Source organism: Glycine soja, chromosome 12, assembly GCF_004193775.1.
Source record: "Glycine soja cultivar W05 chromosome 12, ASM419377v2, whole genome shotgun sequence".
Classification (NCBI taxonomy): domain Eukaryota; kingdom Viridiplantae; phylum Streptophyta; class Magnoliopsida; order Fabales; family Fabaceae; genus Glycine; species Glycine soja.
The window spans coordinates 14,252,553-14,324,641 of NC_041013.1; the positions used below are offsets into that span (position 1 = coordinate 14,252,553).

The following is a 72,089-nucleotide window of genomic DNA, read 5'->3' on the forward strand; positions in this document are numbered from 1 at the left end:
TTTGAGTCTCGGTGAGCTTCATTACTGGCCACCACAGGATGAGGATGTGAACCAGAGGAGTGTGTCACTTCCAGCTGCTGGCTTGCTACAAGAATGTTACACTTTGAGGAAGCTCTTCATTCACGGGACAGCTCACGAACATTTCATGAATTTTTTTCTCAAGATACCAAACCTAAGGGATGTACAGCTGAGGGAGGATTATTATCCAGCTCCTGAAAATGACATGAGTACAGAGATGAGGGTAGGTTCGTGCAGCCGCTTTGAAGATGCACTGAATAGGCGTCGAATCTGTGATTGACTTGTAATGTTATAGACCCTGACAATGGAAATTGCTTTGATGTAGAAAAAGTTTACGTTTTGGAGTTTCTGCCGATTATTAACATCTTGCTTGTCTTTTAGTTTATTTATTTCTGTTTCCTTTCCCTCTTTTTACACTGTAACCACGAGACTCGTGTCCAATGTTTTAGTCAAGAAATAAATAATTCTATACAGATTTAGAGAAATTGTTATTTTTTTCATCGCACAGAAGATGTGAGTGATGGATTTACTTTTCATTGCCCTTCATGAAACTTAGGAACACGCACCGATGCATGATTACAATAAGTTTTCAGATAAGGAACAAAAACTCAGTTTATACATCAGCCGAAAACACAAAGTGACAACTCTACCCAAAGTTCACTATGTACAAAAGATAAAAGCACGGCATCAACACATTGAGTACTCGATGTCCACCAATCGAGAGAGAATCTCCTCACAACTTGGCCGTTCATGTGGTTCCGCCCAACACTCTGCATACAAAAAATCAAATAATCAGTTAAACTATATGGAATCTGAATAAAATAAATATCCAATCGAATCAAGTATGAATATTTTGACAGTTGCAGACCTGAAATCAGCCTGCCTAGCGGGCCTTCAGGAATATCCAATCGAGCACCCTCATTAGCAACGGTGTAAACCACCTAATGAGAAGATAAAAGAGTGTTAACATAAAGAATCACAATTTGAGAAGCCAAAACTTTCAAGAAAGCATAACGGATATACCAACATAATGGAAGATGAACAAATCATCTATCAAACATACATACCCTCTCCGGGGGTACGCCTTCCCAAGGCCTATTCAAGGTGCAGAGCTCCCACATTATCACTCCCAGGCTAAAGATATCACATTTTTCAGAGAATGGTTCATTTCGAATTAGTTCAGGAGCCATCCATTCTGGGGTTCCAGCTGACGAGGAATCTCTCATGGGGGATTCTGTTATTATTCTTGAAAGTCCAAAATCACATATTTTCACTATCCAATGCTTGTCCACAAGACAATTTGCACTTTTCACATCACGGTGAATAATCTTCATACGATGTATGTGCATTAAGCCCCTAGTCACCAAGGTATTGAATGTCAACAGATCAAATGCAATCTTAATAACAAGTAAATTTTTACTGAAATAAAAAGTTATTACACTCGACAATAATTTATTGAGGTAATATATAAATCAACTGTTTAATGAAGTGAAAGGTTATGCATAATCAGAATCAAGTGTTTATCTGCTGTTTGGATCTACAATATAAAGCAGGATGTGCGTCACCCAGACGTCAAAATTAACGTGAATCACAAAAGGAACATGGATCCAGGATGTTAAACCGAACACACTGTATAACTTACCGGCATATGTCTCGCAACATCTTTAGTCTTCTCCGCCAGCTAAGCTTCTTCTTCTGACCGCTCACATGAATCAAGTAAAACAAAGATCCCATCTCCATGTATTCAGTCACCATTGACAAGCGTGGGGGCTTTGTGCATGCACCAAGAAATAAGATAACTGCATAAAATAAGATAACAGATGCTATCAAAGAAATCATGCTACATGAGATATTCTTACGACAATATATGCACAATATCATTCTTAGAATTTCAAGCAAGGAAGAATTTGGTAATAATTCCAGCTGTCAAAAATATCTAGAAACAAAATGTGCAAGATATCAATAGTGAAAAGACCCATATAAATAACTAGTTAGGATGTTAGAGAGTACCATTAGGATGTCGGAGCCGGCTGGAAGAAAAAGACAAAAAAAGAGACTGGTGGTCAGCAAATGCTGGATGTAACAAAAAAATGCTTACAAACAGCAAATCAATGTAAAATACCTGAGAATGGATATCTCATTGCAGAAATCTTCCATGTTTTCAGCAGTTAAATCTTGCTCTAGGAAAACCTTGATAGCAACATCTGTGCCATTCCATATGCCACGGAAAACTTCTCCGAAGAACCCTGGAAAAGAAAAGAGAAACCAAGTTTCATAAATTTATATGAACCTAGTTTTTCTCAGGGCAGTTCAAATCATGAATTTAAATGGATAGTTTCTGAATAATCAATGGGATAATATTGAGTTAGTAACAAATTAAGAAATTAACTAATAAACTGAGCAAACACAATTTCAATAATAATAGCATATTATCTAATTTTATTTTTTCCCAAATACTGAGACTCCAATTCTGATTTCTTTATAAATTTCAAAAGTTCATTTTGTAAACCCACATTCTAAGATGGTATCAAAGTCTATCATAAATCCATTAACGGGCCACTCACCATATTATTCACGCACCAAGCCCAAAAGTGTTACTAGGCATGAGGGAATGTATTGGGAAAAATCCAAATCCCACATTGGCTAGAGGCAAGGCATATATATATATATATATATATATATATATAAAAGTAGGGGACAACCCTCACCCCACGAGCTTCTTTTGAGTTTGAGTTAGACCCAAACCCACATTCTAAGATTCTAAGATCCCTTATCATGATTGATTTTGGATTCCTCAATTACTAATTCTCCGCAAGATTTCTATACTAAATTACTATTATATTGATTATTCAATTTCTTTCCACCTTCCCTTGGCACTATTTCTTTGGCCGAAAATTACATATGGTTCTTCCTTTTTTTTCTTTTTCCTTATTCTTCCTTTAATGGAGATCACACACAAAACAACCCCTAACCTTGAAATTGTTGAAACCAGTAAAGAGGGTATAAAAGGATTTTTTTTCAAGTGGGAAAAGTAAAATTTATTTAAGGTTTTTAAGGCAACATCTTAACTTTAAAACCAGACAATGAAAAAATTAGGAAAATTTCTGGTTGGCTGTAACAGATCAGACCAAGATCTGTCTAGGTCTGTCACAATCATGAACAATTTTGCAGAAGTCAAGCCTCAAGAAATATTTGGAGTCAAGTGATTCAGCCAGACACTGATTTGCAGTCATTACAGAAATTCAGTCATGCTTAAACGATACTGAACTGCACTGCAAATATCAAATGAATTCAATAACTACAAGGTGAAAGCTGAAACTTACCAATCCCAACACGAGTTCCAACATTCAATTCTGTGAAATCAATATTCCATTCTTCATATGGTAACAGAGGTCGATTACTGAACATTGGTGATTCGAGGATTTTATTCCAAGTAGACTCCAGTTCATCATTCGTTGTATATTCTGATGCCTCGCTTCTCTCAGAGGCTTGTACTCTATAATCATGCGGAGAAGAAGGTAACGACATTGCCTTTTGAGACGTCACAGGGTCACGGTGTAACAAATATAAGGGGGACCTCTCATGGTGACCATCAAGATGGAAATTTGACACCTGTGATATCACATCACAGGAATCACGTGAAGCGAACTACATGCCTTAAAACGGAAGCTAACCCAAAAAAATTTATATATAATTTAAATGTTGCTATGATCGTCAAGAATAAAACACACATAATAGATTCTATCACAAATTATTGAAAATTAAATTATACTATAGCCATCAGCAAATTTAGTAGTTGTAATGTCTTATCATTAGAAAAATATCAGACTTATGAATTATGACAGCATACTGATCTCTTCTACATTCAGTGATGCAATATGCTGAAAGATGCCACAGGAAGAGAATAAAGGCTTAAATAATAGCATACGCTGTTGTTACAAAAACAATGCAGACATACATTTTTCTGAAGATCTAAACTGCTGGTTCTGTCAATTGGAGAATGAGATAATGAACTATCACCCCCCTGCTCTCTCGGAAGACGCTTTTGCTTTAGCGTTTTATTCATCGCCCGTACAGCCCTACAGAGATTAGATCATGAGTTATCACAGTATTAAAACAACTTTTAAATAAGTAACAGCACACATACTACATTACCTATCAGATTAAAATAATGGATGATTATGCACTATGAAAATTTTAAATATAGGATCACTGATTCACTTGACCAAAGTACAAATGTAATCATGAATTCTTAGAATTAGTTATTAGTTATTTATCACAAAGCAGGAACCATTTATAACAGTCCAGCCTCCCGCAATCTACAAATTAATCAATCAAATTAGTAAGTTGAGTAATTACCAAGAATGCAGTACAGGTAAAGGGTACATGATAGAGGGCAAGTACAGAGTAGTTTAATTTTTTCTTCAGAAAAAAATTCTGATCAAAATGTTTGAGATATTTTGAATTTTATTTAGCATAAAGTAATCAATACTAAATATGTAATAAACAATTTAACATTAATCTACTCCAAGGACAGCATGCTTAGGATAAAAAAAGCCAGAAGCATAAAAGAGCAACGACTAACAACCAACCTAGCAATATCATCACCAATCTCTGGTGTAATGCTGATACTTCTTCTTCGTATCCTACGAGCTTCTGATGAGGAAGCGCCATCTGACTTGTAGCTGGATCTGAAAAATGAACAAGTTCATCTGTTTAAAAATCGTGATGAAGAAAATACTTTCAGAAATTCCTAAAGTTACATAACGACATACAATAGCCATAATTAAAATATTCCCACACCAACAAAGTTACAAGTAGAAAAGGAAATAATCTATAAGTACCCACTTCACAGCACCAACTAGAGTGAGGATGGTATATTATTTACTTGGCGACTTAGTTTTAGGCTGTGCCAGTTTAACCTGACAGCTCTTCAGATGAAATCCAACTAGCCAACATCATTGCTTTTATCAGAACTTGAACTAACACTGAATGTTTAGTCATCAAAGATTTGTGCAGCCCATAAGGTTTCAATAAGTAAATGCAACATCATTAACTTTAGAACCCATAAAGTCAAAAGACATGCTCTGATAAATTGCTTCATATAAAGGATAAGTAAAAAAGTGACAGAGTAACCCAAAATTGGATAGAAAGAAATAGAAGAGTTAAGGAGCAATTGGTTTTCATTCAGTCAATAAGGGACCATATAAAAATTTAAGTGAAAAATAAATTAGCCAGATTGCCAGAACCCAACCACAGTGAGAGAAAATATTAAGGGATCAGAGGCATAGACCTTAGTGTAGACTGGTCATCAGCAAAATCTCTAAAAGAAGTCCTGTCACCACTAAGCTTGGACCGTCCATGAGCTCGCAATGATGGATGTTCTGGACTGCAAAACCAGAAGTATTTGAAGCAAAAAAAAGACAGCATAATTTTTTAATATTCTAATATATTTTAGCATGTAGAATTCGGAGATCATTTAGGCACAGTTGCCACTACTTGAAAAATTGATAAATAAACCAATTAGAAAGATAAAAATTGGTTCATCGTATCATCAACAGAGAAGTCATCTATCACCAACATGCTGAAAGCAAAATACATAGGCACATCTAATTGGAAGATTGATATTTGTTACTCAAAATTGTAATAACAAATTTTACGAATATAGACCATAACCATTATTTTTCTGAGAATTTCAAAACATGAGATTGATAGGTACCAGAAAATGAAGCAAAAAACAGATGCTGTACAATATTAGTCGAAAGTACAGGCCTGTATCAAGGTCTAGTAGGTCCTGGTTTTCTGAAATACAAAGAAGGTAGTGCAAAAAGCAAGAAAAGAAACAAGTTTAAGAGAGTGCCCAGTCTCTCCCAAAGGTCCCAACTAATTCCAGCCTACCCCCCTCTTCTCACTCTTACACCTTAATATCTCCTTTACACCCACATCATACTCCTGCCCCTTCCCAATCTCCAGCTCAGCAGTTGGTTACATTTTAGTCATCCTCTCTGCATTTATTTTCATTTTCTCTCTTGGATTTTATTCCCTACAGCACACCTGTTCTTTCTTGTTTCATAGACTTCAGTAATTTTAGGGGTTCTATTCTATTTCTACCAGAGATAAATCCCACATTTGGAAAAAGTAATCATCAATGAGTACGGCTAATCCATCCTATGAGACTGGTAACAGAATAATTATGTTGTACAATTCCTCATACTGCAACTGCAACAGTAATTTTTCCTTGGCAACAACAGTAATTCTTTCATAAACACTCTAGGCTTCCCACCCCCTAATCACTGACAGACAGTCAATTCAGATGCAAGAAAAAACCCATGATGCCAGGCTTGCCAGCCATCCAAGTTAAACTAAAGACTCTACAAGATAAATTTAAGAGAACTTTATAAGCACCATCAACAATAAAAGAACAAACCAAGATCATGAACAATATCAACAATTAGTCATGAATGTAACATGCACACTCATCAATCCAAAACAGAAGGAAATTATGAATAACCTTGAACTAGCAGTCCTCTGTTCAGCAATGACCTTTCTCCGACTACGCCGACCAAATGCAGTAGCAATGTTGGGTTCACTATGAGAAAAACTGAGAATTGACAAGGTCATCAACAAGAAACAGTTGGTATTTTACATCTTAAGAGATTGAAGAAAAAATGATCATAATCAAAAAGGGAATTTAAAGTGAGATGGGAAAAACTAGAGAAAAAATGCTTTAATTGAAAAGAAAACAATGTGAAAAGGCCAATACGTATCATTTGAGGATAAGCAATGGAGGTATTACCTCCAATTCCTGTCCAGACTGGTATTTGATCGTAACATCATATTTCGCAAGGGAAGGCCTGATACATTCGAAGACACTTCAAATCTTCTATGGAATTGGAGGTTTTCCTCCTTTTCAACACTGTCAGAGGGACCAAGAGAATTAATAGTGGTCAATTGGTAACTCTTATACTGACAAAACAGATGGCCTAAAGGATATTAGGGCAATGCATAGTCAGAATAATCGATTAAAAGCATAAACGCAAAAGGCAAAGCTGGTCCTCCTAGATTTTCAATTGCAAAAATGTTATTCTCATAGTTTTCAAAATTCAAACTGATAAAATAAAGCCACCCTGCCAGTTTGATGCAATATGGCACCATTTTTGCTGATGTAGGCAATGGCATTTCTTGACATAAAATTTGATGATGAGGACTGTTCAATTGACTTAGCTGACTTAGATACATGGCAACATGCCATAATAAACAAAGTGCCATATCAACATTATCAGTCCGACAAGGACTTAATTGCATGATTTAGAAAACTATGACGACATCATAGCTATATGTTACAATTAAAATTAGAGGACAATAAAATTTAAGAGAAACAAAAGGTAGCAAAAGTGTAATGGAGTGAAAACAAAAAATAACCATTTTCCAAACCACTTAGGATCTAACCTCTCTGAAACCCCATATAAAGGACTATTTGGTTCTAATGGTGAGTCACAGGAATCATTTTCTGCAGAATCACTCTCTCCTGCTGCAGAAATATGTGTCATAAGAATTGACTTGGTTGATCGTGGTAATAGTTGGCCAGGAAAACGCATAAGATCAACCAGCAGTTCCACAGAATTTAACACAACTATCACTGACATATGCTTGTAAGAGTCTACACATTCAGCAGCCCCATCATTTGGAAAACCCTGATAGAGAGAATGGCAAAACAAGACTTCCTTCAAAATTAGATATGATAGTAAGCAAAATTGAATATTTACCATTGATTCTTTTGCTAAAAATATTTTCATTAGAATATTAGATTGAAACTGATAAGGAAGTAGTTAACTGTAAGGCAAAGAATAGCTGCAATTGCAACAACTGAGGAAATCGGAGCTTACCATCATAAGTCTACTTTCAAGACCTACAGTATCTGCTAATACTTTAAATAAGATGGCTCGAGGACGGCACGAACCATGCCTTATTTGCCCCAGCATCTGGACGCCACGATTCTCAAACATGTGGGATGATTCCTCAAGTGCAGCTTTTGCTGGGCTTTCTACATTTGATCGCTTATAAAAGTCAGAAACCTGCACAGAAATTGAGGCCATAATAAATGGTGAGCACCTTTTTACCATACCTTATAATAGATAATTGACACAAATACCTACCAACAAACTAGTAATTGATAATTAAAATTTAAAGAGAAATAATTCATTATAAAAACTGCAATGACTGAAATCAGAAAGTAGAAGATAATATGAATATCTCAGCCAACTAAAATGAAAAGGTCTCTCGAAAATTAATAATGGGACTAGTTTGGAAAGTATTTTGCATTGACAAATACATTTTGTACATGGAAGAAAATCTCATCAGATCAATGGAATAATAATAATAATAATAATAATAATAATAATAATAATAATAATAATAATAATATATTACAAAATCCATAAACAGTAAACCCAAGCTACAAAATAAGATGCAATGATAGTACATACTAATCCAGCTATCTTCTTAATCATCGCAGGTGGGTTTGAATTCAATCCTCTAACTAATGCCACAATTAGTTGCTTCAACATAGATAACCTTCTATCTTTCTCTGCATCCACAACAATGACATCAGCCCTAAAACCCTCTCCACCCAAAGCTTGAAGCTCCTCCAAAGTAGGAATACTATCAAAAAGTTTCTTGAGTCTTTTCTCCTGCACATTTTAGTTACATTTTTAGCTACACATGAAGAACAGGGATACTACATAAAAACTACACAATAATGCCATAAATGAGTAGAAAGTCATTAGTCATTACAAAATATTTAAAAATTATATTTGCTGAGTAAATTGTTTGTACATCTAATTAACCATAAGACCTAAGAAAATACATATAGAGATATATTAAACAAAATGGGCTAAAATATGATTATTTTCAATAGGGACGGCGTGAGTACAAGCAAATGATCTTCCAACAATTTATATAATACTAATATTCAATGATTTTCCTAAAAAATGCTGGCTACAAAGGGGTCTTCTTTTCCATTTTTGATTAAAAAATACTTATTAAGAAAGGAAGAAGAAAAAAGTACAGAATAGAAAAAAAAAAAAAAAACTCACCAGAATGACTGAATAAAAACCGTTGGGTATTGGTTCTGAAAGCATTCCAGTGCGCCACAGAATTTGTGACGCCTTCTGAGGTGACATAACATCCCGGTTAGAATGTCTAGGTGATTCTTTATTATTTAAGGTCTCATCTTGAGAGCTCAAAGAAACAGATTCGAATTTTTCAACAAAATCTGAAGGCCACCATGACATGTTGGATGGCCTTCGCTCTGCTGGCCCTGCATCTTCTCGTGTCTCTTCCATGTTTTAATAAAATTGGAATGTAAAACCATTTCGCCACACTCCTTAACCCATAAGAGAGATATCAAAGCTAAAGGTAGCTCTACAACCACAAATAATCGAAACACATACTTTTGCAGCTCCAACTGCTTCAAGCTGGAGGCCACGTAACCTGCATAAACCAAATAACAAGGTATAGGCATATATCCTGATGCGAAATTGGTAGTTTACAATTCAATAAAGCAAGAAGAAGCCCTTTCACCTTAGTATCAAACACTAAGGCATAAACATTGAATGAGTACTTATATCTTTTTCATTGCACATCCTAAGGCAAATCTTGGAACAAAACTAACATCTCCAAAAGTACATCTATTTATATTTATTCCATTTATTCAGTATACCAAAGATTCTCTCTTCAATCAAGCATCTTCATTTTTTTATTTAATCTCATCCATAACTTTCCATTTTCCATCAAAACCGACTATCCTCCAAGACTACTTACTCTCTTCTCTTTTCCGCACTCAACTATACTCTCATCAACCGACTTCACATATCGTTCCAATTTTATCGGATGTCCCCGAAGGGACTCAACCGACTTCACATGTTTTAGGCGCATAAGGAAACAGAGAGCTTCAGATTTCAATTTAATACAATTCATTCATTAATATTAATACGTTTCTATAACTTGATCAGTACCGCCAACAACAACAAGATTCAAATTACTATCGCATTCGCATAATAATAAAAGGATCTACATCTACTATTACTTCAATGACAACAAACAGCAGTAGAATTCAGAAACCGCCTAAAGAGAGCATCGCAATTTCAAAGGGAATCCATAAAACGAAACTAGTCTCCAAAATTGAGAGTGCCCCTAGAGAAAGATAGCATCTACATTGCACGCAGACTCAACTCCATCTTCACTCCAAGATTCAAATTGGTAACAAGCAAAAGGAAGAAAGAAAGAAAGAAAAGAGAGAAAAACGAACATTAGATAGTACCAAAGAAAGCATCACGAATGCGAGAGAACAGTAACGGAATTCAAATTGCCGCCAACACGAAGACTAAAAGCGAAGAAGGTGTTGACGAAGAAGGAAGAGGCGTGGAAAGAGAGGCAAGAGAGAGAGAGAGAAGCGGTTTTACACCAGCGAGAGATCCGAGCATTTGAGCGTAGATACGGCGTGTCGTCCAATAGCATTTGAATCTCAATGAATCTGTTTGGGGGGTTTTATAGCGAGGCGCGGAGCCATTAAACGCACGCACGGGGCAGTGATAATAACAAGTAAGGGGTGCGGGGGAAAAAGACAGAAAGGAAGCGCGATGATGATGGAAACGAGGAAATGGAAATGAAAGAGAGAGGGAGGGAGGGAGGGATTTGATGGCTTTTTTTGGGTTTAGGATTGACGGAAGGAGAAAGCGATGGGCTTTTGGTTGGGTTTGGAATTGGGAGAGAGATTTAAGAGAGTGGTCACGTGCGAGAGAGTGAGAGAGGTTATAACTTTAGAAGGATCTGGGGACCTCATCACCTCCCTCCCTCGCCAGCTAGCTAATAGACTTTGCTATTCTAGTCTTTGTAAATTGTACTACTTCACTTCCAAGTACCTCAAATCAAATTTTTTCCCTCTTCTTCACTTTTTCTGCTTTTCTCAATTGTCCTATATTCTTTTCTTTTTTACTTTTTATATTAATATTAATTTACCTAACTACAAAAAATTAAAATGTTTATATTTACTCAAAATGAAACAATAACTCCTGAGTCAAAAAATGAAGCAATAAATTAATATAGGAAAGAGTTTTAGATCATTAAATGAATAATATGCAACTATACATCTTACTATATATAAATTCACTTACTTATTAGACATTTTTTCTTTCTTGAACCTCCATATTAATTTTAGCCTGTCATGTTAAAATTGTAACTCCTCATATTCTTAAACTTGCATATTAATTCTAACCTACCATATTAAAATTGTAACTCCTAATCTCTTCTAAACGTTGCTTTAATTAACTTCCTATGATCCATTCAACTTCCTAATAATGTAGTCTATAAATATTGACTGTCATGAATCAGTACCAAAGGTTTCCTTATCTAGCATATCATGTATGTCTTCCTATCCATTTGTTTCTTCTTTGTTTCTTTACTCATAATGGAAGATTATTCTTATTATAACAATGATGAGAAGTGCATAGCCGATCTTAAATAAAAAAACATATCGATGTGAACTTTTTCCAGCATATGTAATATTGTACACACATCTTAATATTACTTGTTTATATTAAATTAGATAGTTTCATTGGTTCTCTTAATTGTATTTGTATCAATTATTTCTTCTTTTTTCTTGTATATAAGTTTAAGTTCATGTTGCATATATATCTTGTTGATAATCATCCATGTCTACATGTCTTATAAAAGCGACAGTATGCAATTGATGTTTCTTCTGGTGGCCTGGTATGTTTATTTTTTATTTATTTTATAGTATCATCTTTATGAATACATAATAGTTGGTATATTGGTTTACCTTGCATCTGTTTCTATTTTTTAATTTTTAAATTTTAATTCGACAGGTTATGTCATATGGTTTCTGCCATCTTGCTATCAACAAAAATTCCAATTTGGTACTATTGTTTGATCCTTTAGGAAACATGTGGCCTTCCAAAGTTATTTGGGATATGAATGCTAATTTTAAGTTGCAAGTTGATTGGTGAACGAAATGATTGCTTTATTATTATGAAACCAATAGTCTTGAATTGTACTTAAAGCTTATTTAGTTTATGAATGATTTCATTTTATGTAGTTCAAAGTATTCAAATTCTCTTAGTCAATGTTATCTAGTACAATTTAAGAATGAAATATATATCAAGTTTATTTATTAAAAGTTGAAGTCTATTTCTGAGATTCAAAAAATTTGTGTTTTCTTATTGTACATATTTATTGTGCATATAAAAATAAGGAAATTAATTTTTATTTAAATTTATACAAGTAAATTATGAATATTATATCCCATTTATATAACAAATCAAAATGTGATTCAATTCCAAATTTTTTAATGTATATAAGTAAATTTAATTTTATAAAATTTTGTACAAGTTTGAATTGTGAATTTTATAAAGGTTGTAATAAAATTGTGAATTTTATATAGAATGTACGTACATCATTGTGAATGATTTCTTTTTTAAATCCTGAAAATTTGACAATTTTTTAGTTTCCACCCTTTAAAGATATAATTTAACTCAAAGAAATTTGATTAGGCATTGAATATGATGTGATTTATTAAAGAACTATTTTCTTCACACATTTTTACGAATAAATTTAAATATATAATTTTATAAAGGTCATGATATATAAATGTCATGACGAAATGATAATGATTGGGTAGCAATGTCAAATTCAAAATTATCAGTTATATCATTTATGTTGTAACATTAAATATGTTGCTTGGATAGTCTCATGGAATTTCATTTCCAATATTATTTTCAGGTATTAGTACAAAAGTGTCTTTCCATGTCATCAAATCTACATCAGTTAACAAAAATCAATGTAGTAAATGATGTGATAGTATTTTAAAAATAATGTGAACTTTTTTAATCCAACTACGATGGTTTTTATAAAATCGCCTTTGATATGAACGTTACGAAGGCGGTTTTATAAAAATCGTCTTTGTTAGTTAACCTAACTACTACGATCTTTAAAAACCATCTTAGATCAAAGTTATAAAATTTTTAATTATTTTATTTATTTTTAGTTTTCCCTCTGAATTAATAAAATATATTATTTTCCTCTGAGTTTAACTGAGTCTCTGAATAACTCAATCTATACAAGCAGCCAACAATGCAAGTTCGCAACCCTTACGTGAAGCTCCTTGTCGCTCCCAAGGCCTCCACCGTCTTCGTCGCACTAGAGTCCAGACATAGCATCGTGAACAGTGAGAAACCTTATCTTTCATTTTTTTTATCATTATTATGCGCTGCACTATGTTATTTTGGGTGTTTGGAATTTTTTATTATGGTATATATTGAGAGAGAATGGGTGTGGTGTGGGGATTTGAGGAGAGAGAGAGAGGTGGGTGAGCTTTGCAACAAAGTAAAGAAGACTAATGGCGCCACTGGTTGGAACAAAGGTGGGGTCCACGTCACAAATGAGACAAATAGAGATAGATAGATATGTGTGGAATGCAAATTGAGCATTGGGTGTTATGCACTACACTGTGTTATTTTGGGTGTTTAACTTGATTAGGCATTGTGTTATCATTGTTATGCAAATATGCAAGCATGAGCTTGTATATATACAAGGCAAAACGATGTTATACTATGGATCGTGTATATTTTTGCTTCGTAAGTGTGGTGTTCATGAGCCCTGAATGATGCTATACTATGCATATTATTTTTAGATTGGTCTGAAGGTTATCATTTAATTTGGAATTGCATCACTACCCCTAGGTAGGTACATATAGGGTATTAAAGTCAATGTTTGTGAGTTATACATATAGTAGTATTGATAGTAATGCTAATTAGTTGTATTCACTATTGTTATAAATAATTAATGTCAACTTGTAATGAGCCTTTTATGCAAAAGGGAAAATAAAAGGTCCACAAAATTACACCTTATGATTTAAAGACTTCACAACTGCCATTTCAATGTGATTTTAGGAAATTTAACCAGGTACATTTTCAACTCAATGTTGAATTCATAGACATAGGTCCCAAGCATTTTGCATATGTAATATGACTGATATTTAAGTCAGTAAATTTATTAGATTATGATTCAGTTGGTCTTATTAATTGCAAAATCCTTCAATATATATAGTGTTCAATACTATATTGATGATATTGTGGTGCAAATCACTCTCAAGATATTGGCCAACATTATTTACAATTATTTTGTCATTCATTATTGGGAAGTGACTTGAACACCAATTTTATTTTGTATTTTGGTACAAAGCAGCTAGCTCATTCGTAGCTTTGCACTACTTTGGATGTTTTCAATGTTCATGTAGTTCTAGATACTTATAAATAGGGCTCTGTTTTCATTGACATGTTAGGATATGCATACAAGTCATAGTTAAGAGGTTGTGACTAAAAATGTTACTAATAAGACCATTAATACCTTGTCAGTTCCAACCTTAGTGTTAAGGTGTTCATTTTAAATGGGAAAATGATCAAAGGCTTTGTAAAGCAATGGGTTCATGATGGATTTCTATAAGCCAACATGTAAGGGACAAAGAGTACTATTACTACTATTAGTTGTTAAGGGTTGTGAATCATTGTAATTGTTAGAAAAGTATTGGCTGGCTAAGGTAGTTTTCTTTGTAATTGGATAAATGTTTTGTAAACAAAATTGGGGTGTAGTGTTCATTAGTTTTTAGGATATGATGATCAAAGGTTCTTGTTTCAGGTAGGGAACAGACCCAAGTGTGAGACAAAGCTCTTTGAGCTGTAGCATTGATTTTGTAGGATATCCTGTAGATAGCCTAATATTCCTGCTTATGTTGAAAACCAAGTTAATTAAAGAAGTCCAAAAATGATGTTCTTGACAACCACAAACACTTGAAAATTGAAACTCCTGAGTAGTTTACCTACTGTCTACATTTGTTCAACACACATAGTTAGTTGATATTTGATAATAACCATTTAAAATTAACTAAAGTGAATGTATGATATTCAACTACCAAAACTGATTTCATATTAGTAATTACTACACATTATACAAAATTAACACATAAATTTTCAACCCCTTTTTGAATCAGTCCACTAGAAACATAACTCATGCCACTGTAGAAATGTACTAAAATGACAATATCCTTTTAGAAGTAAAACATTGTCATAAGAGGACAATATCCTCTACAGTAATGAGTCCCTAGTGTCAACAAAGGAGGGTGAACTCAAGTCTTTCTTCAACTTTCTTGCTATCTCCAACCCCTGAATTAGTTCACTTATGACTGCATTCTGCTCCACAGACTTGTCACTTTCCATTCATACTATTGTGCCAAAAAGCAATCACAGTTGTAGATCCTTTGAATGGAGACTCATTTATTAAAGTTGCTGAAGTTGATGAAACAGGCATTCAAGTGCATCCTTGTATTGAATTATTTGTCCAATTAACTTAATATTTTATTTTGAAATATGTTTCTTTTGTTGCACACATAAAGAACTACTGCTTAGGAAGAATTCAACTTGATATGTTCAAGGCTGTATTCTTTTATTAGTTCCTCACCCTTCAAACTATGAAATATAAAGTGAATGAGTTATTATGTTATCAGTCACCACCCACCACGCCTATTTTTTTAATAGGAGGTTTCAGTTTGAAGCTTTAACCTCTATCCATGAGACAGAGTTCTCGTCTTTTTGTGAAAAATGAAAAGAAATAAATTTCAATTTGAAGGCTATATATGAGTTGGTACTTTATTGGAATTCAATAGTTGGTTTGAGACAAAGATCTTTACTAATTTTTTCCTTTTGTTTGACTTATCAGCCCTTTGTAGAAAGCTTGTCCAGCTGTCCCAAGCATGGTGTACACAATCCTTTTAAGGCACCGCAAAGGTATGACCAGATTATCCTTTGTATCTATTTATTTTCTTTATAGAAATATAAACATAAAAATATTTTTTCTTTGTTGGATTGATGTTTTTCATATAGGTCAAAGAAAGAAAAAAATGATGGGAACCTCATCCTTCAATATGAACCTCTATGCCTTATATTGTCCATATAGGAGACTGTTGCCCAAATGGGATTTTACTGTGGGTGTAAGCATATGTGGATTATCTAGATCAACCCGAGGTTTCAGCCTGTTTTCGTAAATAATACAATAGTTTTTTGTATAGCAAATGACATGACAATTTAGTTTTTAATTTTCTTTTGAAGCAGAACATGATGTGATTTTCATATGTTTAGTTTGCTAGATGTGAATGGAATGGTAGTGCTTATCCTTTTTAAGTGCATTTCAATAGTTCCTGACAAAATAAAGGTTGAATTGTAGAATAAATTTCCAACCCCGTTGCTTTCAAACTTCTGCTAAGAGGAGTAACTAAAATACCTTGATCTTGATATTCTAAAGCTTCCTATGATAAGAAGTTGAATAAATAAACTTTCTAATGTCACCCAGTTGTCATTTTCTCTCCAAAAAGCAACTGACTTGGGCATTTTAGTTCCAAGTATTTTATGCTTTAGAGCATGATTTTCTATGTTCTTATTTTGTATACTTTATGAAATTTAATCTGGTTTCTTGCTATAAATCTTTTGCAGATATCTCATGTTTGGAGCTCACATGTTATCACTTCCTAAGGTATTTCAAACTAAAGAAACTTTTTTTAATTTTATTATTTTTTTACTGTTACTTTATCATGTATTATTACTTGTTGTATTCAAGATAAACTATTTCTTCCTTAATTGGAAACTTTAAATAATTTATACTGCATGACCCTCAGGTTTCAGATTTCTTTACAATGTTAATACAAAGAGTTTCTCCAAAAAGTTACCAGCAGGCTTTTGGTGAAGTCTATGTGACACAAAAGTTTCTAGAGAATTTTTGTGGAGAGCAGATATATCAAAATAAGACGCATTAGTGCTAAATAAATGAAATTCCAAGTAAAAATATGTCATTCTCTGTAAGAGAATAATAGAAGAATCATAATTGCCCGTTAGCTTGTAGATATTGATCAATTTTGTTTCTATCATTGATACCTAGATTCTTTGTTAGTGGCAAAATTTAACACTAATACATGCACACATGCAAACACACAAAACTAACATTATTCTATATGGTTTCCCTAGGATGTTACAAAGCTCATATAATTCCTTTAGTGATTCCTCATGCACCTGACAGGTATACTAGTGGATCTTCTTGAGGTCTAGTTGCAATTGTGGCTTCTAGATTATGTTCTGCTGCATTGGGAACTGATGGTGGAGGTTGTGCAAATCTAATGTATTAAACTGATTATTTGGCTCTATTTTCTTAGTATAACGTATTTTTTAAAATTTTGGAAAAGGGCAGGTTCAATCCGTATTCCTTCTTCCCTTTGTGGTGTGGTGGGATTTAAGAAAACTTATGGGCGGACAAACATGGAGGGGTAATTTCTTGCACTATGTAATGAATTAATCATTACCAGCTCTTTTTATGTACTATTTGCTCCTCAAGAAAATGTCTTTTTTTTTGTTTTTTTTACCACATTGTAGGATCCATCGTAGTGTTTGACTAGCTAAATTTGTTATGTCTGGAACACTTCCATTTTTTTTGTTTTTATTTACAGGTCATAATGTGATTCTGGGATTGTATAAATTATTGGACCCATTGCTTCAACTATGGAAGATGTCTTGCTAGTGTATGCAATTCATATTTCTCTCTCTCTTTGATGCTTCATTTTTTACTTACTCTTTCATTCTACTTGACTGCTCTCAACTTTACATGTACATGTCTGCACTTCTAGTTGTTTGGTTTAGTTAATTGAGTTTTTTATATCAAGTATAAAATCTATATCACTATGGCTTGCTTCTTCAACCTATATTATATAACAGATCTTTTTGGTCCTAATGATTCAGGTATTCTGCAATATTGGGTGCATCACCTACAAATAGAATCAATTTGAAACTGATATTTTTTTCCTTTGTTTTGGGGGTGGGGGGATCTAGTTCTTTAATCCTACAAATGATATTCTTCTGAGTAATAAGAAAATTGTTGAGATTGAAAACAAAAAATGTTGACAATATGACCAATGTAATTGTGGCCTCTTTCGGCTGCCTTAATTGCAACCTTTGGGGGTGTGTTTAGTCCTACCTAAATTGCCAAGACATACCAATGTAATCCTTATAAGACTTAGGTAAGTTCTCTTCTAACCTTAAAAACCAGTTTTGTTGGGATGAACCCTATGCCCAAATTCTAAGAATGAACTACAAAGTCGATTTTGTGAGGTCGAGTTAGTCTATCAAAGTAATTTTTCATTAAATAAAGCCAAGCAATTCTTGGAAAAATCATTTAACAAAATTGGCAACAAGAAAAACCAGGATCTAACTTTGGAACATAGACGTCAGTCATTTAAAAGGACTGACTGAGAAGGGGATGTATCGAACCTAGGACAATAAATTACCCTCTAACATTTGGTAGTTTCCCTACCCAACCATAACAAAGTAAGCCTGCTTCCATAATTACATATTATGTTCTAAAAACCATTTTTACTACTACTCTTTATAAATCAAAGGCTCTTTTAGACCTCTTATGGATGTGTACATGACAAAGACAAACTACTAAACCAACTTTTATTTAGTTATTCTATATTGTATACTCTATACAAAACTTTGACATTCATTAGTAAGTACGATGCATATAATTTTGTGTTTATTGTAGTCACCACCTTGTTTGCCAACTCTGTCATCCAACGATAATTCAAATGCCTTGGGATCTTTAAGAATCGGAAAGTACACCCCGGTAATCACCTTATCCTTCAAAATATATTTTTTGTGCAGTTTAATGTCACACCCTTTTTATATATAATATATTTATTCTTGTGAAGTGGTTTAATGATGTGCATTCAACTGAAATCTCTTATAAATGTGATGAAGCACTTAATTTGCTGTCAAAGGCGCATGGTTGTGAAGTAAGTTCATCATTCTATCATGTAATGCATTTTATTTCTTGATAAGCATGATAGATTTAAACTGGGCTAAGTAGTGTATATTTCTCTATTATTTGAAGATGATAGAAATTATTATACTAGAGCTTCTTGAGATGCGAACTACCCATGTTGTTTCAATTGGCTCTGAATGCTTATGTTCACTGAATCCTGGTTGTGAAGACTGGTATGTTTGAGTATATATTGAAAGTTAATATTGGTAACATGTGTCGCTTCTAAGACGACTCTTACATAAGAATCGTCTTAGAGTGTGCCTCTTCTAAGATGGTTTTTACACAACAACCGTCTTAGAATGTGCCTCTTCTAAGAGATATTTTTTAAGACGGTTTATTCCATGACTGTCGTGGTACGTCAATCACTTTTTAATATTGTTGGCTTCAAAACGGTTCCACAACCATTGTTAAATGTACATTAGAATAGTCGTTAATAGTCAATTTTCTAGTAGTGAGAATATGCATAGCCATATTGGTATTTTCGTAATAAAATACTTTTGGAGTTCCTAAGTATAAAGTAGCAGATGAAGTTTAAGAGACTTCTAGGCAAAGGTTGAAAATATTGATAATTGATTCTAAAGAAGATAAAAACAATACTTCTAATGTTATTCACAAAGAAGTCTTCAATAATTTATTAGAATAGGTAGCTTTAAAATTGTTTTGTTTAATTACAAATGTTTTTAGTGTAATTCATTTTGTTGGAAATTGATGATTTTTCATTCCTTTTAACTCAGATTGTAGGATCGAGGACACAAACAACGGGACGCCAAACATGAGCTCTCAACACAGGGTGTTTTTGACCTTGTGTGCGAGAGGCACCAGATTAATTAGGGTAACAAAAATGATGATGAACCTTCAGCCAAAACCGTCTTTGTTTAAATTTCTCATAATTATAAAACTGTCACGCAGTTGCATTCCAAGACGGTTATGTAAAACTGTCTTAGAATATGTGACATAAAAACAAAATACATTGTCCTTAATTACAAAAATGTCAAAATTTCACATTCTAAGAAGGTTATTAATAACCATCTTAGAATGTGCGTCGTAGAAACACCGTTTTCCAGTAGTGTTGGTTCATTTTTTATTATGAACATATCAAAGTTTGTGTTCCTTTTGAATTTTTATGAATTATATAAGGAAGAAGTTCCTTCAAAATGTTGGTTTATAGATGAAATTGGAATTGAAATAGTTATCATTATGCAAATGATTGATAGCAATACATCTTTCGTTTACAGAATAAACAACATTATGAAACATTATAATTTGGAATTTGGAACATGATTTCTTGACATATCAAGGAAATGGAATCTTCAAAATGAGATTCACCTATCTATACTTTGAATAAATAAGTGAATGTTTGATTTCTAATTGAAATGATTGTTGCATGTGTTCCAAAGTAGATCCACTGCATACAAGCAAAATGAAAACAAAAGCAAAGATCCTGACGATCCATTGACCAAATTACTTTTGCCTCAAAATTAATTTTTTATTGGATTTCCAAACATATTCTAAGTTACCCTCCGAAGGCTACAAGATATGGTTTCATGCTTTATCATCCCGACCAAGATTTCAAACACTATCTCCATGATAATCGAAGAAAGAAATAGAAGGAGATTGCAGGTATATTGAAGAATTAATATGAAAAAAGTCTCTACTATATTTAGAATTTGATAATATGTCCCTTTTTATTATATATTTCTAGCAAAATGATGTAATATTCTTGAAGTTTTTAATGTTTTAATTTTCAATAATTTTAGTAATTATAATATCCTTGCTGAAAATTAATATTTGATGATGTTGTTTTTATTATATTTTGAATTAATTATTTACGGTTTGTATTTTATCTTTTTATGCTGCTTCTTTTTTGGTAGATTTTTCATGTACATACATCAGTTGTTTATTTGGTCATATAATTTTTTATCAACCAATTTTTTTAATTTTTTCATTACTACATGCTTTTTTTTACAAACCAGGGTACTTGATCTAATTATTATCTAATCATAATTAAGGAAGAAAAAAAAAATCTATTCACAAATCATATAAACTTAATAGGATCAATTTCTTTTTTCTCAAAATTTAAGGGGTGTTTGTTTTGCAAATTTGATTATATTCATGGGAGTAACACTACTAGAAAAATCACATTCGACGACAATTCTTGAAGACATTTTAAGAAAATTTTGAACTGTCTTTGAAGCTAAAGTCATATAAAATCAAGACTTTTTAGGACGATTCCCAAAAACCGTCTTAAAAAGGTATAATTTTTAAGACGGTTTTGTCTAGAAATCATCTTAAAATATATTTTTTTAAAAAAATTAAAAAAATAACAATTCTAAGATGGTTCTTTTAAAAATTGCCTTAGAAAGTACACTTTCTAAATCAGTTTTTGAAAGAACCGTCTTAGAATTATTTTAAAAAGAAAATAAAAATTGACGCGGATTCTAAGACGAAAGAACCATCTTAGAATCTCTCTTGTTAAAACAAAAAAAAAGTTAAACAATTTGAAGATGATTTTTTAAAAAAACCGTCTTAGAGTGTATTTTTTTTAAATAAATTAAACGATTTAAAATAATGAAAATATTATTATTAAAAAGTTGTATAGATAAGGTTGTTGAAGCGACTAAGTAAGCGCTAAGATGCATATTTGCATTCAATCAAATTGAAATAATTTATATTCTTGCTCTGGGATTTTCAAACTAATTATTATTCTGTTAATATGACATGAATAACTTAGCTACAATCATTTATGGTGATTTGGATAGTGCTTAATCTTTGTTTCTACTACTTTTCAACTCCTTGATTGTCACAAAAGGGATTTAACTAAATGCAATTCATATATTTACTAAATGTTCTTTACTACCTAAAAGTTCTCCAAAATTCAACACAGAGAATTTAATGGATAAACAACATCAACTATAGAAACCAAGCATGCATGATGAGTTCCTACATTAACCATAACTTTGTCATTGTTCCTATAGTCTAGATGTTGCATCACTTCCTTATGATCACGAAGAATTTAATTTAAGTCCCTGAATCAATTAGCACCCCAACAATTCAAGTATGTAGCACAAAATTTACAATGTATGCTTCATACTACTAGTTTCAAACAACACTTAATAATACATCGAAAAAAAATTACTCATAATTTTTAAAGGAAAATGAAATTGAAATTCAGGTTTTCAAAGATAGTATGCAATTATACATAACCTACCATCACAAACCCAGGGGGTTGGTACCAAAAAGTCGGATATGTTGGACCACCACCACAACCAATATTGCCTCCACGACCATGAAATAGTGTAACCTTTATACCATAATCATTGCAAGAAGTTCCTCTCAAGTCTTTCCCAGTTTCAACCAAAGGGACCACCCACAACCTATTGTAAACAAACATGTTAGTAAAATTTAAACATTCAAACTACCAAGGATATTTTAAACAAATTATCCAACTCATCATAAAGCATTGCAAAGTTTCTTTTTACCCACCACCCTTAAATTTTTATAACATTCTAGGGAATGTTATCATTGAAAATGTTATTCCTATTATAGATGTTTGGTAAGTACTTCTAATTTTCAAGAATATTTCTAAATTCATTTTAATTTAAAAAATAGTAAATAAACAGATAAATAATTTATAATAGAGGGAATTGAGAAATTATTTTAAACATTCCTATGGGAATATAAGATTCCCACTCCTTTGCATGAGAACATAAAGATAAAAAAATATGTGTAATATGAATGACTAGGAATGCATTATGCCTAGGAATACTTTTGGGTTACTTTCTAACAAACATAAAAAATATATATTTTGATATTCACATTCATTCTCATATTCTCAGAATCCAATAAAATTTCGTGAAACAAATCCTTCCTTAGAGTTCATTTTGATGATAGAAGGATTGTGTAATATAAATGAGGTCATAAATTCTAACTTCAGTATCAAATCATGTAATTATTAAAAATCACAAATAATATTAAATTTTCTTAACTTTTAAGGTAATTAACAATACTATTATTATTTTGATTATATCATTATTTTGTGCATATAATAATAATAATAATAATAATAATAATAATAATAATAATAATAATAGGTGTTAATGCAATATAGTTAGACACGTTATTTGCCTTACTATACTATGCATGATTTTAAAATGATTAAATATTATAATATCATAATGTAATTATTTTATATTTATATAGCATTTTGATAGAAAATTAAATTTATACTATTAAAAAATTCTACTAATTTTATTTTTAACAATACCATTTATTGGTATTTCTTTCTTCTTGCAATATTATTTCAATTATGTTTTTTATTTTTTGAATTATTATTTTTTGCTAAATTTTTGAATTATATAATATCAGCTTATCATTATTCATGATTATATAATATTTTTATATATTTTATTTTCCTATTATTTTGTACTATATTTTTGTTTTTGTGGTCAAATTTTATGATTTTAATAATTTATGTATGTGTTTTTATATTTTATATGTTATTTTATTAGTTATTATATATATATATATATATATATATATATATATATATATATATATATATATATATATTCTAATACTCTCTAATTTAGTTTCACACACACACAAGGTTTGACATGATAATCTCATATTCATTTTCTCCAAATAATTCAATTAATTAAAACATATTTTCTATTAAATTGATTTAATCATTCTATTAAATCTTAAATTAATTGAATATATTAATTGATTGATTGAAAAATATATATTCAATATATTTTTTATTAAATAATATTTATATTTATATATTATATATATGTGTGAGTAGATGAAAATTTTGTATTATCATATTTTTTTACTTTTTTTTAACATACTTTATTTCCTCCTGTTTTTATTTATTATTTGATCACAATTTGTTCATTTCATTGTCTCTTGACTTTCTTTCCTTTCTATAGGTTTTTTTTTTCTCTCCTAGAATTAATTATATATAATCATTATGATCATGCTCTTGACATCATTTTTTATTTCTATTTTCATTTCTTTTTTATGTCATTTGTTATAGAGGTAAAAAAAGAACTAAATCAATTTTTTTCTTGAAAAAAAAAAGTCAAAAGTAAACATGCAAGACATCACCAAAGTAGAGGAGATCTTACCTAAGATAACACCATCACTAATAACAATTTATGGAGCACGTGTGTATATAAAAATATATTTAAATATATATTGACATATATACTAACATACATTTATTAAAATTTAAACTAAAATAATTAATAATCAATATTATATTAAAAATTCAAAATAATATAAAAAATTAATCATATAAATTATAAAAAGTGAATATAATATACATGTAAGGCACAAGGTACTAAGCTAGTGTATATTAATAATGAGGAATGAAAATAAAATAATGTTGTAAAAATTAAAATCATATGATATTAGTAGTATAAATTTAAATTAAGAAAACATGACCTTATATATCAATCACAATATGATCAAATGGTAATCAAATAATTGAACATAAATGATTAATGTATTGGAGTTAGCTTCCACTTTAAATTAAAATATGTGAAATAAAAATTTTGTCCCTCACATGACTATTATTAACTTAAAAATTGTTCATGTTGGAGAACGGGAGAGAGAGAGGACATAGGACTTTATCTCAAGCCACCATCAATGTCTTCTCCTAACTCTATTTAACCATGAACCTAAGGTGAATTATGTAGTTTTTCTCTATTTATACATGGTGTTCCGACAATGGTGTTCATGTGTAATGGTGTCATTGGTACATTTTTTCCACACCATTATGTAGGCTCAATCTTGTCCCCCTGGTACATGGTACAAGGTGTGTGATTGTGTGCATCTAACATGTCAGATGGTCGTGTTTCTATGGCCTTGTCACTGCATTTCCATAGTGTGATCTTGTATATATTGTACCTCTTATTGATTCACTTTCTTGCTAGTCGGGTGTCGTTGTAGCTTCCGCTGGGTGAAAGCATATCTCCCCAAGGAAGATAGATGTTATCGAGAGGCTCATCTGGAGTGCTCTACAACCCTCTAAATATCAAGCCTTGAGATGCAAATACTTAAAGGTAAGTTGTCCTCAAACAGTAACATTTATGGGAGGGAACATCTCTAATGATGTATAACTTTTTAAGTCTTAAAGTTTTGTGACCTAAATGTTTAAGGGTAAGTTGTTCTCTCCTTAATCGTCATCATGAGAGGGATCATTCCTACAAAAATATATCTCATTCATCTAAGTTAAATTTGAAAACTAGAAAAGGAAAGGTTACATAAAAAAACAAAATATAAACTCATGAATTAGCCACACAAAGACAAAAATAACTGTTAAAAGAAGACAAATCTAAATAAAGAATCACTAAATGCCATCCATAAGCTAAACCAAACACGCTGTTATGAATAGTATTTGGTACAAGTTGGTACGATCCTGGTGGACCATAGATCGAGCTGCCATGCACGTGGAAAATTAGTCTAGTACCTTAGTACCGACTACCGAGTTAGTATTTTCTTAGAAAAAAAATATTATTCGTAAATAATTTTGTTTGAAAAACTGTGAATGTAAATATTTATTTTATTAAGAATTTGAATCTGTGTTTACTATCATCTTCTAATAGATCCAACTCTCATTGATAGGATAAAGTTAATGTTATCAGAATTGGAAATTTTGAGTTTTTAAAAAAAAAAGGAAAACTCGCCTTTAAATATCATAGAAAACAAAATGCTTGCTAAATAGTAAATACAGGTAAAGATTAATTTGATGGCTTCACTTAAAATTCAATTTTAATTAAAATCAATTTATTCAAAATCAATTTTTTAAATATTCATCCAAATATAATAGGATTAAATTAATATTTTTTTTTCTTTTTAAGCTTTTCTTTTTTAAATGTAAGTACTGATATCAGTTGCAGTTAGCTAAGAGGGATTTTTTTTCTTCCATTTTTGTTTTATGGTAAACTTTTATGTGAATATTTGAATTCGGTTTAAATTAATAGGAAAAAACATTTATGGTTCTACGATTTGTACTGTTTTAAATTGTAGTATATTATATGCATAAGTGTTGACCTTTTTTTTTCAAAATTAAATTAGAGAAAGAAAATTGAATTAGTCACTTACAAAATTTTCTTAAACTCAAGGATCATTTATTTCACGGAATACTTTTTCATTTCCAGAAATATTATTCCCAAAAATATAACATGGAAATATCATTCAAGTACATATTTTAAACAAAATATATTTGGTTACATTTTTTTAATATTATTTGAAATATCTTTTAAAATTCAAAATAATTTAAATAAAAAATACATAAAAATGAACTTAAGGGTATTTTAGGAAATAACTCCCCTGATTTCCATGAGAATATCTCATTTCCGTCCCTCTTTTAAGAAAAAACAACGTGGGAAAGTAGAATAAATGTGAAAGGTATTACATTCATGAGAATCAACAATATATAATTTTCTTCCTCAATCCTTAATTATAAGATCAAATTTATTTGTCCTTTTTTATAATAATCTTTTTTAATTTTTAGATACATTAGTTATTTTTTTCTTACATATTCTTACTTAATTATTTCTTTCAAAATATTAATAAAAAATAATTAAGTGGATAAAAAGATAAAAAAAATATAATTTTAAAATGACAGTATAATTAATTGATAAATTTAATATGATTAACTAAATAAATTATTTTTTTTAATGGACATGAATTAGTTAACAAAAATTATAATTAGGAACCGAAAAATTATAAATAAGGATGGAAAAAGTATAAGTAAGGGTGTATTCTTCCATAAAAAGGATGATAGTGGTTGTTTTCTTTTCAACATGTTTCCATTCTTCATTTCTTTGGTAGGCTAATTTACTTAGGAGTGATGCTAAATGGTACCAAAAAATTTGGTAAGAATCCAAACGAGGTGGTGAGATACAAGAGGTCAACTGGTCAAGTATGAAATAATGGAATAAGTTGTAGAATCAGTCAAAAATCAAGGAACACGCATTTCACATTGTGTTCGTGTAAACGTTTTTGTACTATTGTTGAAAAACTTCTTTTTAGATAATATTATATTATATATATTTTTGAAAGAAAAACATAAGTTTAACAAAGGGGAATGAAGTCACCCTTCAAAGTAAAGATTTATTTCAAGCTTCAGTAAAGACTTGTAATAAATATATGTGCATCAAGAATAATATTTGGACTTCCAAATGTTAGTAGTATTTGATGCCTAATGAGAAAGAAAGGAAAGATAAAAAAAATATAAGTATAATAGGTGATGTGATAAGAAGAAAAAAATAAATAAAAATGATGAATATAAATTAATTTTGAAAAAATTTTAATGTCTAAAAATTGATTGCTTATATATTAAAGATCTACTCATATAATAGCATACCATTGTTTATAGAGCTCAATTTATAAGTTGAGCCAATTTTTATTTTTCTTAAAAGGAAGTTGAACGCTTATTCTTATTAACACATGTATGAAACAATTATGCATGAGTTTGAAAGTTGCAGACAATGTTTGTTTTATCATTTTATTATATGGGCACGTGTTTCAAAACAACGCATTAAGAAAAATAATAAATTGTTAATTTTTCTTAAACGTTTATTTGGAGCATATTTGACCGAAAAATAAACACAATTAATATCATTATCGGAATGAGCGAATGTTAGAAATTCTTATAAAAAAATGTAATTGTTACTCTACTCGTGTATTTCATTTATATTTTAAAACATTGGAATAGACAGTGCGTGTACGTCTATCAATGAACAGTACAAAATTGATAAATTTATATTTGTTTTATTCAAATTATAATTCCTCCAGTGTTATTGTAAGAGGTCACTCATCAATGTTATTGGTACTTATGTGGGTGTTTACCAGGGCTGGACCTATGTGTTAGTCAAGGTCCCCCTCATTTTTGTGGAAGTTTCATAATTAATATAAATGTTTTGATTAGAAGGTTTTTTATTTTGTTAATTTTTAAATATTACATCAGATTTTACTCTATTTTAAAGGCTTTGGTAAACAATGTACATGTCATGTGGGCTTTTTAGTGTGACTTCAGTCTATGATTGTTAAATAAATACCCTTAAAAAAGATAGAATAAATTTTTGAAAATTCATTCAATTTTAATTCTTTTAAAAATTTCAAACTCTTTTATTTGTAGGGATTCGTGGTTAAGTCTTGGGATTTAAATGTATATGATGTGTATCAGTTATATTTTTCCACTCCTCTCACCACAAATGTACATCATGCATGTTCCTATTCTATTTCAATTTTCAAGATATCTATATTCTATCCTAAAGTTCCGTAATCTCTTTGAAAAATCTGCAAAGTTTCCTCTATTTTTCTATGCTTTTACATATACCCTTATCAACAGTATATCAGACAGACATAAAAAAACAGCCTCATCAATAGTTTATTTCCACAATCATTAACGATTTCATTTTCTATCAATTTTGGCTCACTTGGTGATCCACAAGCTCCTCATTATCATCCAAGTCTCAAATGCTTTTCAAATACATAATCATCATAATCATGGATTGATGATTTTGTGGAGTAAACAACTAAGAACATGCATCATATACATTTGTAGAAAAGCAAAAGTTGGCCTCTCACAACGTGGAGTAAACAACTAAGAACATTCAAGTCTCATTCACCCCTCACAACGCTCAAACTTACTCTATCCAAGCCAACTTTAACGTCCTTAGTTAATTTTAATTATTTAGCTTACTTAACTTGATTTTTAACTACTTTTTTACTTTTATTGTCTAGAGCGCTTGGAATACACGCGAATATTTTGTGTTCCAAAGATCCTAATGCCATTCAAATGCCGTCTTAATTGTTTACATGGATTTGATCATATTTTCAGATCTTATTGTCCTTTTGTCTTCTTTTTGGTATCCAAGCTAGTTGGGTCACATTGTCGAAGAAAAACTCTGCTGCCACATAAAATTGGAATTAAGATCTTCGCCTCATGAATCAATTAAAAGCTGTGCACAAGGTTGATGTTAGATTAGCCATTGCTGAAGCAAATCCAATTTTTTTAGAATTATTGGCACAGTAATAATTTTGACAGCTAATCACATGGATCACTGTCTATAATATTTTATTTTCATGACGCATCGATAGTAAAAGGTGTTTACTCTACATACAGTTGAAGAAAATTGAAGGAGGACCACCAATAGCCATAATCATCACTACAAATTTATTCTTTGCAGTATCTTCTTAAGAAACATTTTTTTAGGCAAAAGGTCTTTTGCCCTGATATTATTACAATGATAAATTTTACTTGAAACAACTTATTACATTTATAAGACAAAACTGTGATTTACACTTTTGAATAGTATACCATCTCATGTATATATAAAAAAGCTAAAGGGAGACCAAACTGTAGAATGAAAATCCTAAGAACAAATAATTACACTAAGAAAACGTGGCACATTTTAGCAAGAAAATCAAATTACCAATGACCTGATATCTCTAGAAAATTCATGCTTCTGGAATGGGTGGAAGTAGTTCCTGAAATAAATTAAAGGAATATAAGCATGAAGATACCACATTATGACATTATAGTTTATACCAAATGATTGACATTTGATACAATTTACTAAATTACCTGAGCAAACTGAAGATGCCCATGATTAACTTCAGAAGATTTAACAATTCTTTCCCACTTAGGATCCGGTAATGCTGTCTTGGGTGTTTGAGTTGGTGCATGATAGTGGGTAGCAAGATTCAACCGTAAAGATATATTCTTCGAGGAAACTGTCGGTAAAGTGCGCTTAAGCCAAGACTCTGAAGGAGCTTTTGGTGAAGGAAGGGCAAGAGGAAGCTTCAACGAGCTTGCATTTGAAGTCTTTCCATGGCCCAACTTCATCTGCAATTGACTTTCTAAGTTGATCTTTCTGTCACCTACCACCTTCGAGCTAGCCAAAGTTCTAGGATCCTCGCTAGATCTGAGAGTGCATTCTTGATCAACCAATTTGGTAGCTTGTTGGCACATTGAATCAAATTTCAAATCACTAGCAAATTTCCTGTTTCTCCATGCAATAGGATTCTTGATTAGGCCATTAGAACTTTCCTTACTGCTAAAACCTTTGCTTTCAGACTCTATTTTCTCCCATGCAACCATTTCTGGACTTGAAATCGCAACCAAATCATGATCTAGGTTACTTCCTTGGTAATCAGGCTTTGTCAATTCTTGCTTTTCTGGGCATATTTTGTTGGAATGATTTTTCATTTCCATTTGCATATTGTCATTTGAATTATCAGAACAAACCAGGAGAGATGAATCAAGAGAAGCTGAAATTTCAGGTTCTGATACTGCCTTCTCATCCACAATTCCCAAGTGTTTGCTATCCTCAATAGAAAAATCAATAGAAAGGTTTTTATCAAGGTCAGTGTCTTTTCTTAGAGTATCAAAATCATCCCCTCTGAGATTGGTGTCTGAAGAACATGAAATTGAAGTTTTGACCTTATGTACAGAATCTACATATAGAGTTTTCTCAATAACAGGGCTTTCACAACTTGATTCAAATTCAGTTCTCTCAGAGGCTAATGATTTGCTGCAAGCTCTGCGATGTGGATCAATATCATGCTTAGATTTTTCTGCAGTACTCAGAAAATCTCTCTCTTCTGTATAGCCAGATTGGGAGTTTACAGACTTTTTCCCATAAGTAGCAGTTCTACCATGCTGCAAAAGAAAAAAGGTGAACAAAATGATAATAAAGCCTAAAGTGAAATAATAACAAAAACAAAATAAAGGTAGGCATTAGGTAGGGACAAATTAATACCTCTTTTGCAGTTCTTCTGTGAGAAGTAATTGATTTACCCTGCACTCCATGAACTGTAGAACTTGGAATCCTACCCTCCATTCTTAATCCTGGAACTGGATTCAAAAGGCAGAACCGAGGAAACAGCCCACAAACTTTGGGTGCATAGTTTTCATATCCATCATGATCATCACTTTCATCTTCACTTTCTTCCCTACCAATATCTTGAGCATAATGTGGCAAAACCTTTTGCCATTTCGGATTAAGGGGACGGGAATTTGCTCCACTTTCTACTTTCCTTGCCTGTTTCAGTTGTTCTTGTGTAACAAGCGACTTCCTAGAGTTGTGTTGAATTTGAGGTGTTTCAGAAGCCATTGCCTTTGCTGCAGGCAAGAACCTGCCAATCATGAAATCACGTGTCTGTTGGTCTGTTGAAAAATTTCCTGATGGTTGGACATCTGGACCATCCCATTCACTCAAACCACTCACGCTACAGCTCATGAAGAATGATTCAGTTCTAGAAAGTGTATCAAGAGCATCTAGATAGTTCTCATCCTCATCATTTGAAACAGAACTTGCTTTTTCCTCAATTACTTGGGGGATTTCATGTTTTGTCACTTTATTATCTAGAGATGCAGTACGCGGAGAATCTGAAACACTGCTTCCTGTTCTGGATTGAGTAACGGATGCACCTTTAGGAACTTTATCGGAATCTTGCTGTTCAACTTTCAAAACCCTCCCAGGTGGAAGCTTCGGAGCAACGGATGGACGTTCAACAGCCTGTGTTTGTTGTTTGCTTTCATTCTTAGGTCTTCCAGGAGTCTTCTCCCATACAAAAGGAACAGTTCCAGGGTTAGTCACTGGACCCGATTTTAACTCTGATTTGTAAAAAGGAAGAGGAGGTCGTTTGGGTACTGGTTTATCAGGTTTTCTTTTATAGTCATTTTCAGAGGCCGCTGTTGACGAGATTCGCCTTACCGATAAAAGAGGCTGATTAAAATCTAACTGCTTTTCTTCCATTAGAGTTTTTAGTATCATGTATTTGGTGTCTGCGAAACCCTAAAGTCAAATCAAATTGGAACTCCTTCACCAAATAAATAAATCAAATTGAAACTCAAACTTGACATTTTCATATGCATGGACCACATACCAAGAACAGACTGGCATTTTTGCGTATGTCAATTCTTTACTTATTACATACTAGAAGTGAAACATGAAGTTGACTTAGCAAAAGGAGATAATCTCAAGGCATTCTGTATATTAAAAATATACCGTACAGAACAACAGAACCCAAAATCAACTCTAAATGGTTCACAATTTCGATTTGAATATGGAAAACAAAACAACGATTGAACATTGACCGAAAGTTCAATTAACGAGCCATCGCCTAAATGATGATATAGCTTTCAAGGTTTTTCATATCGTTAGGTTCAATCTACTTCCCAGTAAATCACAATTGCCATATGATAGCATTGGATTGGATGCTATCCCACTAGCTTTGTACAAGATGGAAACAAGTTTTAGTTATAAGCTTCTCAAACATAATAATTCAATCATGTTTTTGAATCACCATCTACTGATATATATGAATTCTGACATAAACCGGATTCCTCTTATCCATCTCATTAAGGAGGAAGGAAGGAACAAAATCAAGCAAATTGTATTACATGGAGCTGAAAATTGAAAGAAGACTATTCAACAGAGGTCAAACAAACCCATTTGGCTCAATAGGAAGCATTCAAAATTGGCAAATACGACAAAATTCCACCCTTATCTTATTCAATTAAAAAAATGCTAACAGTACTTCAAAATTCAAATTGCATAGCTAAAAAAGTCTTCAAGATCAAGATGGAAGAATAAAAAATCTTAGATTTGAAAGCACAGCATCCTACCCAATTCTCAAATCACAATCAAACCAAACCTGACCACTTTGAAGAAGAACACACACTAACCAGAGAAAAGGAAGATTTTGATTACTTAGAGCAAAGACCGTCTGTTCAATTGTGTTTTTTTTTCTTCTTATAAAGTCACTTTATTAAACAAGAAAAAGGGTGAATGAAAGTTTTGAATTTGATGAAAGGCACTCTCAAAAACAACTTAAAAAAGATATTATTTTTTGCACGTTTTCCGACCAAACAAAAATACCCCACTATACCATTCATCTTCACCAACCAAACACAAGAAACACCGACACACGGAAAGAGAAAGAGATTGTGAAAAAGAAAAGAACCTCGGTAATAAAACGAGCAGGTTCGGAAATCAAGGCACTTTCTTCCTCTGGAAAGTTGGTGAAGGAAAAACCTTCAATGAACCAAAGGTACACCCTCAGAGAAGAAGAGGAAGCTTCGTATATCTTTACGCAAGAAGAAGGGAGAATGAAGCGAGAGAGAGAGAAAGTTTGAGAATAAACCAGTTTGTAAGTTTGTGTTTATTGCTGCTTGGTTGGCTGCAAGCAGAAACTGAACTTACCAGCTTACACTGCAATATGCAAATCCATTTCTATTTACTTATATCTATATATTTAATATTTAATAATAGTATAAATATCTTTTATGAAAGATAATTTTGTTCATATTTAATGTAATAGGACTCATTTTATTTCGTGTATGTTACAAAATAAATATTTATTTATACATAATTATAATTATGATTATAATTTATGATAAACAAATAGTTTTAAATATGTCTTATGCTTTAGATTTATACTAGTAGATAGTTTGAAATATGATACAAGGTTATTTTTAAATTAAAATAAATAAATAGTTCAAAAAATTAAATATACAACTAAATATAAGAAAAAAGTAAATTGAGATTATTGACGAATATTTTTTTGTTAATTATAGAGATAATTCGTGAAAGAGAGAATAAACAATATTAGTAATCTCTAATTAAAAATTGAAGAGACTAAGAAATTCACTTTTAAAATTAGAAATTTCAAATTCTAATGTATAGTACTGTATATAATAATAATAATAATAATAATAATAATATTATTATTATTATTATTATTATTATTGTTAATGTTGTAATTTTTGGAACGAATTAAATTTGAAAAATTATTTAAATATGCATAAAAAAAAGTGTTCGTTCGTTACTTGTGACTATTTTAAGGTTCATGCAGGATTTTGAACATTTATTTAAGGGGCCACCTGGTGTGAGATCATGTGAAGGGGAAGGTAGAGAAAGCCAAACCAGGCTGCTATGACCATGAAAGATTGAAAGGTGCCCAAAAAAATGTAAAATCTGTATTGATGATAAAAGATTTTTTTTTTCTTTTGACAGTAGCAGGGCCCCGGATGATAAAAGATCTTTAAAGTTCCATTCATTTACAAAAAAAGAGAACGAAAAAAAAAGAAATAAACAATAAAATGAGATTAAACATATTTTTATATTTTATTTAATTCAAAAAATTATTTTATTTTATTTTATTTTATTTTCGTTTCACTTTATAAAATGGTACCTAAAAGGAAAGAAAAGAAAAATCCCCCGAACTTTATTTTACGTGTTCAATCAGCGAGGGTACGAGCTTAGCTAACATATGGGGTCCACTTTATTTTTTGAATTCATGTAATTCCGGTGCCTCCTCCTCCTTCTTCTTTAATTTTGATCTTTACGCGTTTAATTTGGTTGGCTGAGATTGGGAATATACCGCAATGAAAAATCATGTGATTACTTTATTTGTTCTGCAAAGTGCAACCTATGAGAAGGAAAAGAAACCATCCATGGCACAAAGCAAATAGTATCAGCTATAAGACACGAGCTTCAGCTTAAAAGAGAAAAAAGAAAAAAAAAAGTTGAAATGACTTGTAGCCACAATTAAAAAAGGTGTGTATATTTCATCATGAGAAAGAGGTTTGTATTTTAAAATCCAATGCCAATATAAGAAGATTTAGACTATAAATCATTCTTTTAATAATTAAGGTACAAAAATATATATTATATAACATAAATTTGCTGATACAATTTTCTTTTTTTACAATTTAACATTTACAATTTAACATGTAAGTTAAACTTTACGTAGAAAAATGTAAGTTAAACAATACATTTAAAAATAAATAAAAATTCTTACACTCTAGTACGAAACAATTCAGACAAAATTTATTTTAATTTAACCGCATACGCGTTGGGCATCGAAAATCGAGAATATGGCAATTAGCAGGTAAGTACTGCGATCGTGTCGCATACATATGTACGGATGGTAAGTAAGACCGACTCATCTAATAATAGTGAAAACATATACGAAATAGATTTGGTAGAAATAAATAATTGCAAAAGCAATAATCACAATAATAACAATGATAAGGACCCGTTAGGATGACAATAATACTTATCCGAGCCTTTAAAGACTAACCGGAAGGAATAGATTCCTACGATTATGGAGTCGAATCATTCCTATGTTTTATAGTCTGGCAAATGTCATTCTCATACACGACTCGATAACGGCATTGAATGATTGAATCACTAGTTAAACTAATTAAATCGCGTGAATTATTAACTAATAATTTACTAGTTTCAGTAGTAATAATCTAATCATAAAAAATATTATAACCTATAAACTTGTTACTTTAAACAAATATAAAACAAATCATACAAATTCAGAAAAAAAATATAGTATATCTTAAAAAATCTTTAAATATATGAAAGGGTTTAAATATAATTTAGTCCACTTATTTTGTATAATTCTTAATTTTGTATATGTTTTATTTTATTTATTTTTATTTTATTGAATCTTAATTCTAACATATTCATTTAAGATGCCGTCGAGAAATTATTTAATTAATTAAAATCTAAGACATAAAAAATAAATGTAAACAAAATTGAGAATTGAACAAAAATTTTAGATTTTTAAAATAGGAGGATCAAAGTCTCTTTTGAAATAGAATGATCAAAATTGGTGGATTTGACAAAATAAGGGGAACCAAAGTTGTATTTAAGCTTAAATGGAATTCACAATATACAAGTTCACTAAAAAATAGAGTTATGAATCCAATTTTCCCTAAGTTACACATTTTGAATTTGAAATGTATTCAATGAAGAATCCGTTAGTGTTAGTTGTTGGTCTTCGTAGTTCTCATGATTTTCAAATTTGAATCATGAAGGAGTTTCTCGAGATTGTTCTACGACATATCTTTAGATACTTTGTAACTATATTGCAATGTGATTATATCTTCATTCTACCAATTGCTTGTTCATTGACTATGACACGATATCTTCTTTGAGTTCCTTTGATTATGAATTATATGGATAATGAGAAGCTCAACTTCAGAATCAGTGGTTCCAAACATTTACGCATGTCTTCAATTATGTGTGCTTCTAGATGGTGAGACATGTTTGTCTTCATGAACCACCTCTACAACACAACTTTTGGTGAACCTTAAGTCAGTTGTGTAACTTATGATATCTACCATTTAACTTAAGCGACCTCCAACATCATGCCTTTGATCATACAGAGCTTCCAATATTTTCACTTTGACTCAGAACACATGATTACCTTTTCAACTTCTAAATGGTTTTCCCTCTAATAGTCTTGCTTCTAATATTGAATCTATGTCTTGAAAAACTTCACACATTCTTCATGTTTCTGAATTTGTCTTGTCTTATTTAAGATACTCAAAGCAACCATTAGTATTTAAGTTAAAAATTTGTTATCTTAGAGGGACAATGAATATTGACTCATTTTATTCAAAATTTTCGAAGTTATATCTAATTGGCTATGCAGATGTAGGTTATTTGTGAAAATAATTATATGTAGGTTATTTCAACATGTACAAAAAATTTGTAGTTTATCTTTAAAAAATGACATCAACAATTATATGTGAAGATAGTGTTACATGTATTGCTCAGTTGAAAAAATGATGATTATATTTTTACTCATGATCTTCAAAGGGATGGTGATATAAACATTGTCAAGGAAGACTTTTGAGCAATCAACTCACAAGATTTCATTAACTTAAAAATGATTGTTTGCATAAGGGGAAAAATAGATACATTCTACACTCTTTTTTCTTTAGCCATAGTTTTGTCCCACTAGGTTTTCTTGGTGCAACATTGTGATTTTCATAATGCTTGATTAAGTGTTTTTAATTAGATTGCAAGAGTAATTAAATTTAATTTAAGCGATGTTATTAATTAATTGTGAGACGTTGGTGTGTGATACTTGTATGTATGTTTTGTTTACATATGTAAAAAACCTTGTTTGGGTGGGAAAGTAAGTTTTAGGGTGTTTGGGCTAAGATGAACGGGCCTCGAGTGATATAGAATGGAGTTGGTGAGTTTAAGAAGTAGTGGGATGCAAATAGAAAGAAGACGGAGAGTCATAAACTCAACACTATTGATTCAAAGAATAAACATAACACTCAAAATACTCTCATTTCACTCTTTTCTTCCTCTCCAAGACAATCATCCATTGGAGAGCTTGAGACCTTGATTCCTTTGCTCAATGGACCTTGAGGTAGTGCTTTAGTTGAGTTTGAGGGCTTGTTTAGTAGTAAGGAACCTTCCTCTTTCTCATCTCATCTTTTATTTTCGTTTTCCCTCCATGAACATTATTGAAAGTTCATAAAAGTGTTCATTTTCATGGTTTTGGAGTAACTTTTGTTGGTTTTTGGGGTTTGAGTGGTATGGATGGTGTAAAGCTATTGTGTAAGGGGGGATAAAGCTTCCATCTTTGACCTAAAGTCTCACCCTTTCTTCCTTCCTTCTTCTCAAAGTTAGATCCTTAGTTTGTAGAGGTGAAGGAAGTTTTACTTTGAAATGTTATTTTTGGGTGTGGAATGCTTTGTATGTATGGTATATGATGTGTAATTTGATTATGATGTGTGATTTAATTTGGGTTTTATTTAGGAGTCATTTGAGGTTTTAATCAATAAATTCGAAGTTCTGTAGACGTTTACGCTTAAGCCAAAGGCGATTTTCACTTAAGTGAAAATGCCTATAAAAAATGTGATTCTTGAATTTTGACTTAAGCTAGGGTGAATATAAGCTTAAGCGTGATTAGGCTTAAGCATAGATGAACCTAAGCTTAAGTGTGACCAAGTTTAAGCGTAGATAAATCTAGACTTAAGCGTGAACGCTTGTCAAATTTCCTTTGGTGCATTTCAATTGAAATTCAATCTTAAATACTTCTTGAGGTATATTTGAACCTTAAATGAAATGAATGGAGTTGATACATGCTGTTATTCTCATGTAATTCATATTCATATGTTGAGATTGGTGTTTGATTATGAGAACTCGTGGTGTGAAAAGTCTTATGATGTTTAGATGAACTATGCGAGAGTTCATGATTGGTGAGGATGATATGAATGATGAATTGAACAAGTTATGAATAATGATTTGATAACATGTTGAATGAGATATGCATGATGAGTTGATGAAGGATTGAATTATGATGAATGGATTGAATTGTTGATGAAATGAATTATATTGATGATGAGATATTTATGTTAATTAATGAATGTCTTGAGTTGTGTTGATTGATTTCTTGATGATGATATGGATGTTGTTTGACGAGGTGAATGCGTTGATAATGAAATATGACATATGATTATTATGGATGATAATCTTGTTTTGAGAACCATCCATATGTGTGAAAATGAGTTAATTATATCCTTTGGGAAATTTTTGTTGTTGTTGGAAGTGATATACTTGGGATAGTGAGTTCCATGCTAGAACTCCGCCTCACTAAAATGACCCAAGGGTTTCACTTAGTGGGATATCTTTTTTAGTATCACCCTTTTTTAACTTTGAATGGCATGTCAGAGTGTTGAGAACTATTTCCCAAAAGGTTTAGTGACTCTTCAATGTATATTGGATGAATAGTAGTAGTAGTAGTAAGGTCTTTGCAAGCCTTACTGAGGTAAGCATCTACCCAGGTTCATCCATTTTTGATAAAATCACACTTCCGCTACAAGGTTAATTCAACTCTCCCTGAATGATCAAAGTCTAACTATGTTAAGGGATGAACTTGAGTTAATCGCTCAAAAGGTGAAATCTCCAAGGAGTCAAGTTTGTCTTTGGTGTTAATGATTGATGGACTGGTGATGATGATGTTTGATGGATAAATCATGGTGATGATGATTGAGTGATTGATGATGATGTTGGTGTATGATAATTGAATCTTGATATGATGATTGATGAACTAATGATTGTTATGATATTCTTTGTTATTTGGATTCTTAAATTTGTGATGATAGTAGATCATGTTTAATTGTTAACCTTTATCCTATTTTAGTATATTTTTTTTGTAAGCTTACTCTTGCATTTGTTGCACGTGTAGTTTATGCTTATGATAATCCTGTATTTGACGAATGTCAGGAGCAAATGGATAGGAGGTGGTCTTGTGTCTTTGGATACTTCGTTGATAAGCGTATCTAGACGTGAAAGCACATTATCTGTCTTTGGATACTTCGTTGATGTGTGTGTGTGTGTGTCTTCTGCTTAAGTTAGTTCCTAGTTTCATGTAACAACAATGAATTATTACACCTAACAACATTTTTAATGAGACAAGTGATAATATATTGAAGGCTGATGTACTTTTTTTAATTCACTAGGTTTTTCCTAGTAATGTTTTAATGAGATACATTCTTAAGTAATAGACATTTAAGAGAGAGTAGTGTTATCAATTTTGTTGTCATCCATATCTATTTCATTGTCTTATTTGCTTTATTAGATAAGATTTCTACCAAAAATAAAAGATAAAATTAGAAATTACATCTCATGGGCTATAAGATGGCATTCTGGTACACTTATAAAATCATGTATTCCCTTTTCTATTGACACATTGACCGAAAAATATCAAGGTGTTTAGTTTAAATATATATTGTTTCAATCGTTAAGAGTTTGAGTTAAGATTAACTCTTGGTAAAGATACACATGTAGGTCTTCTCAAAATTGAAATACTTTTTATGCTTTAAGAGTTTATATCTAGGATCATTTTTTAATTTTTTATTTATTGTGAAAGTATATTTTAAATCTAAAATAGATCATTTTATTCTGTTGCATGTATTGTAAACACTATTTTTATCAATCAGATAAGAGTATTATAAATGACAAAATATTTTCTTTAAATATTTTGCATATTTAAGATTCAAATTTAAGATTTTTGATAAAACTGAAATAATCCAATGTCAATTAATTTACTTGTTTGAAGATAAAATAATTTCTATTTTTTACTCAGTGTCATTGCATTGAGTAAGATATTAGTATTAATAATTGATCAATATTTGATATATTAATGGAGTATTTGGTGTATAATGGGCGACATCCAATTTTTTCATTCCCTTATTTCCTATTTTTGTTTTCATTTTAATCGTTTGAGACTCAACTCAACTTGAATTCAACCAAGTTACATCAATTAAGGTCAAACCTATAAATTAAGAAAAAAAATTCAAACTGATTCAACTGGAGAGACTATCTAGTTTGAATACTCTTTACCTCCAATCCCAACCCAACTCGACAGAATTCTATTTCCCTCAAATCCCGAGTCAACCAAGCAATGTTGACCCTATGGAGCAACGCTTCTTTTCCTTCTCTTTCTCTTGACAGTGGGAATTTGAAAAAGTTAATATATGGCAAGTGAGATTTATGGGAATACTCAACAACAGAGAGAAAATTGAAGGACGAAGCAAACATAGCATTTGAATGGATTTGTTTGATTGGCTACAAAAGTATAAAATCTCACCTACTGATTGATGAAATGCAATTCATAATAATCTCCAGGTCAATTAATTTGAATTCCAAAGTCAAACATTTAAACATGAGGCTAGCTACACGTGCATGAAATAAACTCTACTGGTCAATTTTAATAATCATGGTCCTCCAAAGCCTTAACGTATATATATATATATATATATATATATATATATATATACACGAAGTAATTTCGTGCTTTCTATTACTTTTTCTTATCAAGAAAAATTATTTATTTATTAAGGTAGCTAATGATAGGAACAGGAGTCAAGAAGTACTCAATCCATTAGATTTAACCCACTCCCACGACTTACAAACGAAAAGTTCACAATAAACTACGAAAGCCAATTCCATTGAACCTCCATATGTTATTTTAAAGCTTAATTTTTTTTATGTGTGCAATAAAATTTAGTGTTTTTTTCATTTTTCTTGTTGTAAAATTATTTTTTTTAATTATTACAGATTATGATTATTTTATTTTATTTATCCTTATAGTGCATTAAATAATATTTTTTTACTGTTTAAAATGCTATATAAAGTGTTTTATGAACTAAAAATAAAAAAAATATAATTTACAAAAATAAAAAATAAAAAATAATTTTAAAAGAACAAAAATAATAAATAATAAATTATAATGACTAAAAAGATATTTAAATCTTATTTAATAATTATATTTTTTTAATAGTACATTAAATAATATTTTTTACTATTAAAATATTATCTAAAGTGTTTTAAAAACTAAAAAAAAATATAATTTATAAAGATCAAACACAAAAAATAATTTTATAAATACAAAAACAAAAATGATTAAAAGGGCATTTAAATCTTATTTTAATAATCATATTTTCGTCTATAATGATGACAACGAAAGTTTCAAGCATGATGGCAGTCGCGGTCGTGACGAAGGTGATAGCGGTTGCCAAGGTGATGGAACCAGCGGATGAAGAGGTGGTAGACGTTGTGTAGGATGTGGAAGCCGTGGATGAAGAGGTGTAAAACCATGTTGATAGGACTTTTAATTAGAATAGAAAATTGCCAGTTTGATTTTAAGAAATAGTTCAAAAATACTGAGATTGATTTACTATGAGCTTCAGTAGGTTCGCGCCTATTTATAGACTTTCAAACTCGATGAAATGAACTCCTCACCAATAGTTCTAGAGATAGATTTTCTAACCTGCGTAAAACTAGTGCCAAACTTGATTCGGACCTTAGTTGCCAATTTTTTAGATGAGGGGAATCAAAGCTTGGGACCTTGCTTAGTCTCTTGAGAACTGTGTTTCTAGATGAGTGACAGTCCTTGTGAAAACCTAAAGGATTGAACTGCTTAACCAAACCCAAGTTGTTTGGGCAAGAAAAACATGTTCCCACCAGGTTTAATCCATTTTGACGTATTTATCAAATTTTGTAGTATCTCAATTGTTAAATTAAAACTAATTCAATATTATTACAAACATCGACCTGATTATGAGATTAATTCTCGGTCAAAGTTTAATCAGACTTGTCACTCTTTTCTAAGAATGTATTTTGCGGGAATTAAACTTAGGAGTGGGTAAGCAGACCGGTCCATCCCGTGTAAAACCCGTCCACATAAGTCCTTGGCAACAGATTGGACCAGTCTGTCCCGTACTCTTACACGGATTTAAAATATTGGTTCTTCTCGTCTTGCGGACCCCGTAGGCCAAATGAGCTGATCTATAGGCCTATTTTTTCTTAAAAAATTGTAATTTTAAAATAAATATATTTTTTCTCTTAAAAAAATAGTCAATTACACTCAATTATATATATATATATATATATATATATTAAAAAATCTTAATAAATCTCTAACAAATACTTAATTACAAAAGTTTTAACACAACAAAATAAATTTTCAACATAAATGCAAAGAAATTTTTGACTGAACTTTTAGGATTAATTGAGTTTGAGTTTGGCTTAACTGGTGGTTGTGGGTTTGCGGATCAACCCATGAGCCTAACTTGCATAGCCCGTAGATCATGCATAGTGGGCCTAAAATTCTATATAGCCATGAATTTTTTAAAAAAAATTAGTCCATAGCCCGTGTGGACCGCAAGCCCATCCATGGACCTAAGCCCATTTTCCCACCCCTAATTAAACTCAAATTTTCTCGATAAACCTAACGTGTGTTATCAATTGAACTATATTCATTAGGTGAATTAATTGGTTTAGCAGATGGTTATATATAATAACACTACTCATAAATTTTTCGATAAAAAAAGTATGAGATATATTGTTAATAGCTTAATAAATACATCAAAATTCATGAAACATAAATGTTTAAAATTCACAATAAATTAAGAGTATAAAAAATTAACAATTACTCTATCGGTTCTTAACTATAAGACTATTTCAACTAATTCACGCTCATTAACAAAAGTATTTAATTTAGTTAATCACATTAAATCTATCAATTATTTGTACTATCATTTCAAACATATTTTTTTTCTCATGTCTCTATCCACTTAATTCTTTCTCATTAACGTTTCAAAAAAAGAATAATCAAGGGTGTGTAGAAGAAAATATAATTAATGAATATCTAAAAATTAAAAAAAGATCTTATATAAAGGAAAAACAAATTTCTAAAAAGAGTCTTATAATTAGAAATAGAGGAAGTAATCCATTTAAAAATGATTATCTGTTTCCTATAATTAAAACAAAAAAATACTACCATTTATTTTTTTATATAAAAAGACCAAAGATGGTATTTAAGATCTATTTGAATAAATAGCTTAATTAGAATCCATTTTTATAATCAAAGAAAATAAGATTAAGCTATTTTAAAAAAACTATTTTCAAAAATATTATAAACTATTTCATAAACTACCTTAAAAAACTGAATAAAATAAATTGGAAATAACTCAAAACATGTCATGAACTATTTTTATAAATGTTCTCAAGCACGTATAGGAGTACTTATATTATAACTTAAAAAAAACTGAAAATAAATTCTTATAAAAATACCCTTAATGATTTAAGTCATATTTGGATAAGTTTTTGAATAAACACTGACAAAAAAATTAAACAAGTTTTTTTATAAACTAAAATTAGCTTATGTATGAAATGTATATATAAACTTTTTCATATTAACTTCTCCAAAAGCTGATTTTAACTTATGTGGAGCCTGAAAATAACACAATGTAACAAGAACTCTGGACCAAGTCACAATACCCTCTTATTCTCCACGAAAACAAATTTTGATATGGCCACGGGGAAGTACTATTTCAACATACAGTTAACTATTCTAATGGATTAAGCTGAGGTCTGTAAATAATTACACTAATGCATTATTATGTACATACTCCAATGCCTAAAGGACATAGACAAAGAATATAATTATTCCACATTCCACAGTTTCCTTTGTTGTAACCTAAACATAAGCCAATTTCCTTTTGGTGTAGTAAGACACATCAAACAATAAAATTTTCAAGTTCTAATAACTGGACCCCTGTACTGCCCTTTCCGGATCACAAAGTCATCAGGAGGTTGGAAATCTTCCAACCAAGTCACTTCAGAAACCGTCACTCCGTTCAACAGAACATTAACTGCAGTGGAAATGAATGATGACAATGGTGTGCTAATGGTTAACTGAACAGAAATTCACAAGTGCTGTAAGAACCGGCGATGAAAATAAATCGGATTACCTGGAAGATCTTTCTGTTGGGATCTCCGGAAGTAGGTGCAGTGTCTTCCATGGTCTGAAGAGTAGGGGGGAGACAATATGTCAAAGATTGCACATGGAGTTATAGCGCTGAAACAATGGATGTTTCCTCCGCTGGTGGGATAGAGAACTGTTGTGGGAATCAGCGCTGTCATCTCAGTATCTTTGACAAGCTTTGCAGGTCTAGCTGTCAATCACAGATTCACAAATTTTGTTGTCAGGAGAATTAAAAAAAAAGGTTATTAATCTTTACCGATTCAAAAGGAGGGAGAAAGAGATAGGAAGTTCAAAATAAGGGAATTTGTCCATAATGCAGAAGCAGAACATAAGTTCCTTGTAATATATCACACCACTATATAAATAATTAGCTTGATTTTATCCATATAAGGTTCATATGCATGCAATGATTCTGCCTGGTCTATTATGGACCAGAGTTGAAGAAAAGTTTCACTTTGCATTTGGAATTTTGCATGTTTAGTGTAATTGAATTTGACAAGACCCCCGGGCTTGGTTGAGTTGATATCATTGTGACAATAGAATCTGAACTATTATGGTAACAATAATATTCAAAAAGTAAATATGGTCATTCTGCACTGGGATAGTTGTGTAGATTATACACTGCTTGAGATAATAGTAAAGCAGTGAGATAGTGGTTGTGGGAAAACCAGGGAGTATCAAGTAAAGCTTGAAGGTATTCCAATCTTTCCATAAACACAACTTCACAGCAAAGATTTATGCTAACCTTCAAGAAACTAATTATTAGCAGACCCCACAATTAAGAGTGAGCCAGTCACAGTTAGGTAGTTATTTAGAGAAGAGGTGACAGTGTATATATATAATAGGAAGATCAGACTAGAGATCACTCTTTGGTTTTGGAGTTGAAATTGAGAGCAGTGTTCAGGTCTCTCATACACGGGGAAGGGAGAGAATTCTCTGTAGTAGTTGTTTCCGTGATATCTGCTTTGTGTTACATAGATACTAGGGCAGAGTGATTGTTTAGCAATAAAGATAAAGATTAACCTTTTACCTCATTTTCTGGTTATCACTAACTTAAATATTAAAAAAGATAGTGGCCAAGTGCACAGCTTTCCCACTATTGTGGGGTCCAGGGATGGACAGATGCTTACAACTATTCCGGTAACAGATAGACTGAAACAAACTTTCAAATAGAAGAATTTGAAAGAAGAAAAAAGAAACAATCTTTTTAAATGAACTCCTCTCCCTGTCAAGTTGGACAACTGTATTTGTCTGAATAGAGTTTGGAGAACTAGTTTCCCCTCAAAACAGCATAAATGGAATTTTTCCATACTGAACTCTAAACCTACAAATTGGATGGACTACTGAAGGGATCACATCAAGCATTCATAAACACGGTCACAATCAAAATTAAGCTTTAATTAAGACTACCATTTTTTTCTGGTTCAGTTTAGTCGCAGAATGGAAAATGATAACATTACAAAAATAATCAATTTAGTTCATTACTATGCATGATATCTTTCCATACACAACATGTTTCTCTATCAAATGGTCAAATGTGACGGTAGCAAATTTCTTTCGACACTGTCCAGAAAGAACCAAACCATGAATATCAAGTGACACAAAAGACTGGCAAACTAATGCTAAATATTCAGAGTTCATTGAAGTAACAGGTATATCTTGATTTTTTTAGGTTCCCCACAAGGATCTTCCCTAGGAGACTACTGCTTGTAGTACACTACAGTCAGACACTATATATGGGTGCCTCTCTCGAGGATTCAAACCATGCTTCCCTAGGAGACCAACAATTTCCTTGTTTTCTATTCCAGAATTTCTACCAAGAAATCTGCAGTAATGTACACAGCCTTACTCCCACAAGCAGAGAGACTGTTTCCGGGACTTTCTGGTCAACTTCTTGAAAAATTCTTAACCCCCATATGATATCTTATTCCTTTGACACTTCTGTCCTAGGTCAATTGATAATAACCGATAATCCAAATTAGTCAGAATAAGGCATTGAGAAGAACTGGATAAGTTATTGTTTATACTTTAAGATTTGTCAAAAGAAATGTTTTGAAGTGACACAAGTAATTTAGAAGATGAAACATATGTAGATTGAAATTCTCCTCCTATCAACGATGTTCAACATGATGATATTGAATAAACCAATCAAGGTTTAATAGTGGAAGATAGAAAAAATTGTAGATCTTTAACAATAACCAGTTTTACTTCTAGAAATTAATTCCAAAAAGACTTGGTCTATCAATGAAATCATCCAACAGGTAGAAGATGACATGCAAAATAAAGGATCAGAAGTCATTCATATTCAAATATATTTCCCTTATGAAGTGTTTCACAAGGAAATTTTAAACCCACAAATCCAACAACTCAATTTTGAGAAGGACCTAATTTTATTGGGATAGATCTGTTCTATCCAAATTGCATTCCATAAATTATTGACCCACACACAGTAAAAATTGCACATGTAATACGTCTATTCACTTAAAAGTTAAACCATGGAGAACAAATTATAGAAGATTTACAAGATCTTCATATATTAAAAATATTATTTTAGGCTTTTATATGGACTGGAAGATTTCAACTATAATTATATATTTATTTTAGATAATTTTAACACGATCTCAGAATATTTTTAGGGGTTTTATTAGGCTATTTTAGGAAAGTTAAACGTAATTATGATGGAATTGAAGTCACATTAATATATAACAAGGATTGGGAACATTCTAGAGCAATGTTTATTTTCCAATCCTTTGTTTGATATATTATTTATATACTTTTTATTTTTGAAAATCAAAGATGGGCTTTGGGTTAATTGATTCAGATAACAATCCTTTTTAGCAACAAGAATGTCATATTGTGCGTATAAAGGGGTTCACAACATGTTTTTGATAGTTTTGAATAATAGAATATAATATGATCAACGATGGTCATATGTCACATATTGATTTCTCAATTAATTATACTCCTTTTTTTTATCTTATTTGTCCGATATTGGAGTGGGGTATTTTGGTGATGCCTAGTACAAAGCTACCATCTCGTCTACCTCAATGAGGATGGTGTTAGTGTTCTTTTGAAAATGCATTTAAGGCAAAGGCAAGGAAGGGCATACCACATTCCCATGTAAATACAGAGCATTAGAAAATGGATTGAGAATCATTAAAATTATATGAAGTTATAGATAAACAGACCTTCGGATGGATCAGTGGATCCAGGTGCATCAATCCAATCATAGGATTTAACATACATTGAGCCATATAACAGCTTGCTCAACACTGTCATTCCAGGATGATTATGGAGAGGAATGATAGAAGAGGGGGGCATGCAAAAAATTCCTATCTGCAAAAGATAAAGTAAATCAAGCTTCTGTTGGTATAGCCAACTTAAGGCCCAAATTTACAAAAAATTCTGACTGAATAAATGTGATCTGGAGTTTTGAGACTTTACTTACAGAGAAGGAATCACTTTCATGCAAATGCAAATATTTGATAGGTGGCAAAGATTGATGGCTCCCATTACGTTCAAGCATTGAACCGGACCAATTCTGAACCACTTGTGCCTCTTGTTCAAGACCTACATCTGATGGCTTGATTTTTTCTGAAAAAATGTTATGTTAGGATATTAATAAAATATCAGTTAGACGTAAAAACTATTGGGCGGCAAGATCAAGGTCATCTAAGATAGAAAATCATAAAGGTATTTAAAGTATGAAGTGACAATATATCATTCACCATAAAGCATGCAACCATATCTCAAGATGAAGGAAAATAGCAGGCTTGACAACACACAATTTGAATATACAACTTATGATAAATTCTTCTTTCTTTTCCTCTCCTCAAAATCATAAGCGAGTCCACATTAGAATCCAGTATCTAAATTGACAATACAAATTTTACACAAAAAAAAAATGATGGGTAAACAGTTGACCAGCATAAGAATATATTTCAGAAGGACAATTTGTTCCATGAACCATTAACGGATAATCAGCAAGTAAATTTATAAATGACAGATAAAAATGGGGTTTACCACAAGAGCTTCAATTCTTAATTCATCCTAAAACAGAGAAAAGTTTGACCCATATTCTACCCTTAAAAGTACAAAGAATAAAAAAGACTAGAAGCAGGCTTACTGTACTGTCCCTCAAAATTTAACCTTGAGCCATTGACTCCTTCAAAATGATAAATACCCTAAACTGGTTTCAATGAAAGCAGAGAGATAAGTGATTAGGAGGAAAAAAGGAGAGAAGAAAAAAAGTTTGAACTTCATAATTATTTTGACAGAGTATAGAACAATCAATGATCCCACACTACTTATTCTCGTCTGCCTACAAAATTTCCATTCATCATTAGGCATCAAGCATTCTACAAAGTTGACGATAAATAAAATGAATCTATAAGCAAGATAAACAAGTCAAAAGAAATATACCTAACTTCTCACGAACTTTCTCAATGGCCTCTTCTGACACAGGTCCATCAGGTGAAAAGGATGCATTGCATAGCCTATAAAGTCTCTGTATATAATATGGCATCTTGCAAACTTGTGACCAATTTATCTATTCACTCAGACCAAAGTCTCCAGTGTCAGCAAGATGATAACACCTTGAAAGTGGCTTATCAATTGCAATAGAGACTGGATATACAATTAGATAACAACCGTATTTTAGCTTCAGAATCAAACCAATGGTAATGAATCTGCATGGTCGTATCTTTTCCTTTGCAACTATCAAATCAATGGATCTATTGAACAAGAAAAAAGCAACAACAGAGCCAAAAATCAATGACCTGTACTTCAAATATAGACATATCACAGCAAGTGAAACTGCAAATCACTAAGTCACACCAATATAACTGTTCGAATCACCATAAATTCATTCAAAAGCGTTATCACATTTTGCTCTATGCACTACCAGTGTATAAAAACTTAGGGTGTTGGATGAGTGTTTGCAAAATTGATTTTGAATGAAATTTGATATTGTAAAATCGATTTTCAAGTGAAGTGATTTATGTTTAGATGTTTTTACCCTTAAAGCAAGTTTGCTATAAAACTTAGTGTGAATTTTCCAACACAAGGCAAAAGCTACTTTTTGTTCCAACGTCCATTTTCAACTGTTACCCAAACATGCACTACCACTTCTAGTAAAAGAGGTTTTGAAGCAAAATCAATTTTACCTAGCAATAATCAAAACATCTACGGCTATATTTGGATTAAAGTTAGGAAAGTACTTTTGTGAATTCCAATATACAACTTTGAATTCCAATGCACAATTGTGAATTCCATAGCACAAAATGAAGGAAGAATTTGTCGCTTTGGGGGGACAAAAAAGTATTTTTGAGCTCTCCCAGTCGAAATCTAAACATGCACTATATTTTTATAAAATCAAGTTTGACCGCTGTCAAAATCAATTCTGATTATTCCCACCCTGAAACTAAACACAGTCCTACATTGTGAACCTTGTAAAAGTTAACAAACTTATAGTTCATGGCGGTTCGTGATTGGATCAGTCAGTGCATACACTGTTTCCTCTCCTATTATCATATGCATTCACAAAAAAGAAATCCACCTCTAGATCAAAATTAAGCAAACCCAAGCACAGATAAAACCCAAGTGAATCTCTCCATCCTTTCATCATTTCCACTAAAAAAAGCAAACCTCACAGAATCTAATGTGCCATTCCAAGAACAAAGCACACATTTTATTTATTCTATTTATTTATTTATCTCATAAAATTACAGTGTTAATCAAGTAAACCAGATAAGAGTTCCCAGAACGAAAATAGAGAGTGACCCAACTGAAGGAGGGAGCTGAAAAGGCGAGAAAACACATCAAAAAGAGATTTTGGATCAAAATCTGAAATGGGGCATATGAGATTCCAATAGAAGGGAGGGGTGGAAGATGCAGGAAGAAGGTACCTGAGTGGTCCATCGTTAGAGGGAGAGAAGGTAGTTGAACATGTTGGATTGAGAGAAGAAAAAGAAGAAGAAGATGATGAAGGGGTTGTTGAAGGAAGATGAATGAGAGTGCATAGAAGAATGATGAAGCGAGCGAGGGATCGCTGTGTTTGCTGTTGCGAGGAACATAAAGGGTAGGAGGTGAAAAGAAAAAGGCCAACGAAGATCTTGGACACGTCATTACTGTTTTTTTTTTCGTTGAAATAAAAAAATAAACAGAAAACGAATTGCATTGCACCTTGCCTTTTCTGTGATTTTCTGAGCCGTTTTTGAACTCCAGCTGTGCCCGACCACCTTTTTTCTTCCCTACGTTTTTCACAGCTGGTAAAAGGAAAATGACAAACATGTGTCTCATTTCCTGTCTCTACAAGGTGTAAAGAAGAAAGAAAAGTTTTGCACCGTTTGATCCTAAGAAAAAATGAATAAAATAAAAGTTTGGTAAATATTTTTTTATGGAAAAGAACTTTATTGAGTTGATGTAATTATTATAGTAAAATATTTTTTTACTGCATTATATTAAAATATATTTAATACAATTATATATTTCCTATTCGAATTTGATATTATTACTTAAGTTAAAATGATTATGTATCAGCTGCCCATGTATGTTATACCAGGAATATTTGTACTACCGAATAGTTGAGGATAATTAGGAGTTCTCGGACAGTCAAAACAGTTGAACTGTCGAGTGTCCAAAAGCATAGTTAGCCTCTGGAATATGCACATAAGGATTCAAATACATGTGGGGATTCGACTCAGGATATGACCATGAAGTATTCAGTCACTTAGACAACCAAGTGATCGAGCACTTTAATTCATGATAGGTAGCAAAGGTATAATAATAAACAATATTTGTATAATTGTCACCCTAATGATAATTAATCTAAGATTAACCAAAATGGTGATTATGAACAAAGTCCACGGATCCAATACCCACTCATGCTCATTTATTGTGTTCATTTCTCGCTTAGTTCTAAGACCTGATTTGGATTTTGAAATGTATTTTGCAGATACTTCGTCCCTCGGATAACTGAGAAACCGTCTACTTGGGAGCATTGTAACAAAGTGAAAAGGCTTATTGAAGGAAAATTACTTTATTGTTCCTGAAGTACATGTATTTGGTGCTGAAATGAGTAAAGAAGGAAAGATAACAAAGTAAGGGATATAAAAAGAAAAGGATAAAGTAGACATTTTCTTAAGAGGGAGAAAGTAAAAATATAGTTCTAAAACTTAATAAATTAAAATGCGTAACTTGTAAAATGTTTGACTATATGCTAAATCATTAAGTAAATACACCCTTGACTTTAGGGGGAAAATACACCTTGACTTCAGGGGATGCCTTAATTATGTATTTTCTTTTAAAAAATTACAGTTTGTTTTTTTTTTAATGAAATTACAGGTCCTACACTAATTGGTTTTCAATTTTTAATTATAATATTGATATATTTATAATATAAAAAATCTTACTAAAGTTGTGAGATTTTTTTTTCTGACTATCTAATTTTTAATGTTATTTCAAATTATTACTTATTTATTTTTATTAAATTTTCATTTATTTCATATATATCTGTACTGTCTTCTTTTATTCTCAACATTTTGAATTTTAATTTACTAAATAGAAAAAAATAAAATAAAAATAATAAAAGAGGAATTGAATATTATATGTGTAAGATTAAAATAATTTTAATTAACTTTTAGTTCTTCAAATTTTTTTTGTCAATTTTTTAGTTTTGATTAATTTTTTTTGTTTGTATTTTTAGTCCCTTTTGTCTATTTTTAATTTTTCATTTATTTTTATTACTCAAAATTAGTGTATGTTTTGTCAATTTTAACCTATCGTTTATTTTATATTTAGGACTAATTTTAAACAATAAAATTAAATGAGAGATTAAAAATGAGTAAAAAAAATTAGAAGAACTAAAAGTAATGACAAAAAATTAATTGAGGACTAAAAACTTAATTAACCCATTAAAATATAATATAATTTACATATACGTGAAAAATAAAAATTAATAAATTTTATATGAATATATATAATGTTAATATATATAATAAAATATTTTTATTATTATGAAAAATTGATGTACTTTTAATTTCTATTTTAAGAATTGAAGTAATTGATTAAAAGAGTTTTAAAAATATGAAATTTTAAAAAAAAATCATGTGGCAACTTTAATATATTAAAGTTGTTGACATTGTGCATGGCACAATAAACAAGGAAATAATTGCTGCCTGCTCGTACAAAGATGCTGCTTCCAAGGATTCTGCAGACGATTTTGTGATGTCCCCACCAAAACTGGTAGACATGAATTTTTAGCATGCTAAAAATTGTCCTACCCCACCCCAGCAACTGCAAGATTTAAGTTCTATTGGAACAGTAAATACAGGGCTGAAAACTGTAAATAAGACTGATAAACTTCTGCACCCTATGAAGATTTTAGTTTCTAACATTCTGTTCAATACTAAATTTCATATACCAGAAGTTAGGTTTGACTAATCTTTCTGGATTCTATATGGTGAGGATGACCAAGTAACTGTTAAATCAATCAGCAAGCAACTCCATGATGTGGTGTGGACTCGAGCTTAGATAAGACACTAGAGTTGTATACATGAATATGTTGTATGTTTCTATTGCAGGTAGAGACACCTGAAAATTTGAAGTTTGTGTTCTCAAACAATATCAATGACCTTTGAAATATTGTATAGAAAGTAGAAATAATAAAACAAGGATTTGTTTCTTTGCTGACCCAAATAATGTCTTCGAAGAGGCCAAAGAAGTCTTGTTTGGGAAATATTTTAGGAAGGCCCTTTCAATAATTGTTATTTGATTAATTTCATGTTTGTTCTCTAAGTTCTCTTATACCATTTGAAGCCAGAGAAGATCTGAAGTAAACTTTTGTTTTGCAAACTTTAGCTTCCTTGACTCAGATAACAAAAACATATCCTTAAATTACTGAAGCAGATTGGCATAATTTACTTGAAGCGGACTAATGAATTCAAGATACAAGGAACTTTTGCCAAGCTTAAAATTAAATTATGTGGGAGCAGAAACAAAGTTAATTTTTGAAACATAAGAGGCTAAGAGGTTTGAAAGTAAGATTTTAATAGTGCAAAGGGTACTTGCATGATAGTACCATAATCACTGGTCTACCAATCTTAGTGCAGGATTTTTAAGAATACCTTGATATGTGTATTATAACCATTCCTGTATCCACACTCTATCCATGGTCAGAATTAGGTCTACCTGGAATCTAATCTGATCTCTAATTTGTACCTTATCTAGTACCTCTGGTACTCTTTAATATATATATTTTATCTTTCCTGTATCCACACTCTATCCATGGTCAGAATTAGTTATCTCCAACTCTTATTCTATCCCTTCGTTTCATCTTTCAAATTCTTATTAAAATATTAATTGTACCTAGTTGTTGAATATCTAGAGTAGACTCAGTAGTTTAAAATAAAATTTATAAATTGAAAGTCCAGGTGAATAAAAACAATATTTTAGGAAAATATAATTAACTCATTTGCGAAAAACAAGAAAAGGAAAGTTGATGATTGAAATATTTTCTCGCTGGAGCATATATAGCTGTTAAACAGAGACGTATGCTTAAGAAATAAAATAAATTCTGATAGACCTGGGACAAATTAGTTTTTCTATTTGTTACAATATCCTAAAGCATAATAGCATGAGTAGTAACTATCAAAGAAAACGACTGCAATCGGAAGTCAATAGGTATTTGTTAGTAGCAGTTAAGATCATATTGGTCCAGAAACAACTGGATAAAACTAGGAGAACTAGTATTTGATGTTAAACATGTAGCAAGAAATTCTCCCCTACACACATCTATAAGGTTCATATAAAAGAGCTTGTTGTAGCTACAAAATATAGATCCTGTGTTGCTGGAGGATTGTTACCCCTAAATTGACAAGTTTTAGCCACGTGGGGACATTAAGATGAAGAGCCATTGGGTTTGAACTTGGAGTTTAAATTATTGGGCCAACCTACTGTCTGATTTGCCTGTCTAGTGAAATTGATGGAAGTTCTGGGTTACACTCATTTTAACTAAAAATTCTTGGGCCCTAGGACATACCAAACACATGCCGCTCTTTCAGACCGATAAAGAAAAAAATCAGGGTTTTGTTTGTTTGATGTTTTTTTTTTATAAATAATTTACAGTTTTATAAAATTTTAACAGATTCAAATGTCCAAGAATTGTAATGAGGCCTTGCTGGGCAAATGGGGCTGGGAATTGGCGACTAATCAGAATCACTTTTGGCCCAGAATTGTAATGTCCAAGTATGGTGGCTGGAATGCTCTGATTCATGGGAGAAACTCCACAGCTTTCTCTAAGTGGTGGAAGGACTTAAAATCTATTTTCCAGCAGCAGCACACTAATAGGCTGTTTTATAATTTGTGTTGGAAGTTGGGTAATGGGGCAAAAATCAGGTTCTGGAAGGATAAATGGAGAGAGGATGATTTAACTCTTCAAGAAAAATACCCTACTTTGTATCAAGTGAGCTACCAGCAGGATTCTTCTATCAGCCTAATGGGAATTCTTGTTGATAATAAATGGGAATGGAGGATGCAATGGAGGAGAAATTGATGCTGAGATTGATGCTGTCCAGATTTGCCCAACCAGTATGGACTCCCTTATTTGGAAGGTTGATCCTAGTGGAGCCTATTCCACAAAGTCAGCCTACAATATCCTCAAGAATGATGGCAGATCTGTTAATGACGACAGAGCTTTTAAGATTATTTGGAATCTGAAAATCCCCCCAAGAGCAATTGCCTTCTGTTGGAGAATTTTCATTGTTATTAATCAACACATTAAAAAATAGAAATTACATATTAAATTATTATTGACTAATTTTACGAAAGAAACAGATTGCCTTCTGTTGGAGAATTTTCAGAAACAGATTGCCTACTAAGGCTAACTTGAGAAAGAGACACATCACTTTGCCTTCGTATAGGTGCCCGTTATGTGATAGTGAAGAGGAAGATATTGGCCACATCATGTTCTCATGCAGAATGACTAGGAATTTATGGTGGGAGGCTTTGAGATGGGTCAATAGAGTGGGCCCTTTCCCCATTGAACATAAAAATAATTTTATGCAATTCTCTCATTGGAATCGCAAAAGCTTTATAGACAATAGATGGGTGATAAAAATGCTATTAAGTGTTAACTGAGTTTGTATAATTCTAAGTGTTTGTAAAAAACAAAAAAGAAAAGAAGTTCCTATTAATCATAATATTTGGAGGGCCACTGGATTATGTGGATTGGAAAGCAATGCTTTATTTGGCGGTGCAAGTGGGTAGGCAGCTATTGTCATAGTTTTAGGAAATTTGGGATGTTTACAGTAGCATAAAAAATAATATGCATTACCCTATTAAGTATTTAAGGATAAAAATACTACCCCTGCTCCCTAACACAAAACCCATGCCAATTTTCATTTGTTTAAGTTATCAATTTAAATTTGTGAACTTATTATACACATGATTTGTTCTGGTCTCTAACTTTGATCTGACAATATTTGTTCTCAACCTCATCTAACTAACTAATATTCATGTTTAAAATAAAAACTGCCCTTGTGCTGTTCTTTACAAATATAGGAGTCTAGGATAGTGATTAACTATTCAAATAAAGGACAAGTCATTTAAAATAAAGGGCATGAAACACATGTAGAGATTATAAAGGACAACTATTTGTTATAGTCAATTATGTTTTTAACAGAAAAATTGATTCTTAATTCAAATATTGTAATTGGTATGAAGGACTTACTAGAATGTCATTCCACACAATCTCCTTTAGCGTTTCAGGTACGTCTTTCCAATTATTGTGGATAATGGGAACCTTTTCTCGCGCCACTACGCCTAGGTAGCTGTGGAACTTTTCACGCATCGGTCCGGATGCTCTCCCGGTAGCGGGATCCACATAAACAGCCGGTCTGGGCTGATCCACGGTTCTTAATGTCAATGTTCTCAGCCGTGTCGTTGTTCTACTCCTCTTGGAAGTCGCCTCTGATTGACCATCGGACTGCGGAGGAGACGTCGGAACTGTGGCCATGATCCTGTAAATAAAATACACAATTAATATTAACGATTACATTTAGACATTAACAAAAGCAAAGGCGTAATACTAACATAATCATTATATTTACACATTAAACAAAGCATTACTTTCGCACTCAGCCTGTAGGGATGTTTTCCCATAGACCTTCATCATGATCTACACGATTTGCATGTCCATCATCCACTTCATCAGCTTCATTCATTGAAGGCAATTGTTTTGAAAAACTAGACATTTGACCAATGTCAAGGGTTGACTCATCATTATGGTAATTCATTCCACTTGGTCTTCCTTGCAGAGCCACAGACAAACTTGAATTACATGGATCTTGTACATAGAAAACTTGTCTGGCTTGTGCTGCCATAATGAAAGGTTCGTCTATATATGCCACCTTACTAAGGTCTACCAAAGTAAATCCCAATGGATCTTGAAACACACCTGTTGTCCCGTTCACCCACTGACACTTAAAAACAGGCACTCTAAATGATGTATAATCAACCTCCCAAATTTCTTGAATGACACCAAAGTAAGACATGGATGCTCGAATGGGGTTGTTATCCGATGTACTGGAAAAGTGCTCCGAATCAGCATCAACACAGACCCCACTGTTTTGTACCGAACTTTTATCATCTTGGGACTTTGTGTAGAATGAATAATTGTTAATGTCATACCCCTTCCATGTAGGGACATTCAAATTTGGGCCAATGGCTAACAATGTGAGTCGTCTGGAAACACTTTTATCAGCAAGTATTGTTTGTCTAAACCAATTTATGAAAGTTTTGTTGTGCTCTTGCAATACCCTCATCATGTTCATTTTGGGGTGACTATCTCTAACATGTTTTTTGTGAGCCTCTATGTACGGAAACACCTCTGTTGTGTTGTTTAATATATACAAATGTGCTTGTGACACGTCATGTCTAGTCATTGTCACAACATTGTATCCACGAGTACCCTTGCCGGCTATTGGCTGGTCATGCCGGGATGCAGGAACACCGACAGGTTTCAATGAGTCAATGTACTGTGAGGCAAACTCAATGCATTCTTCAGCAACGTATCTTTCCACTATTGAGGCCTCTGGTCGATGTCGATTCTTCGTATAACCCTTTAAGACCTTCATGTACCACTCAACTGGATACATCCATCTAAAATACGTAGGACCACAACACCTTATTTCCCTTACCAGATGAACAACTAAGTGTACCATAATGTCAAAAAATGAAGGAGGGAAAAACATCTCCATTTGACAAAGGACAACGACAACCTCATCTTCCAAAGCATCCAACTGTTTAGGGTCAATGACCTTGGCACATATAGCATTAAAAATGAAACACAAGCGACTGATTGCAACACGGACCTTCTCAGGCAATGTTCCGCGGATTGCAACAGGCAAAAGTTGTTGCATTAACACATGACAATCATGTGATTTCAAGCCAACCAACTTAAGCTCATTCACAGACACAAGACTCTTGATGTTTGAAGAGTAGCCTTGTGGGACTTTGATATTACGCAAGCATTCACAAAAACTTCTCTTTTCAGCTGTTGACATTGTGTAACAGGCTGGGGGCAGATATGTCCTGTTACCTTTTGAGATAGGATGCAACACTTGACGTATACCCATGTCAACCAAGTCTTGACGACACTTGAAACCATCCTTTGTCTTGCCTTTAATGTTTAGGAGGGTCCCAATTAAAGAATCACAAACATTTTTCTCGACATGCATGACGTCTATACAATGCCTAACATGATGATCGGACCAGTACGGAAGATCAAAGAAAATAGACTTCTTTTTCCACATGTTTGAAGTGGATGATGGTTTTTTTTGGGACTTACCGAACATATTTACGACATCCTTGACCCGCTGATATACTTCATCACCAGTTAATGGATTTGGCGCGGTTTCATGTTCTTGACTTCCATCGAATGCCTTCTTCAAGCGTCGATACGGATGATACTGTTTGAGAAATCTTCGATGCCTAGTATACACAGTCTTCTTTCCATGTTTAAGTTGGCGGAAACTAGTATTCTGCTCACATATAGGACATGCGTGATGTCCTTTGACACTATATCCACTTAAATTTCCGTAGGCTGGAAAGTCATTGATGGTACAAAAAACCATTGCACGCAACTTGAAAGCATGCTGCAAATTTGCGTCCCATACATCAACCCCTTCATCCCACAATTTCCGCAAATCGTCAATTAACGGTCTTAGATATACGTCAATATCATTACCTGGTTGTCTTGGACCAGCTATCATCATACTCAGCATAACATACTTTCGCTTCATGCACAACCACGGAGGGAGATTATAAATGAACAGCAAAACGGGCCACGAGCTATGGTTAGTAGTTAAGGTTCCAAATGGGTTCATTCCGTCCATTGCAAGACCAAGCCTTAAATTTCTAGGCTCGGCCCCAAATTCAGGATACAGACGATCAATTGCCTTCCATTGCGGGCTATCTGCAGGATGTCGCATCAATCCATCTGATTTTCTAGTATTTGCATGCCATATAAGGTTCTTTGCATCTTCCCCATTAGCAAACAACCGTTTAAACCTTGGTATTATTGGGAGATACCAACACACCTTTGCTGGACGGCGGTCGGCGTCTGAGACTAGTACAGTAGAATCTCCGTTGGTCGGTCTGTACCGAGAAACCCCACACACAGGACAGTAATCTAGTTCAGCAAAATCATCTCTGTACAAAATGCAGTCATTACAACATGCATGAATTTTTTCGTACTGCATCCCAACTGGACATAAAATCTTCTTTGCTTGGTAGTGATTCTTTGGCAACATGTTATCAGCAGGAAGCATGTTTGTCAACAACATCAGCAACTCACTAAAACTCTTGTCACTCCACCCAAATCGAGCCTTTAAGTTAACCAGAGCTAACACAGCTGACAATTTTGTGAAAGATATGCAGCCGGAATACAAAGGCATTTTTGAATCAACTTCTATGTTGTCATACAACGCTGCATGTGCCTCTTCAAACCCCTCTTGCCCAAGATCACGGATCATTTCTTCTATAGGATTTCCGCTGTCTGTAGTAACATCATCAGCCTGTGACATGTCAGCTGTATCGAGGGATTCCCCATGCCATATCCACTTTGTGTAGCTACGAATTATTCCCTCACAAATAAGATGAGTTCTTATGTCATCAATTGTTTGGCGCCTCCCATTTCCACACTTCACACATGGACAAAAAAATTTTCCCCACATAGGTTGCGCTTTACTTTGAGCAAACAGCAAAAACTCTTCAACACCATTCTCGTACTCTTCAGTTATACGTGATGCGTTCATCCAACTTCGATCCATGTTACACCTTCTATGTCAAACGTTAGTGGCTTAGGGGTTACTTGACATGCATCACAAGCATAGAGCACCAATTGCAGTAGAAAACACACCAGAACTGCACCTTTTGTACAAAACGCTGCAGTGGAAAACACATTAGCAATTGCAGTTAGTTGGACCAGCAATGCTAACAAGAAAATTGGTGCATGGCTGTTTCAAGGGATTCGGCATTTTTCAGTTTGTTGGCCTCTATTACCAATGCTTATAACAAAAAATGAAGAAAAACTGCACAAACGACAACATCGAAATTTAATGACGAAAGTGGTGCAATTGAAACTCAACATCATTTTTTAAACATTTATAAAATCAAATCAGCTGAATTTGGGAAAAATAATCTATGCCAAAGTAGTTGATTTCTGGTGGTAGAAGAAATTTCACTTCCTAATGGTGGCAGGATTTAAAGAGTATCTTTCAGCAGCAACACAATAACTGCTTTAATGATAATTTAAAGTGGAGGGTGGGTACGGGGTCCAATATTAGTTTGCGGAACGATTTATGGCTGCAGGACAACTGTAATATCCAACGAAAGTATCCCCAATTATATGTAATAAGTAAACAGCAGAATTTTCTAATTAATTCTATGGGAGAATTTGTGGACGGCAGATGGGAATGGAAGTTATCTTGGAGAAGGGACTTTTTGCTATCCTTCTTCAAGATTCCTAAGCTTGTGGTGCAAAAGATTACATCTATACAAAGGAATTTTTGATGGGGCAGCCTCCAAGACTCCATTAAGATTCCTTGGGTGAGGTGGGACATAGTCTGCCTACCTAAGAGTAAAGGTGGGTTAGGGATCAAAGATTTGATTAAATTCAACGAGGCTTTGCTTGCTAAATGGGGGTGGGAGTTGGCAAATAATCAGAATCAGTTGTGGGCCACAATTCTATTGTGTAGATATGGTGGTTGGAGGGATTTGATTTCTCATAGGAACTGCAGTTTAGACTCTCCTTGGTGGAAAGACCTCAAGGTTATCTTCAAGCAGCAGCAAAGCAACACAATTTGTAAAAATAGCTTTATTTTGGCCATAGGTAAGGACGGTCCATGGAATACAAACCAAGTACTTATTGGCTTGACAACAAAAAAAACACTCATTGGAAATATATATGTTTAGCAATTACCATAGACTCGCTGAACAGGAATGGAGAAATATGACATAATTAGATTTTTCCTTTCACAAAGAATGTAGAAGAAACTAAAGACCTTCTCTTTTAGGGGTACAAATAATTTGAAATATAAGTAGAAATTGGCCTTCTGGGCAGAGAAGATGCTAATGAGGATGACAATTTGATAACACTAGTGCATTGACTAGAACTTGCTTTATACTTGGTCATGCAAATTTCATCATGCTTATGTGTGTTACATTACATGTATTACAGGTGTATGCATGTGAAAACAGAAGAGAATGTCCATGACCTTGAATGGAGGAAAGAGATACAAAAGCAGAAAAATTGCATAAAACTGGATGATGTTGGGCTTTCACATAATAGAGGAAGAGAGAATATATATATGTGTGTGAGTGTGTGTCAATCTCCTGCAGAAGCAGAAGGAACAAAAAGAAGTGGAAACCAAGCAATTCCAAAGTGATGATGCACAGAGAAGAGAGAAAAATTTGAGTGACCCAAGAAGAGATGTTTTTCTTTCTTTAAACTGACCAGAGGAATATCTTTATTTTCTATGTTTAATTTTTTGCTTTTTTCTCTTGCAGAGGGAACAAAACAGCTATAAAGGAGCCTAAAGAGTGTGTGAGAGAGGAGTTATGGGGTCTATATATATGAAGATGGCAAGGCAAGTGTTGAAAAAATTGGGTCGGAAGAATAAAAAACTCACAGTGAAAACTTTTTTTTTTAAGAAAATGTTTCATAAATACTCCATATATTATCCTACACTTAGAGAGAAAATAAAAAAGAAATAAAAAATATAAATATAATAAAATTTATAATGTGATAGCAAAAAAATATTGATGATGTATTTAAAATGAAAAATGATTCACCTACAATTATTTTTAATCATAAAAAAATGTATGATTATTTTTTTAATTACATTACGTAAGAAAAAAAGGGTGGAATTTGGGGTGTCAAAATCTGAGTGCATGAGCATGACACAGATAAGAGTTGTTAAAATACATAAGAAACCAGTTCTGGACTTATCAAGGGCTGTGTGAAACCAGTTCCAGTAAAAGAAAAATGTACATGTATTTATATTGTTCACATTAAATTCTTGGTATGAAAAAAAAAAGGGAAATGATAGTGGAAATGATGGGGGAGGGTGGAGTAAATGAATAAAAATGCAGTTTTTTATAGGTTGCAATTGTTCTTTGCTTCTAATTAATGAGAACATAAATATGCAACCTTACGCAGCACATTGAAAAAATAACAAAGTAAAACCCTTGCAGAGGAAAATTTTCATTTGGCAAACATAATACATGAGAAGGAAAGATAGAAAAAAAATCCAGTTCTCATAATTAATGTCAAACTCACCTATATACCCATCGGGTCAAGTGGCATAAATAGATGTAAAAGGATGTGTTGTATTGTCGAGCCTTTGTCATGTCTGAATAATGTTCGTTATAAAGGTGAAGGGTCTAAGGTGTTAGGGAAGCGGAGAAAAAAGAGACAAACTTTTTGCCAAGAACATAAAGAAAAAGGAGGGAAGTGAGGTGTGTGAATGCGTGGGTCAGAGATGAGCCAGATATGCTGTGGTCATTTCATAGCACTTGTATGCAGACACAATAACGTGGGTGGGTATTTGGCTTGGGCCTCTCTCTAGGAGCATGTGGAGTCTGCCAAAGAGTGAGGGAAAAACTAACAAAAAAGAAAGGAAGAGGTATAGTATATTTTGGTGTGCTTGATACTTCAAAGAACTTCTATTCATTTTAGAGGTTTATTTACAGACATTTTTATCAATCAAGTGTATGGAGTAACTAATAGTCTTAAAATTCAAGTATTAAGTATATGGAAGTGGGTTAAATACTTTAAGCAAGAATTTTTCCACTTATAATATATGTATTCAATTTGACTTAATCACTACTAAAAGAGAAGGTCTTTAGTTTCTTCTACATTTCAAATTATTTGTACCCCTAATGGAGAAATATGAAATAGTTAGATTTTTCCTTTCACAAAGAATGGAGAAATAGGGAACCAAAGCAAGATTTTAGAAAGACTTCATTGTGATGCACAGGAGTTGAGAAACCTCCAAATCACCATACAAGATTTGATGAAGAAAGTAGACATAAATGAGAAGAGCACAAAAGGAAAAAGTGTTGAGTTTGGTGAGGTGAAAGGGCATCAATCAAAATTGACATGGATGCATTTAATACCAACTTACTGTATTGGCAGTAAGATTGCTGAATGAACCCATGGTAACCATTCAGTCTACATCTTACTGTATTGGCAGTAAGATTGCTGAATCACTTGGCAAAGCATCAATCAAAATTGACACGCATGCATTTAATACCAACTTACCAATCAACAAAAAAAACTAAGATACACAAAGTTACCAACCAATAAGAACCCATAACAAAATTTTATATTTTTAATCATTTCTAAACGCACAAAGTATATTTAATAAACAAAAAGTACCTTGTGGTTGTGGCAGCAATAGATTCAAAAGCTGGTTCAGTCCTTATGCTTGTGGCAGCAATACGTTCAAAAACTTCTTGAGTAACTCTTCCAATCGATATAACTTCCTCTGAAAAAATGTAACGAAATTAATTGTCAACTTAGAAGATAAGGATCTCACTCTCAATTACGCATTCTAAACCTTATCACTAGTATTCATTTCATATACTATTTTGTAAGTACTAAAAAAATATGTTTAAAAAATACAAAGATATACCATTAACGTTATAGACTAAAAACAATGTGAAACATTTGATAATGGGCTAAAAATAGCAAAAAGTATTATTTAGAGAATTAAAATGGAAATAAAAATAAAACAAGGGAGGAAAAACATACTTTACCAACAAAAGAAGGACACAATAAAAATAAGCAAAACACATGTTATTCTTCTACTATCACACACTATCATTTTGCAGAGACACATCATAGGACAAAAAAGGTAGACTAATAGGCACCAAGAGAAGAGACTAATAGACTAATTCAGAGAATACAAAGTATTGAATTTCTTAAGACTAATGTATGTTTTATGAGCCAAGAGTTTCTTTTATTATTAATATCTTGATCTGAGTTACATTGGTGTTGATTTTTAAAGTTTTGGTTTTCTGTGTTGTTTCCTTTTTTTCTTGTTCCTGCTTGATACATGTTTGCTAAAATGGCTGAACCACTAAAATGCTATATTTTTCGGTTATTTTGGTTATGGAATGTTTATCTGGAGTATAGTCTCATGTATACCTCTCAATCTGTGGATTAAGATTGGTTTTTAAACAAATGTTACTGATATACTTAGTAACACTCTTTCTAACACACTATCTTCTATTGGGTGAAATTCACATACTTACTACTAAATTTCCCATCTCATTTGGTGAGTTTCATTTCCAAAATAATAGGACACACATGAATTTCAACCAAAAAGAACTGAAATTGTTTTCAACTTCTACTGTTCATAGTGGCTACATTCATGTTCACCGGAAGCTCTTCATTTTGAAAATTATACTATTGTCTGGTAGAAATTATGATATGATCTATGTATCTACAGTTTTAGTCAATCTCTACGTGATACGTAGTTGAGTTTTTCAATTCACAATAAAGACTAGATAAAACTCAATATGTATCATGGCTGAAACCATTAATCTGAGACTATATATATCAAGACTAGATAATCCTTTTGGCATATTCAACGATGACATTGTTACGGCAACTCAACACATTAATAATCACATTTTAAAAGTCTTACTTAAGTAAACCCCTAATACTATAACACATATATATCAGCAAACAAGAACTCTGAGTACTTCGACATCCTTACCTTGACAGTAGCAAGGTCGCGACACCACTCCAAAGAGCACGACTTCGGCTATGGCGGTGGTGGGAACAACAGGTAGCTACGGTGGGCACGACGGAGGTCAGGGAACGGCGATGTGAGGGTGGGCACAAAAGAGATCAAGTGGGATGGTAGAATGTGCGCTAGGTTTTAGGTTTTCGTCGTAGAATTTTCGAAGACAGGAGATGAAGTGTTGAATCAATATGGAAACACGAGTATATATAGTACGAAATTTACGACGGTGTATAAGCAACACCGTCTTTGTATACTTTTATTTCTACGACGGTGTCTTCAAAAGCACCGTCTTCGATAAGTTGAACCAAACGTACAAAGCCGGGGTTAAATTCAAACGTCGTCGTTTACGAAATGTACCGTTTAAAAATCGTATATAATTACGTAAATGCCACCGCGTTGACTACTACGTCGGCTACTGAATGACCGACGTAGAATGTGCGTCGTAAAATAGGATATTTTTAGTAGTGATAGACGAACTTCAATATTGTATATAAATATAAATAGATGATAATGATATTCAAAACTTGAATTAGTTCCGGTTTGTTTACTCTTAAAATCAATTCTATACACCCTAAAAAAACAATTCTATATAGCAAAATTAATTTTGAGAGATTTGATTGTGTTGGTAAGTATTTTTTGCATGTGTTCAAGAAAATCAATCTTGCCGCGAGTAGAAATTTTTTCTTCTTCTAAGGAATGAACTAGAAATATTCTTTAGAAACCAATTGTAAATGTTCCATACAATACATTTTATTAAAATGAAAAGCAAATTTATATAAATAATCTTGCCAGCAAGTTGAATCAATTTTGGGAGGATTGAGAAGTTAATATTTCAACTTTTATTAGTTAGTGTTGAAAAATGTGATTAATCATTTTTTTAATTATCTTTCAATCATATTTTTTTCATTCATTAAACTTGAGATCTTCCTTAAAATCAAGTTTAATTATCGACTTGTTATTCAAAAATATGATTTTTTTTTCTGATTGTCGAATTCCCATTCTACTTTACCAAGGTTAATTTTTCACTAAAATCTAGTATAAGTGGTTGATATTTAAGATCCGTTAATTAAAATTTGAAATTTGATATTCGACTTTATATAAAGTATCACTTTATCCTAAAATTAGTTAACCTAATAAAAAAATAATTGAGTGTCATAACAAGCTTCTTAGCCTCATGTATATCCTGGTTAAAAAAAAAAATCTACTCCCACTTTAAAATACCATACCAAGATACAAAGTTATATTCTTAAAATTAATTCTACCAAATTCAATAATACTAGATTTTACATAACTAGCCTTTAGCTGAGGCTTAAAGCCGCAAATGGCACGGGAAAAGCACGTGTAGACTTGTGCATACTAAATCACTAGTCTTTTGGGATTTATAAAATTAACTTAGTGATTGAAAAGATAGAAAGAGAGAAAAGTCCTGAATGGATTTGATGAATCATTTTTCCTAAAAGAAAATTAACACCTAAAATTTGTCCATAAAAAAACTTGGAGTATTTATTCACATTACAATTAATTGGGTGTAATATGTATAAGCATGTTTTCAGTTCAATTAAGTTTGAATAAATAATCAGATATATTTTTCATTTTCAGAAAGTTATAAGAAATAAGTAGTTACTTTTTTCAAAAATAATCATTTTCAAACATGTACTTAATCTTTTAAGAAAAGAAAAGTTAATTTTTTAAAATGGGAGGAAAAATAAGAACAATTTGAGCATATCTTAAAAAAGGAAGATGCAATTACCATAAATAAATTAGAAGACTTGCCCATTTGTCAATTATATTTTTTTGGTTACATGAGAGGAATTTGTCAATTATATTAGTATTTAAAAAAAATATTGAATGGATGTGTGCAAAACAAAATATTCTATTAGATTTCGTGTTAGCGTACAGACCTAACTTTACATCGAACCATATCACATTCAAGAATTATCCTAAATTATTCTTTTATAATAGATTTAAATTTAGACTAAATCATTATTCCAAAACTCAGATAACCTCCATAAATGTCATCTTTTGTTTTTTTTAGAACCATTTTTAGTTTTTAACTCTTCGGCTGTTAATTTATTACAAAATTGCAAGACGTTGATATTAATGAAAAGGAAAACAAAGCTAGAGAAATGAATAATAATTGTGAAAACAATTTGAGATTTAGCTTTTTTTATTATTAGAAATGGTAAACAGCTTTTTAGAATAAGGGGGTGTTCTTTATCAAAAATAGAAAAAACAAGGGGATGTTGTTCTCATTTCATGATAAAACAACCCTTATAACCTCACAATTTACTGTAAAATTATATAGTATAGTATCATTATTATTTTATTTATGGAATTTAGAATGGGGATCTGTTATGAAAAGGAAAATTAGGCTAAAATGTCATTATGATATAATGTTATATTCATAAGTAATAAAAATAAATCGTATCATTAATTATAATATATTTCTTTTTTGACGAAATAATATTCGTAGAATTTTAAGTTATGCCGTTGGCTCTTTCATCTTGCAAGTTGCAATGCAAACTTTAATTTAATATTTTGCTGATGGATTCGGTCAGCCAAGAGACATGCTGTACTTTCTGATATGTTCTGAATTAACTGTTTCATGGTATACATTTTTTAATGATTTTATTTTATAAAATTGGATCAAATTTAAAATCGTAAGGTTAGATATTATTGAATGTTATATAAAAAATATCAATGAATGTAATTTTTAATAAATTTTAATTAAAAATAATAAAATATTTGAAAAGTGTGTTAAATAACATGTTAGCATGGTAAAATGGTAAAGAGTGCGTTGTTAACATTTTAAATACTCCTCTTACCCGAATTATGAGTGGTATCGTACTGTTACTTTTTTATTTATTTATTATATTACTTCTTTTTTTTATATGTAAGTGGTATTGTTACTTGAGATATCTTGTAAACCTCTCATGTTACTATTTTTTTTTCTATGGGAGCCTCTCGTATTACTATTTCAATTTAATGAGAAAATTCCATATAGACTATAAAATTATAGAATTAGTTTCACTAAAAATTATAAGAAATAAATCCTAGGTGAAATTTTATATATCATACGATACACATGGATCAAATATTAAGAGTTGTAATTTTGAAATATTTGTTTTTTATTTATGAATAAACACATATCTACGTCTGTAACCAACAAAAAAAAATAAAAAATCTACGTCTTCTGATATTGCCAAATGCAGTGACTAATTTGATTCCAAATGCATCACTTTTTTTATTTACTAAAAAAAGGGTTGATGGACGTAATTGTGCTTCCTGCCCATTGATCTTTGATTCAGCCATTTGTACAACACCTAGCTTATTAATTATTAACACAACATATTATTATCATCCTCATCCGATCCCATCATTTTTTATAATATGTTGAACTAAAATATTGTTTTAGTAATTGACTTGAGCATGTTTATTATTATTATAGAGGCAAAATCTTATTTCAAATTCATTGAAAGTAAAATTTATTATTATTATATCAGGTATTACTAGAAAGATTAATCTTTAATGAAATGAATTAAAAGATATTTGTCATCTTTAACTCGAGACAAAAAAATAACATTTTAAGTTAAAGAAATAATTGTTTATTTTCAAAAATTCTTTTAAAAACCCAATAAAATTAAATGTTTTAATAATTTTAAATATATTGAATAGTTATTTGTCCGGTCCAAACCAATATTTAAAGAACGAAAAATAATTTTAATGTTAAATTAACATCTAAAAAAGTTAATTATAAAAAATATTTAAATAGATAAATTATCACTTTCATATATATAGAACTATTTAAACATATAATTACTTCAAAGTAAATTATTTTGAAACTAAATTAAATTCATCTAAAAAGTAATTAATTTAATCGGTTATGATCTAAATACGGACTAATTCATTCTTCAGTCTTCAATCTTGATATTCTTCCATCCATATTAAGCAAATTATTACTTTGTCACTTTTTTATTTACACAAATCATTAAATCCATATTTCAACTCAAATAATTATATATTTAAGATGGATTTGTATTCTAAAAAAGAAGATGGATCTGAGAAAAAATAAAATTATGTAAAAAGTCTAAAGTCTAAAACTATAAAATTTCCTGAATTTTAAGAGTTTGTAGCATATCATATTGATGTTTTGAACATAAAAATGGATTATTTGATTTTTTTTAGGGAATTATTTGGTTCTTTTTAGTGAAATATAATATTTTGATTGGTAGATTTTGCATGAACGATTATTGGATGATTTAATAGGACTTAATTCATAGAAACTTTGAGGGGAAAATGAGAAATTGAGAGTCGGAGTTTTAAATAAAATAAATTAATGAAATTAAAAGACTAATTAATTATAACAATTAAAAGAATTGAATAGCTGCATTATAATAATAAAAAAGATGAAAGATTAAATTCTAGTAAAAAAAACATTGAAAAACTAAAATTTCATATTAACTATAATAAAAAAACCAATATCATATATACTAAATGATAGGAAGAAGCAACAATAAGCCCAAGAGGAGAACAACCAGACCAGCTTATCTAGATAATTTTGTGTAGTATATGCACGAAGCACTAGTAGTAGTATGTCTTAGGAAAATGCCAAATGTTGTTATAGGTTGTTAGTAGTGGAATGTAAAAGTTGTTATAGTGGAGAATCAATTTAGTTATGATGCAGCCCATTATCCTTATAAATACACAAATATATGAATAAAACACTAGAATGAATTTGATCAAAGTGATTTAGTGTAGTAAGGAGGTCCACTGTCCTCGAAACAAAGCTCACCATTGTCCTCTGTTCGTATCACTAAAGGTAATCTACTCCCATGTCAAAGATACAATCATCGCAGTTTAACAGAAAACGCAAGGATAAGTTCATTTTAAAAGAAAACATCACATAATTGAAATAATATAAGATCGTCATGTTAAAAGAGATATATAAATCCTTCACTTTTTCGATAGCCATATACTAATACGACTCATCAAATAACACATCATTCTCATGTGACAATTATCAATGTATATGTCTAACTATCATGTTATGTCGTGCTGACTTTTTAGTCTCAAAATATTTCATCTTGAGTAATTAACCCAAGTACATCCTTTAACATAGTCAAACTTTGATCATTCGAAGAAACTCAAATGAACCCTACAAAGGAAGTGTGATTTTAGCGAAAATGGATGAGCATGGGTAGTGGCTTACCTCGGTAAGGCTTGCAACAACCTTAACCTATTTAGGGATTCACCCAATCATCCATTCTATAGGACCTTTCACAATTAGCCACCATAAATAACCTCCAACATTAGGTTGAGGATCTTCTTAGCACCTTTAACTTATGTGCCTACTCATATGTAATATCATTCATTAATGCATACATCTTATGACATACATTATATCACATCATCATTACATTCATCCACCACCATCAATATAATTCAATTCATTCATGATAATTCAATCCATCATCGACTCATCATGCATATCTCATTCAACATATCATCAATTCATTATTCACATATTGTTAAATTCATCATCAATTCACCATTCACGTCATTCTCACCAATCATAAACTCTCAAGTTCTCATGATCAAACACCAATCCCAACATATGAATGTGAATTACATAAGAATAACAAGATATATCAACTCTATTCATTCCATTTAAGGTTCACATACAGTTCAAGAAACATTTAAGATTGAATTTCAATTAAAATGCACCAAAGGAAACTTGACAGGAACCTACGCTTAAGCCTATGTGAAATTACGTTTAAGCCTAGTCATGCTTAAGCCTAGATCCACATACACTTAAGCTTAATCATGCTTTATCTTGGATTCATATACGCTTAAGCCTAGATTCACCTACACTTAAGCCTGAAATCCAACAACCACATTTTATTGACAGATATTTTTGCTTAAGCAAAAATCACTTTTGGCTTAAGTGTAATCGTTTGTAGAACTTTGAATTTCTTGAGTAAGACCTCAAATGGCTTCTATATCAAATCCAAATCAAATTACACATCATATATTATACATACAAATCATTCCACACCTGAAAACAACATTTCGAGCATCAACCACTCAAACAAAACATTCAATCAAAGTAAAGCTTCCTTAATTATCAAACTCAATGAACTTATTTTGAGATAAAGAAAGGGAGGAAAGAGGAGACCTGGAGTCCAAGATGCAAGCTTTCCCTTGCTTCTATAGTAGTTCTACATCATTCACACCATCCAAACCACAAAAGTAAACATAAAACACATCAAAACCTTGAAAGTGAACACTTTTATGAAGCTTTTTCAAAGTGCCCATAGTGGAAAATGAAAATGGAGGATGAGAGGGAAAAAAAAGGAGCGTCTCTCACCTTTGAAATCAGTCAAAATTAGAAAAAGAAGCTCAACAATAAGGTACTATGTGCTAGGGTTTCAAGATCGCACACTCTTTAATGATGGGTTGCCTTAGAGAGGAAGAAGAGAGTAAAATGAGAGTGTTTGTGTTGTGGTTCTTTTGAATCACTAAAAAACGAGAATTTGACTCTTTATCTTCTTTCTATTTGCACCCATTACTTCCTAAGCCTACCCACTTCATTCATATCACTGAAGGCTCATTCATCTCAGCCCAAACATCCTAAAACTTACTATTCACTCTCAAACAAGGTTTTTTGCATATATAAACATAACATACATATGTAAATGGATTTATTTTAAAAAAATTGTTAATTCAAGAAAAAGTTGTATATTGATCATCCGAATACAACTGATATATAGAAAGATATCTATGTATATCCTTTTCATGAAAAATTTATATCACACACCATTGTCTCATAATTATTTTAATAATTAATTATAACACTAGAATTAAATTTAGTTAATCTTGCAATGCAATTAAATCACTTGTAAAACAATTACGAAAAATATAACGTTACATTGTGTATTTTGTATCAATCTCATGGTGACAAAACAAAAATCAAATCAAAATTCAAATGAAACTTATATTTCAAGACATGACAAATGGATTCGTGTGTATGTGTGATGATAGTGTTCATAATGATTGACATGAATATCAATGACTTTGTGTTTATTTTTTTTTATACTAGGCTTTGTGTATGTCTATGGTGATAATGTTCACAATGATTGGTATGAATTATAAATATTAGTTTGTAAAAATAAAAAAAGTTGTTGGACAACATTTATTGTATTTAGTCTCTTTATATAAACATTACGTTGATTCGAGAATAATTGACTAGATCCTTTAAGCAAAATATAAAGTTTGAGCTTTATAAATGAAAAAAACATAGTTGAAGGGGAGACTCACTAAAAGCGAACAACTATATTCTCCAAAAATGATTAATAATTAGTAAAGTCAATGGATATTTCATAAAGGTTGATTTCTTTGACTACTAATAATTAGTAAAACTCCCCATTTTTTTATAAATTAAACTTATTAAACAATTTAAATTATCTTTCATACAAATAGCTCCATAAAGGTTGACTTCTTTGACTACAAATATATTCTTTGACTACTTAGACTTCAATTTATCTAATAATTATTTCAAACTTAAATTGAATAAAAGAACTTGTTGTAATAGACCATTTAAGATGGACACATGTTAAATGGTGTCTTATATGTTGTCCTATAAGTTTAAAGTACATCATCTAACTAAAATACAATAGATCACACTAGAAGGAGGGTTGAATAGTG

General features: G+C 31.7%; 5 protein-coding genes and 1 long non-coding RNA gene across 11 annotated transcripts in view; 1 reads left to right on the top strand and 5 right to left on the bottom strand.

Moving 5' to 3' along the window:
• Positions 1-459, top strand: part of LOC114380033 (F-box protein MAX2) — a 2,708-nt gene extending 2,249 nt beyond the window's left edge. Inside the window, exon 1 of the mRNA XM_028338930.1 lies at positions 1-459. This exon is cut by the window's left edge and continues 2,249 nt beyond it. Coding sequence (XP_028194731.1) covers positions 1-298 — 298 coding nt within the window. The 3' untranslated portion in view covers positions 299-459.
• Positions 460-532: 73 nt separating this feature from the next.
• On the bottom strand, positions 533-10,855 carry LOC114380032 (serine/threonine-protein kinase EDR1-like). Of its 3 annotated transcripts, none has more exons than XM_028338929.1 (17): positions 10,482-10,855; positions 9,114-9,510; positions 8,505-8,708; positions 7,905-8,093; positions 7,468-7,712; positions 6,815-6,934; positions 6,530-6,619; positions 5,312-5,407; positions 4,611-4,709; positions 3,977-4,097; positions 3,342-3,630; positions 2,141-2,264; positions 2,029-2,048; positions 1,661-1,817; positions 1,086-1,374; positions 887-959; positions 533-788 (listed from the first exon to the last, which is right to left on the bottom strand). In XM_028338929.1, the coding sequence occupies exons 2-17, from the start codon at positions 9,360-9,362 to the stop codon at positions 706-708; spliced, it is 2,448 nt and encodes an 815-aa protein (XP_028194730.1). In that variant the 5' UTR covers positions 9,363-9,510; positions 10,482-10,855; the 3' UTR covers positions 533-705. The 3 variants fall into 3 exon arrangements, with proteins under 3 accessions (XP_028194730.1, XP_028194729.1, XP_028194728.1); XM_028338928.1 differs by having other exon boundaries at positions 10,340-10,855; XM_028338927.1 differs by having other exon boundaries at positions 10,328-10,855.
• Positions 10,856-29,120: 18,265 nt separating this feature from the next.
• Positions 29,121-33,178, bottom strand: LOC114380138. 3 transcript variants are annotated; one of them, XM_028339077.1, is made up of 4 exons: positions 32,941-33,178; positions 30,732-31,759; positions 29,555-30,631; positions 29,121-29,457 (listed from the first exon to the last, which is right to left on the bottom strand). In XM_028339077.1, exons 2-4 carry the CDS (start codon positions 31,746-31,748, stop codon positions 29,428-29,430), a joined length of 2,124 nt encoding a protein of 707 aa, XP_028194878.1. In that variant the 5' UTR covers positions 31,749-31,759; positions 32,941-33,178; the 3' UTR covers positions 29,121-29,427. The 3 variants fall into 3 exon arrangements, with proteins under 3 accessions (XP_028194878.1, XP_028194879.1, XP_028194880.1); XM_028339078.1 differs by having other exon boundaries at positions 30,732-31,769; XM_028339079.1 differs by having other exon boundaries at positions 30,732-31,532; positions 32,941-33,134.
• A 10,375-nt stretch (positions 33,179-43,553) lies between these two features.
• On the bottom strand, positions 43,554-50,192 carry LOC114378626 (plant cysteine oxidase 4-like). 2 transcript variants are annotated; one of them, XM_028337270.1, is made up of 6 exons: positions 49,977-50,192; positions 48,493-48,803; positions 47,519-47,664; positions 47,259-47,406; positions 44,057-44,260; positions 43,554-43,957 (listed from the first exon to the last, which is right to left on the bottom strand). In XM_028337270.1, the coding sequence occupies exons 2-6, from the start codon at positions 48,593-48,595 to the stop codon at positions 43,839-43,841; spliced, it is 720 nt and encodes a 239-aa protein (XP_028193071.1). In that variant the 5' UTR covers positions 48,596-48,803; positions 49,977-50,192; the 3' UTR covers positions 43,554-43,838. The 2 variants fall into 2 exon arrangements, with proteins under 2 accessions (XP_028193071.1, XP_028193072.1); XM_028337271.1 differs by lacking the exon at positions 49,977-50,192 and adding an exon at positions 48,197-48,259 and having other exon boundaries at positions 48,493-48,570.
• A 7,619-nt stretch (positions 50,193-57,811) lies between these two features.
• On the bottom strand, positions 57,812-59,399 carry LOC114378795. The gene is made up of 2 exons (XM_028337414.1): positions 57,917-59,399; positions 57,812-57,822 (listed from the first exon to the last, which is right to left on the bottom strand). Exons 1-2 carry the CDS (start codon positions 59,397-59,399, stop codon positions 57,812-57,814), a joined length of 1,494 nt encoding a protein of 497 aa, XP_028193215.1.
• Positions 59,400-68,968: 9,569 nt separating this feature from the next.
• Positions 68,969-70,912, bottom strand: LOC114378302. The gene is made up of 3 exons (XR_003659297.1): positions 70,753-70,912; positions 70,561-70,603; positions 68,969-69,733 (listed from the first exon to the last, which is right to left on the bottom strand). It is a non-coding gene; the product is annotated as an uncharacterized LOC114378302 (long non-coding RNA).
• Between the last annotated feature and the right edge of the window lie 1,177 nt (positions 70,913-72,089).

Bases quoted from the DNA above. Each gene is read 5' to 3' on its own strand.
- LOC114380032 (XM_028338929.1), bottom strand. From the start codon at position 9,362: ATGGAAGAGACACGAGAAGATGCAGGGCCAGCAGAGCGAAGGCCATCC. The intron at 3,631-3,976 runs GTATGTCTGCAT...GTGATATCACAG, and splicing joins GTTTAGATCTTCAGAAAAAT to GTGTCAAATTTCCATCTTGA. The intron at 960-1,085 runs GTATGTATGTTT...TCTTCTCATTAG, and splicing joins AAGGCGTACCCCCGGAGAGG to GTGGTTTACACCGTTGCTAA.
- LOC114380138 (XM_028339077.1), bottom strand. From the start codon at position 31,748: ATGATACTAAAAACTCTAATGGAAGAAAAGCAGTTAGATTTTAATCAG. The intron at 30,632-30,731 runs GTATTAATTTGT...TTTCTTTTGCAG, and splicing joins ACAGAAGAACTGCAAAAGAG to CATGGTAGAACTGCTACTTA. The intron at 29,458-29,554 runs GTAATTTAGTAA...AATTTATTTCAG, and splicing joins GGCATCTTCAGTTTGCTCAG to GAACTACTTCCACCCATTCC.
- LOC114378626 (XM_028337270.1), bottom strand. From the start codon at position 48,595: ATGCCATATTATATACAGAGACTTTATAGGCTATGCAATGCATCCTTT. The intron at 47,407-47,518 runs GTAAGTAAAGTC...TATCTTTTGCAG, and splicing joins ATGAAAGTGATTCCTTCTCT to ATAGGAATTTTTTGCATGCC. The intron at 44,261-47,258 runs GTCTGTTTATCT...TGTGATTGACAG, and splicing joins ATCCACTGATCCATCCGAAG to CTAGACCTGCAAAGCTTGTC.
- LOC114378795 (XM_028337414.1), bottom strand. From the start codon at position 59,399: ATGGATCGAAGTTGGATGAACGCATCACGTATAACTGAAGAGTACGAG.